Raw genomic sequence first — 72,089 nt, forward strand, 5'->3', positions numbered from 1 at the left:
TTCAAAGTCTTCTAGACTTTGACTTTTTGATTTTTTTTTTATTTATACTTTGAGTAATATTTAAAACAGATATTTTTACTCTACTTGCACTACATTATTAGGCAAGTAAATGTACTTTTACTTTAGTCTGATTTTTCAGTACTCTTTCCACCACTGTAGATTTTTACTGAGAGATATTTTTAGGAATCTCTCTACTTCTACGACCCATGACTCATTTCTCAAATTTTGAGAAAGCCTTTAAAAATATATTGTATATGAAATCTACAGATATAAAAGTAACTATTAAACATGTATTTCGAATTTTCTCCCCCTACAGGAGGCCTAACAGAAAGAAAATCTTTTTGAAAAGCCAAAAAGCTCAATATTTAAATTGACATGTGCATGAAAAACAAAAACAAAAAAAAAAAACACGTTTTAGCCTCTGGATCTTTTCTTAAAAAGAAAAAGTGAATAAATTCTTAAACATGCCTCAGAGTGTGTTTGTGTTGAGTTTTTTTAAACAGACTGTAGGAATCCACCAGCTAATGAATCAAAAGCATTATTCATCAAGATCACACCTGTGCAATGACTCTTGCTGATGTTATTCTTCCTCTTAGTCAGAAAACTGTCTACATGCATGCTTGTCTCAGATGTATACCTTCCCGCCTCAACACCTGTTCCACTGTCTATAAAGAAGTGTTCAGGCACCACCCAATCAGTGCAGAGGCTGATTTAAAGAGACTGTAAACAACAAGCCTCAAAGCAACAGGCACAGGACTTTTTCTGACCTTGAAAAAACATCCTTTCTGTTCCTTTCCCTGCCATCTGTATGTCTAGCTTGAGTATATCATGAATAATGTATTTAATCAGTGCATTGTCCCCTGCGTGGTGCTGCTCGGGGTTAAATTACTGAATGCTGGTCTGACGATTATTCTTTTCGATGAAGGTGAAGAACCTTTATTGTGCTGAAAGGAGAGTTGGGCATAGGCGTCTCTGCAAGCAACAAAAGCTGTTCATCATGTACTGAAAAAGGCTGCGGGATATAATGACGTTACACTGCCTGGATCATATCCTAAAGCAATGCTTTTGTCTGAAAAAACTCCTTCCACCAGATTTTTTAAACAGAACATGTCTTATGTGTGTCTCTCTTGAGAAGTTTTGTAATACCTGGTGAAATGGAAGGCAGTTGCTGACATTTTTATTTTGAGGCATGTTTGGGTGATTTTTTTTTAATAATTTGGCAACAAATTGGGAAAAAATTGTTTCTGAACAAAAATTAAAGTTGTGGTTTTATTATTTAGTAAATCCTTTCACAAATAAACAAATGAAAAATTAGTTTTCAGAGAAGAGCAAGTGATTGGAATGATTGGAGTTAAGTTGAAGTTATGTTTGGACAATTAGCAATTTTTTTGGCAGCACATTTGGGGAATTCATTCATTCATTCATTTTTTAAACTGTCTTGATGATTGTATTGACTCATGGTTTTGGCAAATCCTTTGCCAACAAAAATGGGCAAAAAGTATTTAAACTACACTGATGTCAACACTATGAAAGCAAGTAAGGCAAAATAATTTGTAACAAAAACATACCATGTGTAAAACAGAAATTCTCTGACTTGATGGCTTTTAGCACGGCACGGCTCTACAAGGCAAGGCAAGTTTATTTATATAGCATATTTCATACACAGTGGAAATTCTGCTAAACATAAACAGGAAAAGAGACAAGCATAAGTAAAAAAAAAACTATAAATAAAATTATTAAAAACACGTTAAAATGTTTTAAAACAGGTTATAAAAGAATAAAAAAGAAAAGAAATACATACTAGTGTGATCTGTCAGACGTAGCACAGTGCTCATTCAGTAAAGGCACAGCTAAACAGATGTGCTTTCAGTTTTGAGTCTCCGTTTCAGTCTTTAAGTGACAGATCTTGTAATTTGGTTAAAGTAATAGCGACTCAACTACATCTACTCTTTTTCAATAGGTTTCCAAGACACTTTCCTCTTCTTTGATTGATTGAAAAAAACACATTGCAAACAGAACCCATTGACTGAGCCTTTACAATGTAAAAGGTGCAGGATTCCACACAATTTTAGTTATGTTGTCCCAACACAAACCAATTAAGTTAACTTAACAAATTTAAGTGGTTTGAACATAAAAACTATATAGTTTATTGTAAAGTGAGAAGTTTTAGGTTTTTTAGAGCTAAAATCAGAGATGTTTGCATAGTCTGACTGAGAAAAACTTAAATTACAATTAATAGTTGTGTGTAAACTTCTGAGAGCAATTCTTTCCAAATTTTCTTTGTCATTTAGAGTCTTTCTTTCTCTTTCTTCTGTAATATTTTTTCACAACAAACACATTTTTGTTCCAACCAATTGGGTTCCAGACAATTTATCATGTTGTCCTGATACAAATCTATTAAGTTACTTTTGAACAAAACTAATTTGTTCTAAAAAAATCTCAAGAATTGTATTGTTTCAGCTCATTTTAAATAAGTAGTTTTAACAAGTAGCAAAAAAAAAAACAAAAAAAACAAACAGAGACATGTTTTAATAAGTCATTCTTTTTAAATGCGTAGAAATTAATTAAGCAGTGGCTTTCTTTTAGATGTCTCAGCATGTAATTATGTGATATGAGAAAATATTAAAACTAAAAAGAATAAATGTAATGTAAATGTATTACAATTGCTGTATCTGAAAACACCCCTTACCCTCAATTGCTATTTTTTTATTTTAGTCTACTAATATAGTCAACTGAAAGGAGTGAATGAAAACGAGTGTGTAAAATTGAGCACTGAGTTCATTTGAAAGGATGCCCTTTTCTTTGTGCTTTGCTGATTAATAAATCCTTCAGATGGATTGGATTTTAAACTTCTTGGTCAGACCCTGTGACAGTTATTGAACACTTAGACACTTGTCTATTAGTAGTGAAAAAATTAGCAGCCTGTGTATAAAAAAAGAGCAGTCTCTCTTTACCCTTAAATAGTGCATTATTTCATGGAGCAGCCATTTTTAGTGTTGTCCAAATCCACAGTGGTCGTTGAAACGAGGCTCGTTCTGATTGCGTACCACTACATACATTTCTGAAGAGTGCATAATACAACCTAATAACTATGTTTTATGCAGTTTTTGTTTTTGCCAATCCACCAGCTGCTGTATGCTTTTTACAATCTCAAATTTCTCTCACAAGTGCCATTCGAACCTGCTGTTCTCGTGTAAACGAGGTCGCTGTCGACTGACTGACCAACTGACTGATCCCCCCTCCCTCTCCCCTCCCTAAACCCAACTAATAGTGTTTCTATAAGCAATGATTGACCAGCCCACCCCCTTCTTTAAACCTAACCGCAGAATTTTAATAAGCAATCCAGAAAAAGAAGAGCCCCAATTTTTTTTTTACCACATATTCAGATTTTACCAAATTCTCACCCTGTTATTTACTTGTTTGTTTTATTTTGTCTTCTATTTTTGTCTTACCTCATTTCTGAAACCGTTCTTCATCAGACTCAAATCCTGTTGTCGACTCCACTATCCATCTCAAGTTCGCCGACGCACATGTTGAGCTGAACTGGTAACAGCAGAAAAGCCGTCCACATGGAGGTAAGTGATCAGCTGGTAAGTGCAAAAAGGAACGGTATCATATCGCCTCGTAGCGTTCATTTTAAAGACGAAACTCAGCCATATGTACCTCTGAATAAATCATTCACAATCTCCAAAAACATGTATAGGGCTACGTTTTCAGAATGAGCCTGTGTTGGGATTTTCTGAGATGCACTCAATCAATCTAAAAGTGCACTGCAAAAACAAGTGTGCAATGTACACTCAATGGTGCAATGTACACTCAATGGAATAATACCCATAATGCCCTTTGAGATATTGTGGGCTGACTGAATTTCTCCATTTAACCACAAGCTGGCGTGCACAGCGAAATACTATCAAGTGTAAGTTTCTATGTATTGTTTTATTGTTAAATTTAAAATGTAAAAAGTTTTGGACATGAAAATACCATAATATGCTTAAAGTTATTTACGAAACATGCCAGGTGAACATTCTTGCTTATCTCACAAACAATACTGAAGTCAGATATTCCACTTTGAAAATGTGTTTTCCATGCTGGAACGCTGTCTTTGTTTTGGTTGTTTTAACCTGTCCAATGCCAATTAAATTTCAGCATTCCGAGTTGCCACAACCGTGTGTTTCATTCATCCAGAAAGGCTCTGAAAGCATGTGTCCATGACCGAAATGCGACTTCCAGTGAACAGTATCATATGAACGAAATGAGACAGATTCAGTTCCACATGAGGATATTAATTAGCAAATAATATAAATATTACGAATGTAAACATTAGGTGAGCAGGTTACACTCTAACCCTGTGTTCTAGCAACACACTGCTTGACGAGATTTGCAGTGACAAGCAATTTGGCTGTTTGTACCAGACGAAACACGACCGAAATTTAAATACAGCCACTCGGAAGCACAAAATATGCACTCACTCATGTAATGGTAAGGTTATAATCTATTTAATTCATATTAACCCTTTTTAACAATATTAATTGTAGAGGCTAAATCACGTGTTTAGTTCTAAAGTACAATTTCAAGATCTGAGATGCTGCTTTCAGTATATGGCAATAGCTGTCATGTAAAGTAGCATTCAAACTCACATTGTAACAATTTACACTGAATAAAGCACATGAGGTGTACCTGAAGTGATCTGTGTAAGTTTTCTTTTGTTCAGCTGTGAGAAATAGAAGCCGTTTCTAATATATCAATTCGGGGTGTTGGTTAGGACAAGAACTCCTTTTAATATGGTGAATATTCCTTCTACCGGGTGTCGTTGCTTTTATTTAGTATACGGTTTAAATCACTCGCTCCTGTCCTCAATCTGGCAACCTGCGTTTCTGTTTGTTTTGATGCAGGAGTGCAATACCTAGTTCAACCACTGGGTGTCAACCATACAAACTGCACCTTTAACATTTGCATACATGCCATAAATCAAAATACTTTGTTTCATAACTAATCGACTGCTTGCTAAATGTTAAATAACAATCACAGGGTCTGACCAAGATGCTGAAAATCTAATCCACCTGAGGGATTTATGAATCAGCAAAGCACAAAGAAAAATGGCATTCTTTCAAGTGTACTCTGTGCTTGAATAAACTCACACAGCAGTGTGATCAACATTCTCCTCATTCGTCTGAAAACACACTCCTGAACAGAAGTTTGAACAAAACTCTATAATCTGCAATCATAAGCACACAGACAACACCACAATTCCTTTAAATCAGCCTCTTGCACAGAGAGAATTTACTGTCTGCAATCTGAACAACAATATCCAACTGATCTCTGAACAGACAGACAGCGCTTTGCATATAGTATGTGAGGAGTTCAGTGACCGTGTCTCAACTTCCTATTGTTATTCCATGCTCATTTCTCAATCTAGTTGTGCAATGCACGTGTTAATGTCCGACTTACTTGTGCATTTGTTTGTATCGTCTGTTCTGCAAATGATCCCAGATCTAAAATCCTCCCTCGTCATATCTATTTCTGCTCTGTAATGCCATTACCGTGGGCTTCTGGGTGGAGTGGTGTTTATAAATGAGGAAGCTGTAATCTGTATGATATTCTCTCACGGGACCATGTGTGTGTGTTTGTTGTGTGTTTCTGATGGCATGTGTTTTTTTTCAATCTGATGGCAACCGGCTCATCCTGAGATGCATGTCTCTGAGCGATGCTCGTAATTACCCAGAATTCCGGAGTGCCTGCGTTCTCAAAATTGCTTACTGAACAGACCACTCATTTACAACTCACAAAGGACATGCTGGGTATTCATTATGAATGAGTGAGTGTGTGTCTGCGTTTGTTATGGAATATGATGAGGCTGAGTTACAGCACACTGATGGAAGTTCCTAATGGTATATATGTAATGAATCTCAGTCTAGCTGTGTTTAGATTCCCCAGGACCTTAAGATATTATGTAACCATGTGGTTCTCGGTTTTTCTTGTGGCAGAGCCTTTTTTGTTTTTGAAAGTAGAACTTAACTTTTCTTCTTTAATTATGCCTGCTTCTGCCATTTAAGTTAGTATATGAAATGTTAATTAGAAAATACTTGTTACTATATTTTGAAATATATATAAATAAATGAAAAGTAATGCATTGAAGGAGCTCTATGACCAACCTAAAAAGGCAAATCACAACTTAATAATTTACTCGCTTCCAGTTGCTTCAAATCAAATCAAAAGTGATAAAAAGTTGATCAACGGTAAGTTTTCTAAAATCACCATAAGCAAAAATGCAAAAAAAAAAAAATAAATAAATTGTAAACAGCATCATCTCATGTGAGTTTGCTTTCACACAGGTCACTATTCTACAAGGCATTTGCCCTCCTGACTGATTGAAAAACACTTACTGCTTGCCAAGACACTTGATTAAACGTAATAATGCTGCAAATTGATTAGTTTCTTGTTGAAACAGAAGTATTGCATTCTAAGACCTCTCAATGTATTATGAGGAGACATTGGTATTAATTATGTTTTGCCTGTAGTTGTTTTTTTTTTTTTTTTTTTTTTTTTTTTGACTGTCAAAGTGGTGGTAACCATTATTATGGGATTTATGAATTACCATGGACCACAGTTTCAATTAAAAATATTCTTTAATGTTTTACTCAAGATAAAATTCAAATCTTTGATTGCCTGGCGGTGAGTATTTTTGGGGTAAGCCCCAAATCTGACATGCTTGCTCTTACACATTAGGTTTCAATTCATTTTTTAGAGACCAAAACAACTTTTATGATGACTTTTACATGAAGACTCTTTAGCCTGACTGAGAAATAGTTTTTTGGTTTACAATTAATAGTAGTGTATATACTTCTGTTGACATTTCTTCCAAATTGAATAGTAAAAGTGTTGTCATTTTAAGTTTTTCTTTGTCATTTGGAGTCTTTCTTTCTTTCTTTCTTTCTTTCCATTCTAACCAATTTTCATTTTCAGAGAGGGAAATCTTTATTTTATTTTTATTTTAAATTTAGAAGAAATTATACGAGACATTTAGCAAATAAAACTAAAATATTAGAATTTTATAAACTATGAACATTCTCATTTTATGAACTTTATCATTTTTAAACTCTACCCAATAAATCTAAAGAAAAAAATAAAACTTAAGTGGTCTCTTAAAGTGATAATGAACACAAAAATGAATATTACGCCATTAATTTGCACACCCCTGACTTGTTCGAAACCTGTCTGAGTTTCTTTCTTCTGTTGAACACAAAGGAAGACACACTAAAGAATGTTGGAAACCTGTAACCATTGACATTCATAGTATCTGTTTTTCCTGTTATGAATAGCAATGGTAAAAGGTTTCCAAAACATCATCTTTCATTTGTAACAGAACAAGTAAATTATGAGTAAATGGTGAGTAAATAATGGCAGAATTATAATTTTTGAGTTAACTTTCTCTTTAATACCTTCCAGCTGTAAATGTAAAATGAGTTTCCCAAGGTATTCTTCCATTCCAAAAGCATACAGCAGTAGTTCTCAAACTTTTTTCACCAAGTACCACCTCAGAAAAAAAATTCTTTTAAACTACCACCATAATGACTGGTATTGAAATACATAGTAGGCCTAAATAAGCGGCTACAGCTCTGCACAGTTCACAAACGTGGCAGATTAATTCTTATTATTATGAATATTTATTATTGTCAGCCACTTTAAACATAATAAATAGTTTAAACAACAACAAACTTGGAGGTAAAAAAAAAAAAAAAAAGATAAATAAAATGTCAACGGTTAAATTGCCAGCAAATGTTACTTGGACCTCATAAAAATAGGTTATACTGTATGTCTTAATATTCTGTTTGATAAGTTTTGAAATGTATATCTTTGAAATCTAAATGTTAACTTGTATTTTTAATATATGAACTTGATTTACATGTTTAAATTAGAAATTAGATCTGCTTACTGCTCATTAGAGTAGGCAATGTGCGTCAGAGAAGCAAGTGATTAAACTATACCGGTCAACATTGGGATATAAAAATACGAGATACGCCCTCAACAACTGTTACAAGTATAGGGAGGAAAATAACCTCAAATGATAGAATATATAACAAACATTAGAAAAATAAAATAAAAAGTTTAGCCTATTAAAATCAATTTCCTGATCAGATCGTTGTTATCGTATCAAAGGGTTAAAGGTGTGTTGATGTTTTTACTTGAATTATTTAGCGATTCCTCCGCGTACCACTAGAAGGAAGCCTGCATTTCACTTGTGGTACATGTACCACAGTTTGAGAACCACTGGCATACAGCTTTGCCTCCAATGCCAGCCATTGAAAGAGATAATGTTATGTCAAAATCTTTCAGTGTTTGGTGAAATCAACCAACAGTATTTATTCTTCATGGCATACTGTACATCACCTTTAAAAATTACTCCAAGCAGACTCTACAAGAGCACACGACTGAGTGTCAAGTACCGTGAAAACTCCCCATCATCGTCTCCATAAATCAATCAAGCTCCAATAAGCTTGTGATTTCGTTACTGTTTGTTTGTTGCCTCATGCGTTGCGTCTAACAGTGCAGCAGAGATATGCTGATTTCTCAGGTGATGTTTAGACAGTCTCCACACTCCACTGCTGGAAATGGGCTGTTTTAATGGAGCCTATTTCACATCTGCCACACAGTCATTCATCACACATCAGTGGGGAATAACTGTGCGAAGAGATCGCTCACTTTCACCACTTCTCCCCAACTCTCCCTCCTTCTCCTTTTTTGTTGGCGCGAGTTGAAATTGGAATTCAGAGAGCGTTTTATTTGCCATGACAATAAGCATATTGAACCCAATGCCGCATTCAATTTCATCCCGAGTTAGAAAACTTGTATTCACCTGCCTGTGTGGATTCACTTTTTTTTACTTTTATATGCCAGGCTCCTTAAGCTGTTGCCTGCGGAAAAAAGCTTAGATGAGAGAGAGAGAGAAACTGAAAAAAAAGAAGCGTGAGCAGCTCTGTGTCGCGTTCAGAGACAGCAGTCGGCCCTTTGTCGTCTTTAATTAAAGCTCATTTAGCATATGGATAATGAGGAATGGTTTTAATCAGTGAGGCTGTGAAAATGACAAAGGGAAATGAATTGAATTTGCTCAATAGATGATTCAAGTTCTCCTGGAGTCTAATTGGTCTGGTGAGTTGTGTAGTTTAAAGGCAAGAGCAGTCATAAATGGCTCTGTGTGGATCAAAATGTCCTGTTACATTCTGCTTATGTGAGGATATGAGGTACAAGAGTTATAGACATCTGGTGAAAATAATCATATTATATATTGTCTTTGGTGTTGGATGGATTAAGTGTTTGGTTCGTCCATTTTTTTAGTAGCAACATTATAAAATTATTTTCTAAATATTTATTTAAAATACCTTAGCATCCTGAAAATTAGACTGCTTGAAAAGCAAAAGTATGGAATGTATTTATTTGATAAAAAAATAAATAAAAAATAAATTGTAAATTTTACCCTAATATTTTTCATAATATTATTTACTTATTTATTAGTGTTTTGTGGAGTTTTCTGTTCACTTGGTTAGTTATTACTTCGAAATATCCTTGAAATATTTGTTAAAAAAATAATAATAATAACAACAACAACATTACTTGAAAAGCAAAAATGGATACTTATAACTTGACAAATATGTGTGTGTGTGTGTGTGTGTGTGTGTGTGTGTGTGTGTGTGTGTGTGTGTGTGTGTAGCAAATCTGTATTTGTGCTATTTTCTAATTTTTAAAATCAAAATGAATTACTAAAACACATAGCATTCTGTCTTGCTAAAATCCAACTTGCACTTGAAGATTTTGGTAGTACCCAAAATAGCAAAGTCTACTAAAGGAGGTCGAGCTTTCTCATGTATGGCTCCTAAACTCTGGAATAGCCTTTCTGATAATGTCTGAGGCTCAGACACACTCTCTCAGTTCAAAACTAGATTAAAGACCTATCTGTTTAGTAAAGCATACACACAATGCATCACATATCGGCATGTATGAGTGTGCACAATTCATGTGAGTGGGCTTGGCAAATCACCTATAGTACACACTCCTCCTGTCTTAATGCACCTGGCATTTTGTTAGAAATACTTATATTATTTACATGTTTGCTTCTATGTTTGGTTATATAACTGTTATTTTCATTTATAGCACTTCATTTTTGCATTGATATTTAACATCTCTTGTTTAAGTACACTGAACAGCAGCTAATTGTTTTTTTTTTTTTTTCTCTCTATTTCCACCTGGGGATACTTATCCCGAGGTCACTAGTGATTGTGCAGCACCATTGATGTGATCCAAGACCTGTCAAGAGATGATGCTGACAATCAAGGACAACAATGATGGAATGAAGGACAACAATGGTGGAATGAACTCCCTAACTGCATCAGAACAGCAGAGTCACTCGCTATTTTCAAGAAACGACTAAAAACTCAACTATTTAGTTGCCACTTCACTTCTTAATCTGCAATTGCCTATTTGAATATCACACTAACTGTACAAAAAAAAAAAAAATTCTAATACTACTAATACTTCCCTTCTTAGACTTTACACACCTGAAACTTGCCTATAGTACTTATTCATTGTTGCTCTTAGTTGTGTAAATTGCGTCCTTGTCCTCATTTGTAAGTCGCTTTGGATAAAAGCGTCTGCTAAATGACTAAATAAAAAAAAAATAAAAAAAATATTGTATGAAAAGATGATATCAACCATAGTGGACTTCAAGGACAACACATAAGAAGAGATGATGCCAACCATCGAGGAGAACACATACACTTAATACACTTCATTAAACATGTACAAAAAGACACAGGAGCGGTGCAAGCCTAACTGGTGCACTAGGCAAACAACGGCCGTGCCGCCCTCACGCAAGTAAAAAGCAGGGCGCTGGGTGTGGTGTCGTGGACGAAAGTGAAGAGCGGGCATTTACCAAGATGCCGCCCTGGGTGATCGTCCATATCGCCTAAATCCCCCACTGCAAAAACATCGCCTATATGAAATCAACTGCAGGGTTTTTAATGTTTATATAGAATAACTTATATTTGATTGTAACTAACTTAATTTGATTGTAATGCAATAATGTACACCCTTTGTAAAGCTGCTTCGAAACAATAATTATTGTAAAAGCTCTATACAAATAAACTTTAATTGACTTGAATAATATTAGGAATTATTTGAAAAATATATTCATTTGTGTACCCTAAAACAACAATTTGTTAATGAACAGTTGCCATAGCAACATTTTAAATATATACAGAAAACTGTTTGATTACTGTAAACATCCCTGTATAATATCCTAGTATGCAATCTGACAATAGTGTGCACTTTGACCAAGTTCTTAGTTGTTGGTCTCACAAACAGATAATCCCTGGTAAATCTGTTTTAGGTACACATGTTTGACAGGGTCTAACCGTTGGAAGAAAAAACCCCACCTGGCTTCAGTGTCATTACTACTCTTTTTCTCAATCAACTTATTGACCAGCTGTTTATTATGTAACTTAATGTCACTGTAAAAATATCATGTGTATCACATATGCCGTTCAGCCATCAGTCAAATCAATATCCCCGTGGCTCTCGCTCTAGCATGGAGGATTAGTCTGCAGACATCAGATTACAAACACAGAGGCATCTGCATACTGTATATCTATAGTCTGATTCTGACACAACAGCATCCTCGTCCACAGCTGTCGAATTACACAACATCATGTCAAGATCACTGCATGATGTCATGATTATAAAGAAGACCATGGAGGGATGCACTCCCCTCAGCACGAATATGTCCGATGGAACAGAATGATTTAACTTTATTTATGATTATAAATACATAATAGTTAATGATTATTTATGTTATAAAATAAAATGCTTCATGAATGGGTCATGATCACATTTTATTGATTTATTCATTCATTTTCTTTTCTGCTTAGTCCCTTAATTAATCTGGGGTCGCCACAGCAGAATGAACCGCCAACTTATCCAGCATGTTTTATGCAGCGGATGCCCTTCCAGCTCCAACCCATCTCTGGGAAACATCCATACACACTCATTAACACTCATACACTACAGACAATTTAGCCTACCCAATTTACCTGTATCGCATGCCTTTGGACTGTGGGGGTAACCAAAGCACCCGGAGGAAACCCACGCGAACGCAGGAGGAACATGCAAACTCCACACAGAAATGCCAACTGATCCAGCCGAGGCTCGAACCAGCGACCTTCTTGCTGTGAGGCGACAGCACTACCTACCACGCCACTGCGCCACCCTACACATTTTATGTGAAATGTAACTTATTCTTGGGTGCACATTTTAATTTTAGATTCATTAATCAGTCGTCAGTGTCGTCATGTTCTGGAAACATTTATTAATCTTATCAAATACTGTAATGTGACGTGGACGCTGATCCAAATGCAGGTTTTATTTAACAGAATGGTCAGGCAAGCAACGGTCAACACAGGAGCAAACAGATGTTTACAGGCAAATCCAGAGTAGTGGTTATATAGCAGGTGGATGGGCAAAAGGCAGGCGGCAGGCAACGTAAACAAACAAAACAAAGCAAGAGTCAAAACTGACAAGACGCCGGAAAACGCATTGTAATGTTTACAATTCAGTATAACAAGACTCAGCCCTGATGTGTGTCTATGTGCACGCTGTATAAATAGTCCTAGGAATCAGTTTATGAGCCACTCCCAGCCATGAGTGGGATCAACCCAATGAGGAGCAGGTGACTGGAACTTGGAACGTGGCAAATTTGTGGTCCTTTAATGATCTGCGTGTTTACCAGCAGTCTACCAGGATTAGATCGCTGGTGATTGTGACAAATACAGATGTGATGCAGATAGATAGATGTGCAGACAGACAGACATTGCTGGGAGAAATATTTACAACAAATTTACCAGAGACACGAGTAGAAGAGGATAAGTTACATCTGTTAACTACACATGTGAATTAAATGTTAGATTAGCATAGCGATATGATTGTTGTTGCCGTCCATAAACTGCACATCTAATGCTAGCTGATATAAGCATTCGCAAATGTGAAGCACATTTAGGATTGAAAATCAAAGTAGGAATATTCAATGCCCAACTAAATAAAAAACAGCTGTGCTAACAACAACACAGCATGTTTCCATTTTTGTTTTGTTCTCTTGCATATTTTTGTTTGTGAGTAAAATACGTGCCCTATTAAAACACTGTGGAGACGTGCGTATCTTAGCAGTGAATTCAGACTGAATGCAGTCAAACAAAGAGTTATTCCTGCTCTTGCGTTGTCGTCTGTTGTTTTCTCTTTCTCCTGCTGTCTGCTCTATTATGTGGTTGCGCTTGGCTGCGGACTGAGCTGTGATTGTCTCTGTGGGCTCCTGCTAGAAGCAGGTATTAGCCAAGTATAGAGCTGTCGAGGAAAAACATCAACATACTTGAACAAGAATGTCAAAAAAGAGAATTTAACATCGCTCCCTACTGAGAGTTCAGAGCAGTTGTATTGTGGTCATTGTTGCTTTTCTGCCTCTGACCCAAAATTAAGTCACCATGAGATGCATTTGTGTTTAGGCAAGTTAGTAAATGGAAATGGCGGGTTGTCATAAATAGATTTAGGAAGTTATGCAAAACTTCAAAAGAAAATGCTTTTCTAATTTTGTGGACATTTGAAGGTACAAAAATGGTGAGGAAATAAAATTTTTAGATGAATTATCCAATAAAAGGTAGCTATTACTATCCAAAAGTACAAATGTGTACCTTTGATACTCTGTAATAAAAATAACGCTGCTAAATAAACTGCGTTAATTAAAGCGATACTTTTTTTCTTAGTAATAAGCAATTAATTGAATTACTGTTTTCCCGGTTATAACCGCGTTACCTTTAATGATAATTTAATACGTACGTTACTATAATTGAGAACGCTAAAGCGGTCTTTCTCCGCTGTACCTCTCTTTCTCTTGTGGTGTGTGTGTTTGGGGCTGAGGCGGAACACATAACCAAGCAGTGATGATGATTGGATGATGTGCTGATTGGCTTAGATAAAGTAAAATGCCAATCAGAGACAAAGTAGTGCGGGTGTTTACACACAAGCACATGCAGAGTCAGTCGTCCACACACCAACAGTGTTGCTAGATCGGTTTTGAATTTGATTGTGAATGAATCTCCATTATAAAAGTTTCTGGCACAGCAGCATTTTGTTGTCATATTTCACTTACATTGTTTGATTATTTTATTCAATAAAACTATCATTAGCTGAGTTTAGTGCACAAAAGTTCATAGCAAATAAAACTTGAATTTTCTCCACCGAAAACACTTATTATTTAGACATATTAAAGAAAATAATATCTAGATATATAGTTGAGGACATGCAGCTGTTGACTCTCACATTATCCCACAACAACATTAAAATAGCGTAGATGAGTGATTAGTGTACAATGTTTTATATTTATTTTCTAGTTATTTAACAAATTAGATTTTTTGTATGCAATATTTACTTTCCCTGGTAATTTATTACTTTTACAATTATGTAACTACACATTATGCAAGTATAGTATCTATAACTAATAACTTTTTAAAAGAACATGCCCAACACTGACGATACCTTAAAGGTACAAAAGGTACCACCTTAGTGATGGGTTTTGTACCTTTATTTCTGAGTGTTTGGATTGTTCGTCATCATAATAATAATAAAAAAAATTTACTTGAAAAGCCAACCTCTATTATACTACTATTATATACTTAAATGCCAGCAGAAAGAAATGTTATAATTAGGACATTTTTGTCCTCAGGAAGAGTTTGTACTTAGTTAAATGGCAGAATTTAAACTCTTTTCTAAAATAATTAAAGAAAAAAAAAAAGAAAAAAAAAAACAAAGGACGCACAATGCTGCAATTAGTCATTGCACCATTATAAAGCAGTTATTGTTTGAGAGAGTATGAGACTTGAGTCACGGCCACAGACGTGGATGTAATATGTGTTTGAAAGAGTATCAGGTGTGTGTGCCTTTCTAACATTATAACTGTGTGTGTGTAAGGGGACACTGTGACGTCATTCATGACATTTTCCCTTTTGTTACATCGACACTTTTCAATTAAACCTCTCTCTCTCTCACATATCTACTTTCATTATTAAAGATTGGATCATTTTTTTGCACTGATTTCATTTGATTTTATTACTTTTATTGCTCAGAGACTTAAGCATTTAGCATTTTTGTGAGTACTTTTGTTTATAATCCATTATTTAAAAAGTAATTGTGTAAATAAATGTAAACAATTTATATTTTGCATAGCATTTATTTTTATAGGCATAAAATATAGATGAGCAACAGAAATATCAACAATTTCCTCCTGATTGTGTCTCAAGTTGCCGTTTTAGCAAGTAAACTTCTAACAGCAGTAAACTTTGTCTCATCGTGCTGACAGAAAATGATAAAATGAACATTCTCATCACCCACTGCTCATTCTTTCTGAGAGGGACTAAAAGTCCCTGCGAGACAAAGAGGAAAAAATGTGTCCTGAATATTTATGAATATCGATATGTTCTAAACTCTGAACACATACTGAACACTGCTACAGTCTGTCTCCCTGTCTATTTCTGTGTATGTGTGTGTGTTTGTTGTGGTGTATATCTTTTTTAAATGTATGAATGTGCAGTTTTTGTGCAACCTAAGATTTTGTCAGCTATATTTAGTCTCAGTCCTGTGTCAAATGTACTTTTTAGTTTTTAGTATATTGACTCAGCCTTGTCCTGATTTTGTTTAGCCAAGTTTTAGTGGACTAAATTTCTGTCTATTTTTGTCTAAAATCAGTTATTGCAAACTTAGTCACCCTTGTGTCCTTCAGCATTAAAAGGCCAAAAAGTCTTAAAAGTAATATTTTACTCAAACTTATGAATAACAGTTGGTGTCGTTTGCAAATTACAGCAAAATTCACACACACACACACACACCTTTGCCAGATAACAAGACTGCTCAACTTGGGAGATTTACTTCTACCAACCTCTAACATTAATTTGTTAATTTTATTTTAGCTTAGCCCCTGTTTTATTAGGGGTCACCACAGTGGAATGAACCGCCAATTATTCCAGCAAAATTTTTACACAGCGGATGCCCTTCCACCTGCAACCCAGTGGACATGGGACAATAACTGCTTTCAAGGTGTACAGCCAGTGTGCGAACTATGGGGGAGCTAGGGGGAGCTCGGCTCCCCTAAATAAGGCATGGGCTCCCCTGAACACATGATTTGTGAAATTTGGGGTCTCAAAAAATATTGACAAATTGTTATTTTGGCATGCGGTTACAGTGTTGTGTAATGTCATCATGGATTAGTATGTGTAAAAGTGCAAAAATATCATTCATTCATGCATGACGGGGATTTACACCTCACCTAAAAAAAAGAGAAATACTCACTATTCTTGTCATGAGTATCAAGGTGTGGGGGCACTGAGGAGCAAAATCCAGTCATGTCAAAGACTGACAGCCAGATGTTTTTATATGGGGGTTGATTTATTTTCCGAAACAAATGTGGCGTTTTGTTTAGTTTTATTTGCTTCTTACAGTAGGGCATTATAATGTCATAATGTTTATTTTTTTTTTTTTAAACACCATGGCATTACTGTAAACATGTAAACATAACAAAATGGAACCCCTTTCAATGGTGTTTCGTTAATTTTTTTATTTTTTTAATGTTTTACTGGAGTGAAAACTGAGATCCCATGAAATTTGATAGCGCTTTGTAAAATAAAAAAGCATATGCAGTCCTTCGCCCCATAATCTTGATCTAATAGAGTGAAAAGAAAGGTAAATTAGACAACAAAGTTTTGTTGTTTTGGCTGCTGTTATTTGTGCATGTAAAAATAAATCCTTCAAAAGATATTTTTTTAAGGGTCAAAAAAAGTTATTGACGGGAAAACAATCGCTTTTTTGATTTATACAGACAATGTAAACTGAAACTATCATGCTGTTTTGTTAACTTATAGTCAACTATGTTAACTATGACTTAATAGTACTTTGTATTATTAGTTACAATCACATAAATATTAGTTTTATATTTGTAGATTTTTTAGTTTAAATATTCTCGTTTAATAACAGGGATCCTGTGTGCTTTATAGCCTACAGTACATAATTGTGGCAAAGGACTCTTAAAGCACACAGCAACCCATTTGAGTATCAGTACACTGTCTGCTTAATATCTGGTGATACTGCTCCTTCAACAGACATTTAACTGACTATAAGAAACTTTACAAGTACATGTCAACTTACACTTACCCTAACCCCAACCTATCTTATAATGTAATGAGAATTAGTTGGCATGTAGATGCAATGTAACTTGAATTCAACAAACAGACTACTAAAATAAAGTGTGACTTTGTTCCTTCTGTCAACCATAAAGAAGATATTTTGAAGTTCCACTGACACTGGATCTCAATGGTTACCATTTTCAGCTTTCTTCAAAATATATCCTTGTGTGTTCAACAGAATAAAGACACTTATAAAGGTTTGAACCCACTCAAGGGTGAGTAAATGTTCATTTATGGGTGTACTCTCCCTTTAAGTAGACAAGTTGAAGCATTTATCATGCAAAGGAAATCCTCCAAGTGATTTACAACAGTGTGATGTGTGATTAAGCTTAGCTCATTATTTACTATCATAAAATCTGTTTCTTTTTTTTTCTTTCTTCTTGAGGATGGTGTGTCTTAAGAGCTTTGTGTGTTGTGTGAAAATATATCAACCAGTGCAAATAAACACTTGGGCCAGCAGGCAGTGTGTTTCTTTAGATCCGTCAAACACAAGCCATTTCTTATGTGTCTGAATATTTTTAGCTTCTCAAACAAGCACATTTTCACTACCATGACATGCAGAGAGCCTCCGGGCGAGTGAGTTTTGACAGACGGGTAAGGCTGACGGGGTGGATCTGTTTTAAAAAGGATGGAGAGGATAACGAGACTGCCCTCTCAGATGGCCACCTGTTCTGAGCTCAACCCCATCAGAAAAAGACCCAAACAGACGCCTGCTTTCCTGAAGAACTGAGTGTGTGACAGACAGGATTGCAAATTGGGAGCGCTGCCCTGTCAGGAACTTCAGCCGCAGGGAAAGTGAACCGTTACCAAAGGCCTGTTGACTCCTTAGGGTGCAGTGTTGACCATAAGGCTGAATGTCTTTGCTGAGTTTGTCCGGTTTGTGTGTTTGTGTTGCTGGAGGCGGAGGATGGAAATGGCTTACTCTAGTAGAGAGAGGATTTGTGCGAGCACACGGTTAAATAAGTTTGTGTGTGCATGAAACTTTCTTTGTATCTATACTGTCAGTCAAATCTAAAAAGTAGTAACTTTGTTTTGGGTTGAGATTTGGTTATTGAAATATTTGCGACATTCATAAACTTAATTACCTGCCATCATTTGTTGATGCAATGCTAAATGCAACCTGCAATATGAATAAGGTAAAAAATATATGGATTTACTTTAATTTATTTTGAATTTTTGTAATAATATTCCTTAGAAATGTACAAAAGATTAAATACATTCATTCATTTGTTCATTCTAATATACAAAACGATTTTAAATTATTTATATAATCTTTTTTTTTTTTTTGCAAAAAAAAATTGATTGCTGGTTGACGGATCTGCAGTGAATTCATAAAGTAGGTCATCAAATGAAAGTATTACCTCTACTTTCCTTTTATTTTCCTTAGATCTTTAAATCCATCACTCTTCCTTTACACTGCCACATCTCCTGTCTTTTTAGTGTCTTTACTCGTACTGTCATATTAAAAAAAAAAAGAATGATAATAACACTTAAAAATCTGTGTATGGAAAGTCATTGATTAGCTGAAGCTTCTCTGCTTTTTTAGTTAAACTCTAATCTCAACCTTTCTCACACACACACACACACACACATACACACACACACACACACACACACACACACACACACACACACACACACACACTAATGAGTTATTGAATATATCATCATTAGGGCTTCATATTCATTCCTTCTGCAAAAATGAAAATCGATTCTCTTCTCTGGTTGTTTTTTCTGCTCTGTCTCTTTAGCTGTCTACAGTCTCTCTTGCTCTTTTCTTTTCTTTCATATGCTCAGTTTTGTCTCTAAGGTTTTGTGGTGACATTGTGACTAGACTACCAGCAATAACAATATCATCTTAAACCCAAGAGTTTAATGCAGACTCGGTCCTAATTTACAGAAACACCCCGCAGGACCGCCTCAGTGTTTCATTTTGGATTCATTCCACTTGTTTCCTGCTGTGCAGTGGAATGAAGCAATGCGATATGTTCTTCTCTGATAAAATAAATTGAGCGCATAAGAAAAATTCAATAAATGGTTCCAGCACATAAATCTAGTCTTATAATCCAGTAAATAATACAATAATACATTTTAATATAATATAATATAATATAATATAATATAATATAATATAATATAATATAATATAATATAATACACCTTGGGCTTCATGGTGGCGCAGTGGGTAACACACAATTGCCTCACAGCAAGAAGGTTGCTGGTTCGAGCCTCTGCTGGGTCAGTTGGCATTTCTGTGTGGAGTTTGCATGTTCTCCCTATGTTGGTGTGGGTTTCCTCCGAGTGCTTCCGTTTCCCCCACAAGTCATAGAGCTTTAATTTATTTATTTATTTTATTTTGGAAGGTGAACTATATTTTTAACATGAATAAGCAACCTATACTTGTCCATTAGTTTAACATTTTGATAGCATGCAAAGTTTCTAGCATGCAAAAAAAAAAAGTTTCTAGCATGCATTAGCATTTTGCTATCACGATTAGCATATATTTAGCATGTTTCTTGCATGTATTTGCATGATTCATATTTACCATTTTGCTAGTTTGTTTTAGTATATGTTAACATTTTAGGTGACACGGTGGTTGCTGGTTCGAGCCTTGGCTGGGTCAGTTGCCAACGAATGAATGAACGAATGAACGAATGAATAAATGAATGAATGAATGAACGAACGAACGATCAAACGAACGAACATTTGGCCTTTAGAAGCATAAAAAAGAGTGCTAATAATTCTGGCAATAATTTTATATATAACATTATTATTTCACAGCATGTTTTTTAAGCATATTTTAACGTGCTATTTTGCATATTTAATACATTGTTAGCTTGAAAAAAACATGCTTGTAGCTTGTTTGGTTATATGGTTAGTATGTTAAAATTTAACATTAACATTAACATTAATTAATGCTGCTAGTATGTTTTAGCGTTAACAATAACTATAGTGTTGATACATTACTATGCTAACATTGTTACCATGAATTAGCATGTTGCTTGCAATTCCGAGCATATTTTATCTTCTTGTTGTAATATTAGACTTAATATCACTTGAAATTGTCTTGCTCTTGTTGAAAATACCTAACTTTGGAATATTTGATAGAAATTTGCTGTATGTGAACAAATTCTCTATTATTGTCACCTTAAAATCATAACTTACACTGAAAATACACATTTTGAAGTTTGCCATTTGGTTGTTTTGCCACTTCAAGCAACAAAGCCATCAATCAATCAATCAATCAATCAATCAATCAATGACAAACAATCAGACAAATAATCTATAAAAAATAATGAGTAAGTAGGTGAGTAAGTGAACCAACGAATAAGTAATGTTCTAATTCATTCATTCATTCATTCATTCATTTATTTTCTTTTCAGCATAGTCCCTTTATTAAACCAAGGTCGCCACAGCGGAATAAAACGCCAACTTATCCAGAACATTTTTACACAGCGGATGCCGTTCCAGCCGCAACCCATCCATGGGAAACATCCACACACAGACTTATTCACACTCATACACTACGGACTATTCAGCCAACCCAATTCACCTGTACCGCATATCTTTGGACTGTGGGAGAAACCGGAGCACCCGGAGGAAACCCACGTGAACGCAGGGAGAACATGCAAACTCCGCACAGAAACGCCAACTGACCCAGCCGAGGCTCGAACCAGCGACCTTCTTGCTGTGAGGCAAAAGCACTACCTATTGCGCCACTGCATCACCACTAATGTGCTAATACTTGAATGTGAATAAATGTAAAATGTTCTTCATTGCAGCACAAAATGCATCAGGTCAGAATGTGCATCTCTGTTAATGTGTGTATCCCTTTGTGAATCTCTATGTGTGTGAGTTTCCTTCGGTTTGAGTGATTAAAGCCCACACACCATTACTCTAAGAGGTGAGAGCAAAGAGCCGTGAACCTCCGGTCTGACTCATATGCCACTTCTCATTAAACCCAAAGACACACACACACACACACTTTCTCAAATACAGAGAGCTGTGGATTTCTTGCACATTAGTACGGCAGAGAAGCAATCATTTCATAGTCCATTCAAAGACATATATGTGAAAACAAGGATCATATAAAGGTCAAGGGCAAAATAGCATCTTTGAGGATGAAAATATATTCTCAGTCTTTTTCCTTTCAAAAAGAGGTGAAAGAGAGAGAGCGAGTCTGTGAAACAGAGTATATAAATTATTTGGATATATTCAGTTTTTTGACAACACTTCAATATTATTGTTCATTCATTTATTTCATCACCTTAGAATTATAGGGTTCTCTGACATTTTTGTCAAAATTGAGTTATTCACATTTTATTAAATGATAACTTCTTTACATTAAATGATGTTTTTTATGAGTTGTTTACATTATGACTTTTTATTTCAAAAACAAAAAAAAAGGTTTATATAACAAGTCTATCTATAAGATTCTTTCTGTGAGCCAATCAGCATTTTTAATGCACACACATGGACCAATCAGAACAGTTTTCTTTGTAATTTCGCCGGACTGCTCCATTGACATTGGAAAAGACCAGAGAAACAAAATCACACAAAATCAGAGTCGGCTAAATAATGCCATACCACACAAAATTTAAATGTGGAAATGTGATGATTTAGAAGCAATTTTTGACATTGAGATGAAATGTTAAATTTTACACTGTTGAAAAAGAAATAAATATTTAAATTAAATATTAACCGTGAAATATTTTTAATTGTGTATATATAGTGAGTGAAACACTTTTCAGTGTTAATTAAACTCATTTGCTCATTGTCTGTTTTCTTTTAAAGTCTTTTAAATTTAATAGTAAGCCTTAAAGGGCTATCACTTAATTTAATTCATGGGTCTTATAATTCAATAAACATAACTCAATAATTCATAGAAAGCATATAATTTATTAAATATTAACATATTAATTAAAGTGAATGATTTGTATGAATTATTGAATTAAAGAATTTACTTCAAATTGGAGTAAAAAAAACTGTAAATGCAGATAGAACCTTATAATTCCAAGTGCTAAATAACTTTTCAGAATTAAAAGGTTCTATCTGCATTTACCGTGTTTTCATTGCAACAATTTTCAGTAAATTATTTATCCTTGTTCTTTATCCTCGCGCTACAGATAAGCTGTTTAACTGTTGTTGTGTTTTTATTGCCAGTGAAGCGTTCAGTTTTTCCACTTGCAAAGTCCGCCTGTAAATAGTGAATGCGCCATGGCGCTACGCAACTGACTCCCAAAGGGAATGGGAGATTAGATCATGGGCAAAGCGTATTTTTCCATTCTTAAAATAGCAAAAGGGGATTCGGACATGCATTAAATACTTTTGTGACATGCACTTTAGACTTTGCACCTAGATCATTAAAACAGCATTATATGAATTACTCCAAACTATAGTAGTGAAAGTGAATGATTTATATTATTGTATAGGATTGCCTACAGCACCAAGAGACATCATTACAGAAATTATTATATAATAAATGATTAATATTGCACGTATACTGCATATTTGAAGAACATTTTCAACACATGTGAAAAGAAAATATATACTTTAACATTCACACATCAAAATTTTTACAAGATGTTTCCTGGGCCATCAATACAGAAAATGCATTTTTAGTACTCCACATGAAAGAACCTATTTTTTATGCATAAAAAAAAACACAATTTCAAAGTGCATTAAAAATGTATAAATCATGGAATGATGCTAGAAATGACTCCTAACTATGATCCTGAGAGTGGATGATTCATATTCAACTATATGGCTGCCTAGAGCAGCAAGAGACACTATAAAAAGCATGGATAAATGTTCACGGGCTAATAGAATAATTTTATCTTCTTCACAGTTTAGTAATAACTCTGCAGGCTGACTGGATGTTTGGCAGAGTGGGTGAGAGAGATACGTGCAGGAGCACATGTCTGCATACATGTGAGCCTGAATCTTTTGATGTCAGTTGAGGGATGTCAGCTCTGTGATGATGGGAAGGGGACTGGAAGTGTTCCCTGCCCTCATTACATCAGTTATCACCTCCGCAACCAGCAAATGTGTGTGAAAATCACTTATCAGCAAGTCCCCATGTGTGTAAGGGGGTTGCTGTGAATGGAAGTGATGCACAGAAGGAAAGAATTGGTCATCCCGGCCGTTACCATTGCAGTAAAGGTGGTTCTGGAACTGAAAATTGTCCTCTGTATTGAGTTCTTAAAGCTACAGTTGGTAGTTTGATAGAAGCTAGTGATGGCAAACCAGCTTTGAAAGCATAAAATCCCAGATCCTACCTTAAGAGCTTTCCAAAATCATGGCTCCTCAAAAACAAATGCACGCCAAAGCCAGAGCAGAGTGCCGTGATGAAAGACAATGTTGATATTACCTGTAACACAACATCACAATACAAAGCATGTAACATTACAATAAGTAAATGTAAAGAAATTATTTACAGAAAGGCAGAGTGTACTATAGAAATTTTTTTTTAAACAAAGAATATTTTGTTGGACTAACTTAATGAAATAATCAAGTCCCCACTTTAAACAGTAAGTAATGCATGTTTACAAACTAATGACAGTAATATTTATTTTTATATCACTGAGAAAAAAAAAGGATTTTTGTTGAAACAAAAACTTTATTTTTCAAAATCAAACTGACTTTAGGTATTAAGTTAAACTTTGTATAATATAAAAAATATTGATTAAATTTGATTAACACATTACAACAAAGTCACATAAAACATTTGTTGTCATGACTATGTGTTAAATTGTTATATTTTTACTGATTTAGTGAGTGCATGTTATTAGGTGTAGCTGTACAATCAGGAATCACCATGAAATCATGAAATTTGGTAACAATTTACTGTAATAGTTACGAATAAAGCACAGCAACACATTAATTTAACTTTAAACTTGTTTTATGATGTTATATGAGATTCAACTTTGTTAAATTCAAGTTGCATTGACTAGTAAAGTTCATTTGATTCAACTTTCAAGTTTTAAAGTAGAAACAAATGTTTTGCAAATTGCACATCAAGATTGATTGATTAATTGATTGTTTTCCCATAATACTGAATCAAACACTTTCTGCCCTTTTGCAACCGCATCCTAAAATGACAATTGGCACAAGGGAGGGGCAATAAACTGTCATTCAGACATCACAGCAATAGCTAACCACAACCAATTTCAGTGACGTTTTGATCGCTAAAATCAAGTGTTACTCTAAATTTGTTCAATAAGCCATTTCATTTGAACATGTAGATCCCAATAGGGAGAAAAAAAAACACAATAAACTACCACAACTTTAAATGTAGTGTTATAATTGACCACAAATTACCTTTTGCCTCAAATTTATCAAGGAAAATTAAAAATGGCAATTTAAACATTGTAATATATATATTCAATTATTGATTGACATGATTATTTGTGTTTAAGTTACAATTGTGGGGTGGTCACTGAAGTCAGTAAATGGCTCTCAAGTCGAGCAAAAGGCAAGCCAGTTCTCATTGAGCTTCACAAACCATCATCATTTTGCTGGAGAAGTGGTAAAAGAGAGAAGTATTCATTTAATGAGTTACCTTTAACACCTGTTCCATTCCCATAAGGTACTTCTGGTATGCTGTGGTCTTTTTAAGCTGTAATAGCTGCTTGGCTGTGCTGATGGACTGTGGGATTACTGGATAAATTACTTTGCACTCTCTGATGGATTGTATGCTGTTCCTCTGGGCTTTCCATAACCTGTTCTGGCTCTCTGTGCCTTCCCTCTGATTTCTTATATGACTGGAGGCTGATTGGTGAAGGACTGTGATCTGTGATCAGCTATGGTGCCTATTGTTTATTCTATCATTTTGATAATTTGATCAGTGTTATAAATTATATATACATGTTCTTATTATTAAAATAGGTGGTTTTATTTGAGTTAAATAAACATAAACATTGAACAAAGTTTGTATCACTTTATGTTAAGATATTGGCTGTAAATTGACTTGTAAAGTACATATTTTGAATGATCTTACTCTATGTTTCAAATCAATACCTAACTCGTAATATGCAGCAAATTAAGAGTTTATTAAAACATGTATGTTGTATGTATATTTAAAATGTTTCTAATTACAATATTATTATTTGTTGATTAAAAAAACAATTAACAGTACTGATTTTCAGTTTTTTCAATAGATATAGTTTTTTTCTTTTTCGTAACATGTTTATTTAAGGTTATCAAATAGAATGTACTATGTGCTTTTAAAGACATAAAGGTAAGTTTTACCAAAACAAATGTGCAATGGGTTATAAAAATTAAAATCATTAAATATAAGAAAATAAGTAAATAGGTCAATAGATAGATGGAAGTAAGAAACCATCTACATTAGTAAGAACTAACATTGGTGACCAATTAGCCACAAAGTCTCTGGAAGCACATAAAACAAAATATAAATATGATGTTAAATATTTTAATGAACCCAATTCTTTAAAAAATAAAATTGTTTCATTCTTAACTCTATGTTTAACTAAATTTAATTTACACTATTAAAAAATTATTTACATGCTTTACTTATTTTTAACAATGTAGTTAAAATACATTTTTAAAACCTATTGTTTGGTGTTTTAATCATGGACATGTTTTTAATTCATGTGTGAATTGCAATTTTGTTTGTGGATAACCAGATACATTCATAATGCTGTGTCCGTCTGGAAACCCTCCAGGGGCCTCATGTACGAAGACTTGCGTGGAAATCTTACTAAAACATTGCGTACGCACAAAGCTGTAAATGTGCGTACGCAGAAAAAAATTCAGATGTATGAAACACTGCGTACGCCGAATCTCACGCATATTCTTTTGTACATCTGAATGAACGTGAAACTGAGCGCAACATGCACGAGCACAAAACCCCTCCCTGCCTCCTCCCCCGTATGAATATGCTAATGACTATGCTAATGGCAAAACCCAACGAAAAAGCAACAGCAAAATCAAGCAAAAAGAGAAACTTTGAACAGAATGTGAATTGGAGGTGCTGCTTTCGGAGGTAGACCGGAGAAAAGCGGTGTTATTTGCAAGTTTGTTCTCCGGAATTAACAATAAAAGAAAAAAATAGAGTGGGAGAGTTTAGCTGATACGGTTAACACAGTTGGGTCTGAACATCGCACTGAGTGCATTTAAAACAGAAATAGTGTGGTTTATAACTGAAAACTGTTGCAGAACCCTTAGCAGTCTCAGTGGCGCACCTCATAAGCATGTGTTCATGTACTGGCATGTTCGAGCATTAACTCGGCACGAATCCAGCGTCTAATGAATTCTTTCTTTTTTTCCCGCTACATATCAGATTTTGCCCACTATTTATCAAGAGAAAGACAAGTAGGAATCATCAATAAGTTTGTGCATCATATTTTATTTGCACATTTATTGAATGGTAATGTTTCTGATTCACGCATGCAAATTCATCTTCAGATAGTGTCTTTATAGCAATGTGCGTGCAGTAGATCGCTCAGATTACATTGGGAAAACAGGCGACCGCTGCAAATTGTGCTTTAATGTTTAGCTGGTCAACTGTATGGTATGGAAATCTTACATACCTGCTGAACCCGTCTCATACAGCTGCCATTGCAAGGCTCAGACACTTTGTAGAAAAGAATTTAATACAACTGCCTCTAGGAGTCGCCAATGGAAATAAAACAGACACGCACAAAAAATGTGCGTACGCCTGCCAGAAAGCTGCCGTGAAGCTGCGCACATTCCCACGTTCAGTTCATTGTTAGTAAATCCAAACGTGAGCGATTCTGAGCGTGAAACCTGGCGTACGCAAAGTTTTTGTGCGTACGCAGCGTTGATACATGAGGCCCCTGGACAAAGATCAGGACAAGACTTGGGTTACACTGAGCTTACAGGCTTATTATTTTTAAAAGATTCAAGCAGGATTTGCCAATTCAAGCAAAGCATAATCTACTCCCATTTAGGACAGAGTGATTCCCATATCTCCACCGAATCTCTTCACAAATCTCTCAAACATCCACAAACTCACAGTTTTGTGCTAAAATGCTTTGTCCCACCATGTACTGTCTGTTCGCTGACCTTCTTCTCAAAGTCTTCCTCCTGCATATTCATATGCACAGTGACATTAGCATTGCAGTTATGAAATATGTATGCTGTATGAAGCACAGAGCGCAATGGCTGCCCTTTCACATCCAGAGTCACTGGGGAAGGTGGCGAGGGAGTGTTTCTTGAAAAGTTTCGAGACTTTTTCTAAGGCTTTTGTGTCAGATTCTTGCGGGAAAGCCAAGTAGTTCCAGACTTTGTAATAGAAAAAGCGGGGGGAAGGAGGGTGGGCAGTTCAGGGCAGACAGTACTGTCTCTACGCCAGCGAACACTTTAGAAAGCCATTTCAGTTCCAAACTCACATTGGGATTTGTGGACTGGATTAGACTGAAACTGAACTAGACACAGCCAGACTGATTTAGTGCCTGATATGAATCAGATTTGTAAACTGAAATCTGTCAGTGAGATCATGCTAACTCTTTAAAGGGACAGTTCTCCCAAAAAAATTACAGTTAATGTTAATTTACTCACCCTCATGCCATGATGTTAGCTGAAGCTGTTGATTAAAGATGAAAAATGTGCAATTAATGTTCAGTTTTATTGCAGAAATAAGATTTCAAAAATAATCATCAGGAGTCATAAGTATTAGCATGTTTTAGCAGCAGTTGACTATATAGTGCATTTCATTTTTTGACTCTAAATTTTACAAACTTTTTATGACACTGTGCCTTGTTTGCTCTGAACAAACACATGATCCTTCATCTTGATATGTTATGGCATCCACTTTTTTACATTGAGACCCCACCAAAGTCTGTACAGACACAAAGGAGCTGTTAAAATTTAACAAAGCAAATTTTGTTTTACTCAGTTGTTCTGTTGTCATCAGATAAAAGAACACATTTCTTAAAAGAGAAACTGAATTGTCATCTGCATACTATAACAAATCTAGACATATGACCCCACACGCATGCATGATGTAGACAGGTGTCAGACCTAGATATACAGTAGATACGGTCCAGTAGGGGCTCTCTGCTCCTACTAGTAGGCTCAGTAAACTGTTGTCATCTGTCCACATGGTTAATCAGCTATAGATCACATATGGCTGCAGTCAGAAGTTAACGTGAATTATTTTGTTTGTTTATTAAGCTTCCCATTTGTATTTTATTAAAGTCTACCCCTACCACAACCCTAAACCCAATTATCACAACAACGTAAAAACATATCTGGATTGTTCTATGATATCTGATTAACTAAGATAATTTTTTATTAAACTTCCCATTAACTGTATTTTATTAACGTCTATCCTACTCCGACCCTAAACCAACTGTCAGAGTAATGTAAAAACAGATCTGGATTCTTCTACATCAGTATATCTGATTAACCACAAGAATTATGTATATTATTTATTCAATTTCTCATTAATTGTATGTTATTAATGTCTACCCCTACCCCAACCCTAAACCCAACTGTTACAGTAATGTAAAAAAAAAGATCTGGAATCTTCTAGAATAGCTGATTATCCTTGTGGATAGATACTAGAAGGCGCAGAAGGCCACTACTGGCCCATATCTATCAGCTGCGGGTGCAAGTACATTTGTTGATGCAAATAGTCAGAATGCACATCTGAAAGAAATACATTAGTAATTAGTGCACATATTCGAACAGAAGACCTACAGAATGAACTTTTGGTGAGGTTAAAAGGGTTTTCTTTTTTCAGTATTTGTTTCATGAGTTTTAAGGACAAAGCTACAACTGCACGCCTAATTATGGTACAATTTATGAAATCAGGACAATTATATGGTGACACTGACTCTTCAATTAAATTATCACCATAAGAGCTGTTTTCAGGTAATTTGTTTAAAAAACAAACAGTTGACATGTTTGTATCAATATTTGTTTACAATACAGAATTTGAATTATTGTCAATGAAAAAAGATACAAGAGAGAGAGTAAAGAGAATAATAATAATAATAATAATAATAATAATAATAATAATAATAATAATAATAATAATAATAATAATAATAATAAAGAACATGATATAAACTTGAGGGTAAGACATTTTTGAATGAATTACAGTAAAAAAATAATTAAAACATTATTACAGTATAAAAATAATTAAATACAAGTCCCTACAAAATGAAATAGTTTAGTTTTCTTTCCTATTTTCAGATAATGAAATAATATTTAAATAATTAATAAATTCTTGCATTATGAAAAATTATTATAAAATTATGAATTCTTGCATTATGAAAAATATGGTTTGGTATTAGTAAATTTGTGTTTGTGGATATGGAATTTACAAAGAAAATAATTAAAAATTTTAACAAAACAAGCATTTCTTTTAGTAGAGACAGATTCATAATAACCAACAATTTCTTTTAAAGTAACAGAAACATCTTGTTGTATAATGTCATTAATAAATGAGCCAATATGTATCCAATATTGTATTGTATAATTACAACCCCAAAATAAATAAACAGTTTCAGTATTTAATTAATTAATTAATTAATTAAATAACTTTTCAAAAACTGTTTAATAGGACAAAAATGTGTTTTTTAATTTAAAAATAAATATTTGACCTCATTGGTGAGGAAATATTTTTGTTGCAAAGACCATATTTTCTTTTCCAAATTTATTGCACATTCAAAAGCTGTGTGACGAGGTGAAACTCACTCAAACAAACTGGAAGGAGGCGGGAAATGGCGAATGTCAACAATAAACTCAAAACTAAAAGAAATCTGCAGCTCCTTACAGACTACTGCCGGGCAAATATGCAGAAAAGTCCACACAAACGTCCCAGACCTTCTCCTGTCTCTTTCACTGTCGTCACTCCACCTTTTATCTCACCTGCACTTCTTCGTGACACTCGAGCCTGGTGTCCCGCAAACAGGTGAACCTCGTTAACAAACGCGTCATTCCCACCTCGGCCCCGCCCCTCTCACTCACAACAAACTCTCAACTCATCAGTTTGAGTCATCAGTTTTATTGCGTTTATGAACAAATTAATAAACAAAGACAGACAACCCAGGTAAGGACGAGACAGTGTCTGAAGCATTGAGGAAAAACAAAGATGTAAAAGAGTAAAAAAGAAGAAAGTATTAAGCAGAAATAATTATGATAAGAAAGAAATATGCAAAATATTGCGTAATACATGAGTGAACTGAAATAAAATAAGTAAACTGAAAATATGATGTAAACTACTTTAAGATTCAATGGAATGAGCAGATAAGTAAAACAGAAAGAAAAGGTGTCTACTGTCTTCTCTTTCTGTGTGTGTGCGTCGTTCTCAGCAGGAGGGTCAGCGAGAGGATGATGAGGGTGACAGCAGGTCACCACACTGCATCATGGGAAGGTGGGGGTGTTTCATTGCGCTAGAGCATAGGGGTCACCTTGAATGTGTGCGTGTGTCCTACCAGTAATAGATCAGCTGCATGAGCTTTCATATTTATAACATGATGCATACAGGAAGACAGAAAAATATGCAAATGCACAGCTGGTGTCAATAACCACAGAGACACACAATGCTGTATGGACCGATTCTCAGAAGTGATATCCAACTGGTCAGTGGTATAAAGCACAAATTATAAACGCAGAAACTGTGCTTTACTAAGTAGCTTTAAAACTGTGTAGGCCTACTTTTACTTGAGTAGGTGAGAGCGGGGCACAAAGTAATGAAGTGTAAAAGGTAAGACTGTTTTGATGGATGCTCAAGGTTAACCATGGCATGCTTTTTAAGCTTTTTCACAATCCTGCCATTTATGGAATAAATATGGTGAAATTTGGATGAGAACCACAGGAAAAAACATTTTGGCAGCATAAAAGTGTTTTTAATTATTATTTTTTGATTTTTGAAAAATCTGTGAAATTGTGTCAGTCAAATCTTGTATTGTTGTGACTAACATCTTCTTGGCTAAAAGATGGAACCATTTTGAAAGATGTGAAAAACAGTGACACCTGAGGCTCCTGAGATTTAGACAGGTGTCAAAACTTTAATCAATGAGTGTTCGTTGGAGGGGCTCATGATGCAATGACACACAAGTTTGTTGATGTAAATAGACAGTATGCACTGTGATTTCACAAGCAGAATACCTAAAGTGCACATATTTGAACAGAACACCTACTAAATGCATTTTGGTGGGGTAAAATGGTTTATTTTGTTACATAAGTACTACTGCATGCCTAATTATGGCACAATTTATAAAACCGGTACAATTATATGGTAACATTGACATTACACTCTTCAAAAATAGTCTAAATAAATTATATTTTTGAAAAAGTATGATGATAGAAGAGCTGTTTGCAAGTAATTTGTTTGAAACATTTTTTTGCCCCATTCATACAGTATAAGAGCTGTGTGACGAGGATGAAACTCACTCAAACAAAACTGGATGGAGGAGGCGGGAAATGGCAAATGTTGAAAATCTGTGAAATTTTGTCAGTCAAATCTTGTATTGTAGTGACTAACATCTTCGTGGCTAAAAGTTGGAACTATTTTGAAAGATTTGAAAAACAAAGTGACTCCTGAACAAAATTCAGCACAGCTTTTTGGCTATTCTTGTATGATAACTAAAAACACTAAACATTTTAATAAATAAATACACTATTATGTTTTCACACACATGCGCAAATCCCCTTAGGTTACACAGATTTCGTTCTGCTTGTAAATAAATCAACTTTCTGTCTGCTTATTTATAAGTGCATATATTAATGTAATGCGTATATACAGCCCGTGAATGGCAAATAATTTAAGGACTTTAACTTAAAATTTCACAGCATAATACTCACTATTGTGTAATTTTAGATGGGCTATTTTTTACTCATAATTTAAGCTGTATTTACAACAGATACTTTTACTAAATTTAAAATAACTTTATTTAAACTTTTTGTAATTGTACTTTTGCTTGAGTATGATTTTTTTTTCATACTCTTTCCACCACTAAAACTTAATTTGTCGATTTGGAAGAAGAGGGTTCTTGGTTGACCAATAAAATGTTGACAGTCTGCAACGGTTTATAATTATGAGCTACATTTTGCTACTGTGAGTAATAGAGTTTAAAATCGTAACTGTGAAAATATTTTAATTAAATTAAACATATTTTTGGATTTTTAAAAATTATTTTATTTTGAGGGAGACACCAATATTCTTAAGATGTATAATAGTTTGTGCTTCATCTTCAATTAGTTTCAATTATAGAAAATGCCTTTCATTTTTATGTGTTAGTGTCTTGTCTTTAGTTTATGATGCAATGGTTGTTGTGTGAGAGCTTTATATTGTTTTTGATATTTAATATACGAAACATTAAAGATAATTATCCAGATTTTAACTTGTGATCTTCCTCATGAATCAGAGACCACTAGTTGTTTGATTATTTACACAGTTTCACATAACACACAAATGACCCATTTTAACAGGCACATGTTGCAAAAGACCATCTGATCATTCATGCATTTTGATTCATGTAACATATGTATATCCACCTAATTGGAGGAAACAACTCTTACTTTCATACAGATCAAAAAGAACTTCACTCACAGGTTCCTTTCTAATCATTTATTCACTCTCTAATACTTGAAGTAAGCTAGGAAAGCTGAGCAAATGCTAAATCCAAATACAGATTTTTAGAATAAATTACTTATTTTAAATATCATTAGAATAATAAGTTGGATTTAGTTTTTTAAATTATTATTATTACTAATGTGATGATTGATTACGAAGAACTTAATAAACCACACATCAATAGAAAGCTTATTGTTCATCTTTTAAAATATTTCAATTAAAAAAAAAAGATGGAAGGAAACATGGTTTCTAAATATTTATTTATGAAGCAGTTATGCTTTTAAATGATTCTCTACTGCTTTAGTGTAATAGATGGTGCCAATATAGGTACAGTTTTACAGAATTACAGTTCTATGTACTTACATTGGAGCTGCTGATATCGAGTGTAAAACCTTTGTGAAATGGAGCCCAGGAGCAGATCTTAACATGCAGGACATTCCACGTCAAATGACTTCATTCAAAACAGACAAACACACTGCACCATTAAACAGTGTGACGTGGAGTAACAGGACAAACTGGGAAAAAACTATAATATTTTTTTACATTTCCTGTGTTATAAAGCACCCTATAGTATAGTGACTACCAATTCTGCCAACTTTTTCCTAATAACTATTGACCAACAAACTAAAGACATAAAACATTGGTTTGACCTTCGTTTTTAATCTCTTTGATTTAACAAATGATACAATGTTTTAGGTTAAAAGACAGTATTTTATGCATGTTACATGCTACATGTTTGTATTAATAAGCAAATAATTTGAATGTGAAGCTTTTAAAGCTTTATAAAGCTTTTTTTGCTTTATATAACCATCCTTAAAATATAGCTATAGAATAAATGTCACAGAAATCATCTGGAAAAAAAGTTTCTCTGGTTTTATTTGATGATATTATTATTATTATTATTTTAAATATTGATTTCTTAACTTCATAAGTTAAAACACTGGTTGTGTTGTCAAACAATCTACAGAAACATGTCTGATAACATAACACATTTTTGCTATTTATGCAAAAAAAATAAATAAATAAATAAACGCTCTAAATAAATGTTTGTTTATGAAGAAATTTCATTAGGAATTTACAGAATGAAATTAGGCATGTTCTGATCAGGATTTTTGCAGCGATACAGAGTACCGATTCCTTGTCATGGTGATCAGCAGATACTGAGAACCAATTCTAATGCTTCAAGCTTTATAATGCATAAAGTACATTTTCCCCTAAGTATGATACTTACCTGTAAGTTGAGATCTCTCCTTATGAGAATAAATGAGGGATACTGTATATCATCCCTTAAATGTGTCTCTTATAACCAACACAATCTCACGGCAATTCGTAACTTATGAATTAGTACAATCTAATTTGTTCGATTAAGTATGATTTGCTCATCCCCTAATGACAGTTGGGTTTAGGGGTGGGGTTAGGTGCCACGCCTCCTTTTTCAAATTGTACAGTTTCGTACAACTGATCTCGTACAAATTTGTACGAATTAGCCACTATACTGGCAAAACGTAAAATACTTACGTTTTCTCGTGAGATCAGGCTGCCATTAAGTGTGGACATGTCATGGTCAAAGCAGCTTAAATAACAGAAAATAATAAATAAAACAGATATAAAAAACGTAAGAAAAATTACTAACAAAGCAAAAAAAAATTTCAGCCATGTTTTGGTAAACTTGGAATATTGTTAAAAACACATAACTTTTAGTTCTTATACATGTAAAAATGCCTAAATACATGCAAATCCATTCCAATATTCATACAGATTGATGAGAGCATGAGGAAGACCGCTCTGCTCGTGTCACAGCAGCTCAAAACACTGGATATGCATTGGCTGCAACAATGAGACCCTAACTCGAACAAGTCCCGCCAATAAACTGTATAAACAGATGTTGCACCACATCTATATGTATTTTAGCAGCTGTGTTGGGGGTTCATGAGATCGGCCAGATTGACCAATTCCAATTTAGTGATTAAATGTCAGTCACGATATTTGGCCAAATGATTGGAGTATCCCTAAATAGAGTAAAAAAAACTAAATAAAATTATTCCACATATTTATAATTATGAAGAATAAATCTTGAATTTGTGTGTGAATTATTACAAAAACTTTTATTTAAACACCAAAGGCAGCTGATGACAATCCTGGGCATTGAAGATGTTTTAGCCTAGAAATAACCCTCAAATAATTTGTTTTTTCATTTAAAATTTTTTTTTACAAACATCCCACCCATTTTTCTCAGGAAGTGAGAGCACTTTACCGAAGATGAGCTGTTAAAACCCCAATCTCTTGTAATTAATGACTCATACTCTCATACGCACACAATTATCATGACACACTCTTTTCTTAAGAAATTTAATCCACAACAAGTATAGACAAATATCTACAGTCTACAGTCATTTTCAGGTAACCCTCATCCACTCAAAGATCCTAACCAAATCTTCAAAAAAAAACCTGCCAATTTATCTGCTGATTTCCTCAGTCAGATGTCGTTGGATGGGTGTTGGTCTCTGAATAGTGAAAACCAGCTTTAGCAAAGTGTTTCGGGTTCTTAATGCACTTTGTTCAGGGTTTTGTATGTGGATTTCTCTGGGCATGTCACAACTTGCCAAGAGCAGCCAGTGATTTTGCATGTGGTTTTGTGTGAGTGCAAAGGCCTATGAGCATTCACAGTACTTTCTATCCATTAAAAATCTACATTTGACCGATTTGATTGTTGCTGTACACTATTCGATTTTATTTGTCATTTTAAACCCTGGCTATGTTCCATAATGCTCATAATTTAACACAAGTTAGCAGTTAGACCTTGGTATTTATAAGGTGCATTGTACAAACACTGGGTTAAAATCCTTGTTTGTGTATTTGTAGTGTCAGTGTCATTAATTGGATAAACCAGGACACAAGCTGTTTACACAAATGTTAGCATTGTGCATCTGTATTTTGCTTTGCTGACTGCTGTTAGCTTTTTCCTGAATGGACTTTTTGAACTATAGAGGTAAGATTTAAACTTAAATAACTTAAAAACCTGTCTTCACTTAAATTATGCACTTTTGGCATTATTATTTGAAAATTTCTACTCAAATGCTGACATGAGGGTTTATATATACTGTAAAAAAAAAAAAAAAGCCATGATTCTGTCTAAAGCTAGGGTCTTCATTTTTTAGATGCCAAATACTACCAGTTGTGGTCATCCTTGTACAAAATTACATTTAAAATGCATTTAAATGTTATGATTATCCAACGCCTGTGGATCGCTAATGAGCTACAAATCTGCAGTCATATGGACTACATATACTGTCATGCACCACTCACACACCGGTTCCTGTTTGTCTGAAATCACACATGCAGCTGCAGTTCATCACTATTGATGACTAGAAGTATATGTATCGGTTTATTACCCCTCTAGTTGTTGGTTGTATGCTGTTGATGCCATGATAGCCGTGTGTTCCCTAGTTTGTTCTAGTTTTGTTTAATAAATGTATGTTTAATACTGCGTTTGGATTCTCACCTTGTCTTTCTCCTTCACACTACACATTGACTCATAACCCTAAAGTTTCTAGTATAATGAGACCTAATTTATACTGCTTAAAATGAGAAAATTTAGAAATGGGTCAGATTAAAGATTACTTTCTCTGAAGTTCTATATAATTTATTGAACTATTATATCATCACCTGTAAGTATTATATTTTTATGCTTTTTCTCAAAACATTCCCTTGAACCTCCAAACACAGTTTTAAAAAACTAGCTCGTCAAAATCACACAAATATAGGATTGCTAACTTTCTAACAATGCAGTATGTTATTAATGCTGCTAAATACAATGCTAACCCTGACCCAGAGAAGGACTGCATGACTCTGCATTAAAAACCAGTGCTAATAATGTATTAAGTGGCTTTAATAAACTTTGGTTAACTAATAATGTCCAATATCCAAATCCTAAACCACAGTGTTATGTGGTTAAAAGTTTGACTTAAGAACACAACAACACAGTGTTTAGCACAATGTAAGAAGTCCATTTGTTAACGTGGATTAAATCAGCATCCACTAACATGAGAATTATTTTTAACAAACATTAACAAAGGTCAATAAATGCTGAAAAAAAAAACACTGTTTGTGTAATGCATTTCCTTGTTATCAGAAGACACATTGTAAAGTGTTAGTATTGTGTATTGTGCACATAATCAAACATTTATTTATACTGTATACTATAATGTTTAAAAACTGCTATGTACTTTTCTCACAGTTAAACAGTGTGTGTGTGTGTGTGTGTGTGTGTGTGTGTGTGTGTGTGTGTGTGTGTGTGTGTGTGTGTGTGTGTGTGTGTGTGTGTGTGTGTGTGTGTGTGTGTAAAGCAGTTGCGGCTCCACCAGAGCAGGTTGGGTCAGTTCTCATGTTTACCTGCCTACCGTTTTTACTGTGCGCCTCCTCTTCCTTTGACTTCCTGTATAAGGTGTGCTGAAGTGTGCGTCAGGATCTGGCGTCCCGGAGCAGGATAGGATGGCCGGGGGGCCCTGGACTCAAATATTCACCTGAAGACCACCAGGACAACTTACACAGCTTACCAGAGTCCAGAAATCAGGCAAATTTTTAACTTGTGGGACAACGCAGGGACAAAGTCCTCTCATTTTTCCTTTTACTTTCTCTCATTCCCCTTCTCGCTTTACCTCTGCCGGAGCGATTGGATTACCTGTTCAGGTAAGCAGGATAACTACACCAGCTTATTTACTCAGTACTTTCTGCTGGCTACTTTCACCCAAGACAGACTTTGTTGTTTGATGAACTTTTTTGTTTGGTTACTTTCACCTGAGACTTTTTTGTTAGATTCTTGGTGACTCTTGTTGACTTTCTTTGTGTGAAAGAAACATGAAACCTTTGATGTCATAATGTGTGTGTGTGTGTGTGTGTGTGTGTGTGTGTGTGTGTGTGTGTGTGTCTGGGTTAATGTTCATTTATTTGAAGTGTAAACACCTTTAGATCAGATTGATCAGAGTCATCATTTTTCTTTTGTTTAGAATATGTCAGCAATTTTTACCAACAGGTGTTAGTTGGGAAAACCAACAGCATGCCACTTGTCAGTGTGTGTGTGTGTGTGTGTGTGTGTGTGTGTGTGTGTGTGTTGAAAGTGTAGAGAAATTACTCTCACTTTTGAGACATATCTTTATTGTTTCTTTTTTTCTTGTTTGTTTGTTTGTTTTACTATATATGGTATAACTTATGGTTTAATAAGTCTTTTCTGTGATTGTTTCAGTTTTACGTTTATCGTTATATTATATGCATATTATTGCTTGTGAGAGTTAAATATAATTGTACAGACAGGGGGAAACACAAAATGCTTATTTATGTATTAACTTATAAACATTTATTTGTTGAAAATGTATATACCATATATATATATATATATATATATATATATATATATATATATATATATATATATATATATATACCATGCTCATCATATATAAGTAGGCCTCTCACAAATCTATCTTTTAAATTCATATTTATAATAGGAAGCTTTATAATATTATGTTTGTGCATATACATTAGATTAGTCAGTACTGCAGCCACATCTGGAGCTCATCTAACAAAATGACTTACAATAAAGGTTCAAAAAACGAGTACACCCAAATTTATGTTCGAGAAAAATATTAAATAAAAATTTAAAATAAGGGAAAAATCAAGAGAAGCAAAAAAAAAAAATGGAAAATTTTATTTTAAATTTTGTAGGTTGTAGTTTAGTTTTCAATATTTTGCTTGAAAGTAATTGCATTATCTTTCAATGTCGAAAAGTTTTTGGTGATTAAAATATTATTTTAATCAATATATTTGTTTAATACATCTGTTTTGATCAAATGCACCAAAATACATTGATTCACTGAGAAATGGAAAAAAAATTATTTTCAAAATGATACTCAACTATGGGTCTGCTCAATTAAGTTGAGCACTGTATACTGTTAACATGAACTTAACGTTATTTAACCTAAACAACATTAACTAATGTTAGTTTGCACATGTTAGTAAATACATTTACTAATTTAAACTGTTAAAAAAAATTTATCTTAAGTTTAAAATTATAAACCCCCTGAAGGTTTTTTTGAGAGGACTACAAAACAAACAACTGCGGGCCAATCATTTAAAAAAAGATTTGCCTAATAAACCTAAATAACCTAGTTAAGCCTTTAAAATGCCCTTCATGCTGAATTCCAGTGTTATAGTAAAATATTTTGAACTGACAAGACCAAAAAAATGAGTTATTAAAAAACTATTAAAACTTTTGTTTGATAGTATGGAAATATGAAAAAAATAATAACAATTTTACAGAAGGGTCATTTGCCTGTAAATATTTTATAACCATATAATGTACATATATACACACATATATATATATATATATATATATATATATATATATATATATATATATATATATATATATATATATATATATATATATATATATATATATATATGTGTGTGTGTGTGTGTGAGATAACTAATATAACATATAAGTAGTTAATCACTATATTTTTGTAACATATTTCATTTTGTATTGTACTCAACACATGGCCTTCTACTGTTAAAAATTCAGTTATTTAAACTAACCCAATCTTAACTCTATATAAGGTACATGCTGTTAATTATTACTACTCAGTACTTAAATGTACTGGATATTACACTGTAACAAGGATGACATGATAAATAAATCAGGCATAGATGCAGTCAGATAGAGTATAGCTTTAGTCAAGAGCCTATAGGAGCAGATTGAAAACATGATGGAAGAGAAGTAGGTTGCAGAGGAAGATGAAAGAAGATGAAGGCATGCAGAAAAGCATAGGGTGGGGGGCGAGTGATATACATTTACATATGAGTACTTGTGTAACTCTCCTCATGGGCTGCTGGAAGACTCTTTGGTATGAAGTTCTCACATTCCTTTCCTACATACTGTACAGTACCACAAAACATGTAGCTTGTTGACAGATATATTATGATTTTTTCGACTTACTTTCATCGTATAACTACTCACCCATAACAACCTCCTTTGTCATCTCTTTGCGAGTGAAATTTTTTGTGTGCAGTTATGCTCGTTAATATGCATAATTTCCATTGAATAGTCATCATATGTGCATTAATCACTATATAGTTCTGCATTATTCATTAGCTGTAAGATTCAACAGTTGAATGTTTAATCAAAAGGGAGCCTCGAGGCTGCTTGTTAGAGTCTATAACTCAACCATTCAACCCTGTTAGCCAAAAGGATTATGTAATACTTTTCTTTAATATATGTTTAGAAACATAAATGATAATAGTCATATTTTCTTGACATATTTCCTTTATTATTTACTATATTTTATAAGTACATTATAAATGATAATTTTAAATGAGTTTTGTGTACATTTCAAAAATAAGCAGCTTTAATTCATTGTACGTTTCTGATATTATTAATTTTAATTAATACATATATTAAACTCTAAATACGCCTAATCAGCCTTTTCTTTAATAGCTTCGGTTAAAAATTGTCTTGTGTACTTGTGTTGTGTGTCAGCAGTTTTTGTATCACTCAGCACAGACAAACACCTACTTTCCCATCACCCAAAAAGTGCACAATAATGCACTGCTGAATATAATATAATGTTGTGGCAGCTTTAACCTAAAGGCAATCCCAACTATCAACACAATCTCACTGCAATTCGTAACCTTTTGATTTAGTGGCTAATTCGTATTTATTCATACAATCTAATTCATACAATTTAGTACGATTTGCTCATCCCCCAATGACGGTTGGGTTTAGGGGACTGAACTCGTACGAATTTGTACGAAGTAGCCACTAATCTAGCAAAATGTAAAATACTTACGTTTTCTCGTGAGATTAGGCTGCAACTATTGGGTCTAAATAATGCAAATTCAACCCAGCTATTGGGTTTGGTAATATATTTGGGTACAAACAAATACTTTTAAAGTGTCAAAATCAAACAAACACATTTAATTTAATGTCTAAATGTTCTATAACTCTTAATTCTTGGTTCAGACTTTAATTCAGGCACGCTGTGGAATGTTCTTTTATAAAACATGTCTGAACAAAGCATAGTGAAGTCAAACACAGATCCTCACAGTGAGACTGAAAGCCAGAGATCCACCCTGCCGTCTTTTTCTCAATTTTGTGCCTTTGTAAAACATGTCTTTCCACTCTATTATATCAGAAAGATCAAGATGAATGCCATGTAGGAGCATATTCACCAGTGGTCTCAGACTTTTGGACCCTACTTTGTGATTGCGTTTGCATTCATTCCTTCAGCGGTGCATTATTGTGCAGTTTTTGCGTGATGGGAAAGTAGGTGTTTGTCTGTGCTGAGTGATACAAAAACTGCTGACACACAACACGAGTACACAAGACAATTTTTAACCGAAGCTATTAAAGAAAAGGCTGATTAGGCGTAACACTAACACATGATTGAACGATTAACACACATTATGTTGGTTGTGTGTGTGTGTGTGTGTGTGTTACTTCCATAAAGCCAATTATTAAAGGTTATTTGAATCATTTTTAGTCATTAAACACTGTCTGTGTGTAGTTTTTTGTAGTTGAATGTCATTGAAAGTCTGTTTTTCTCTGGGCCAAAAGTCACCAGAGAAACAATATAACTTTCCTTGAGAGAATATGAGAGAAATATGACAGAGCGAAATGAAACAAGCAGCTATAAAGACTTGTCATTCTGTTTGTTTAGAACAATGGATTTTTCAGCAGAAGTGCCTTTGAATGTCGGAAGACAAGAAAATGGAAAATTCCAATTCAATAAGAGCCATGGGGTAAAAGTAATTATTGCATGTGTGTGTATGTGTGAGTGTGTGTGTGTGTGTGTGTGTGTGTGATGTAACGCACATACTCGAGTCACATCATCACTTTGAAGGATCATTAAAGAGATGATGATTTACGGAGAACGCAGGGTTCCAGGTATATCTCTGTCCTTGGGCACACTCCTTTATGGGTGGGAGTGTGTGTGTGTATGTGTGTGTGTTTGTGTGTGTATGTGTGTGTGTGCGCCCTTATATAGTTCTGGTTAAGCTCAGATCAGATTACAGAGAGGCAGACAATAAAGCTATTCTCATGCATTCACCTGCAGAGCAAGGGTTTCCTCCTCTGATCAACAGTGGGTGACATCAGAAAATCCATATTTATTGGCCATATATACACTGAAAACAGAAAGACTGACAAAGTGTATCTGTGTTCAGTGGAGAGACTGTTATCAGTGAGAGACTCCAGACAAGATTTTATGGCTGTAACAATATTACACATGTAGTCTCACGTGCGAAAAGGGTTACATTACAGCAGCTATGGTGCTGCAGGCTCACAATAGACTGATTTGAACAACATTCTAGTTCAGAAACAATTGCTAAACTTCAACAGTTAAGCTTTTAGAAGTATTCAGAAAAAAATGTGAATCACTAACCAGTTAAAAATAAAAGTATTTAATTTTAAGAATAATAAAAGTAGATTTACTTAACATTTCTTTGGCAATTTTTTGCACACAGACATTAAAGGGATAGTTCACCCAATTTAAATTCTGCCATCATTTACTTACTCTTGACTTGTGTCAACTTTGAGTTTTTTCTTCTGTTGAACTCCATGCACTCAAAAATGTATATATTTTTTTACTTGTTAAAACTACTTAATTAAAAACAACAGAAATCTTGAGATTTTATTGGGAAAGCATATTTTTTTATGTTCAATCCACATAAATTTGTTAAAAGTGTTAATTTGACTTAATTGATTTGTGTTGGGACAACATGAATGAATTGTGTTTTGAAGAAAGCTGGAAACCATTGATTTCCATGGTATTTGTTTTTCTACTATAGAAGTCAGCTTTCTTCAAAATATCTGCTTTTATATTTAACAGAAACTCATAAAGGTTTGTAACCACTCGAGAGTGAGTAAAGAGTGATAAAATTGTAAATTATAGGTGAACTGTCCCTTTAAGTCAAATTTGCTTAATTCATGTAAAAGCAATATTGTTTGTAGCATTTTTTTTGACTCTATCCTCTGAAATTTCCTTCGCAAGATATTTGTTTCGCATACATGTGACTCTCCTTCTAAAAGTTTCACTCAAACCATGTAGCATTTAAGGTGTTAAAATATTTAAGTAGACCGCTGTTGATTTCTTGTTACAATCCTAATGATATAACTACAACAGAGGTAATGCAACAATCAAACAGGGAGACCTCAAAAATATGTAGGTTAAGAAAACAGAGAGACCTCAAAAATAAGTAGGTTGAGGTTATTAAGGGGTTAAGGTGTAGAGGATGGTCAACAGTGTAAACAAAAATGTAGTTACAGAAATTAATTACAGATATAATTGCACACAGGTATTTAATCAACCATAAGTACAATGTAAAAACATCTATTTATGCTATAAACACATTGTAAGAAATTATTAATTTCAATTTAATATTAGTTAAGGCCACCTAATATAAAGTGGGACTGATTAAAATGAAAGAACAGTAACACATTTTACAGTGCAGTGGTGTTTTAGGTTAAACAATTGTAAATTAATGTTAACTGCATTACTGCAGTGTTGTGTGCTACCATACTGGTGGTTAGCATTTGTGTGAAGGGCACATTGTGTATCATTAGAATAAATATTCTCAGCTTGTGAAAAAGCATTTTGTGATGATCTCTCATTCAACATGTGACTTGGATATCACCAGGTTTTGGTGGTTGTCAATAAGTGTATTACAAGATTATAAAACAAATATTAATAGATGCTTCGATAGGTTGATATATTAACATTGTATTAGAGAACGTAATTTAAGAAAAATAAATAGAACCTCATATGTTGCTATACCAGCTGAATTGGCGCTCTAGGCAAACAATGATCATGACGCCCTCAAATCGAAAGTGAAAACGAGAGACGGTGGTATGATTGCGCTTACAACAGCAAGGACCGGTTGGTGGGGGGAAGTTGCAGATGAGAGTGAGGATCGGGTGATGTCGTGGACGCCGCCCTCTTTATTCTGGGTTTGCTTGGGTGGCCTCTATTAAGTTATGCCAACCAAAGCTGCCAATTGTGGATTATAGAAATGTAACAGATTTCTTATAACACTATAACAAATCTCCAATTGTACAACTGATAATTATGACAAGACTGTTCTATATTTCTCTCCAAACTGTGTTTGTTAAAGATCTCATGTGCAATTTATTTTATTTATAACGAGTTTAATATAAAATGAGTTTTGAATCAGATTAATATCCATCCATGAAGTAAAAAAAAAAAGAAATGTGGTTCTATTTTTGCTTAACAGTGTCTTTGGGTGTGTGCGACCTGCCTTTCTAGCAAACACAGCCAACAAGAATATCATGTGGACACACCTATTTGCCATAAATGACGGTTCCTTTCTTGTTTTATGTGCAGGTGGATGGCTCAAAACGCAACCTGACACAACAAAGCCCTCGGGAAAACATTTCATCCTACGACACCATATCTGCCATTGCACAATGAGTGATCAAGAAGAGGCGGGCGCTGTGGCGATGCCTGTTTGCGGGGCAACAGGAGTCACTCCCACCGCCCCTCCTCCTGATCTCTGCCACATCTGTGGACAACGCCACCTACAGGAGGAGAACCACGAATATACCTACAAAGAGGACGTGGATGATGACCTCATGTGCCACATCTGCCTCCAGCCCCTGATCCGGCCGCTGGACACCCCATGTGGGCACACCTACTGCCAGGAGTGTTTGACAAACTTTCTGCTGGAGAGCGACTTCTGCCCGGTGGATCGCACTCCTTTGATGCTGCAGAAGTGCCGAAAGTCCAGCCTTCTGGTGCACAAATTGCTGGATAAACTGATGGTGTCTTGTCCCTTTGCTGATCACTGCACTGAAGTGATGCCGCGGGGGGAAATGGAGGGACATATCAGATGCCGGTGAGGAAGCTGTTTTTGATGATCCTAACTTGATTACAGCATCTTAATGAGGTTTAAGCTGGTGGTAGGTTTGGAAGATGACAGTCTGAGATACACAATGTGAAGACATGGATACAGATCTGCTGTTAGGCCAAGAGAAATACTGCTTTCAAACATGCATCACCCTAATCCTACCAGGGACATAGCATTCATTATTAGTGCTATTCTAGATGTTTTCTACGCCCTTATGACAGTATGACATATGGAAATGTGGACAATAGAACTCAAACCATTAGATTAAGGTAAACACCATTCATATTACTAGACTATAAAACCCAACAGTCAACTTTATCAAATGAAATGAGTGCAGTTAACTCAAAATTGACTAAAAGTTAATTTTACTCATTTAAAAAGAGTTTTGAACTCAGTGTTGAAGTTAATGAGTTAATTAAATACCCTTAATAATCATAACTTCAACTTAAATGAAGTTCACAGTACTCATACAGATTAGCTTTTTAACTCAAATGGTTTGTTGCAATCGGTTTCCTCAAACGGTTTGAGTTGCCTTAACTTATTGGGTTTTACAGTACTCAGTTGGTTTGTGTTCTCTTCATTTATTGGGTTTTACTGTGCTCAAACTGCATCGTATACTCAAATGGATTAAGTTCACAGTACTAATCAGGATTAGTTTTTGAACTTAATTGATTTGTTGCAATCGGTTTCCTCAAATGATTTGAGCTGTCTTAACTTTTTGGGTTTTACAGTGTATGGCAACTAAACCTTACTTTGAAGCAAATAAATTAAGCAGACATATTAGATATTAACTAGGTTATGTTAGGTTAGGGTATGCGTCACAAAAAAAAGATTAATATAATATGCTAATACCTTTAGGTCATCCAAGATTTAGGTAAAATAAACAAATAAACAAACAAATAAATAAACAAACAAATAAATAAATAAATAATCATTTGACCATTTTAACAAACAATTTTAGTTGACTTTCGTCTGTTTGGTGTGTTAACGCACAGCTTTTTGGTCCAGATGTGAGCCAATGCGAGGCAACAATACAGTTGGGTGTCATTGGTGCTAGTTGTTAGGTCACAACTTCCCCCTGCCCCCAGCATAATAAATATGCTGATAAGTATGACTTTCAAACCCCTAATGCCAAACCTAAGCCTAAAACAAAACCTTGAAAAAAAAAACTCATTCATTTATTTTCCCTTTGCTTAGTCCCTTATTCATCAGGGGTCACCACAGCAGAATGAAGCGCCAAGTATTCCAGCATGTTTCACGCAGCAGATGCCCTTCCAGCCTCAACCCAGTACGGGGAAACACCCGTACGCAATCACATTCACACGCACACACACATAGACTAAGGCCAATTTACAGTCTAGGCTCTGAAAATGTACCTCTATATACATTTCTGTAAAGAGTGAAATACATCCCAGGAGCTACATTTATTTGCATTTTTTGTTTTCATGAAATCCACCAGAGGCCGCTGTGTATGCTTTTTGAGATCTGAAAATTCTCTCATGAGTGCCATTCGTGGTTGCCCTTCTCCCGTAAATCCAGTCATGACTGAATGACTAACTGACTGACTAACCGACCGACTGACCAACCCTCCACCTTCCGTAAACCCAACCAATAGTGTTTTCAAAAGCACTGATTGACTCGCCCATCAACTTCCCTAAACCCAACCTGCAGTTTAAAAAAGCAATCCAGAAAAAGAAAAGTCCTCGCCTTATCAGATTTTATCACATTCTCATCCTTTTATTTACTTTTTTATTTTATTTTTTGGATTCTGTTTTTGTCCTACACTATCAGAAATAAAGATATACGAGCTGTCACTGGGGTGGTACCTTTTCAAAAGCTACAAAATTTTACCTACAGTAAAAGGTTCATATTAATACCTCAAAGGAACATATTAGTATCTAAAAAGTACAAAAGTGTTCCTCTTACATTTTTAGGCACTAATATATACATTTAAAGTACCAATATGGACCCTTTAAGTACAAATGTGTACCTTTTAAAAATGTACCACCCTAGTGACAGCTCGTGTACCTTTATTTCTCAGAGTGTACCTGCTTTCTGGAACCATTCTTCACCAAACTCGAACCCCGTTGTCATGGTCAACTCTGCATCTTAAGTCCAGAGACGTACATGGTGAGCTAACTGGACAAACTGGACAAACCAGCTTCAACCAATGACCTTCTTACTGTAAGGCGACAGTGCTAACCACTGAGCCACTATGCTGCCCCCTTAAAAAAATTATTAGTTTAAAAAAATGTACTTCAGTTTCAAGGACCAGCAAGGATGTTTATCCAGACATTCAGTCTTTAGGTTTGAAGGACATTTTCGGTAAGGACTCCTCTTAAGATGCCTTTATTTGAAGGTAACATGAATGCCTGGCAAAGCGCAGTAAAAGCTTTCCATTTGTGAAAGAAAGATTTGAAGAGCTGAATGTGACTCATGTATTAAATTCATATTTCATCTTCTCATTGGCATTCATAAGCAGCTCCTTATTCATTGTCATTCATAAAACACGGTTGTCAGTGATTCGCCTCAGTAGAAGACATGTGTCTAGCACATCTCCGCCTGAGTGTATGCATTTGTTTGTTTATTCTATCAGAGTATTCTTTTGTTCTACACTCCTCAGAAGCAGCAACCCCACTGTGACCAACTAAAGATACCTTCCACATCAGTGCCTTTGGGGACGTTATGCTAACTAATGCCTTTTATTGGAAATCCTTGCTTGCTATTGCCATTTACAGGATGGTGGAGTCTCTGTCGTTCCCGTGGACTCTTTCTGAATCATTAGTGCTCCACAAGCCCGAGGGCCTCATTTGAAATTAATTGCATTTTGTTACTGGCGTTAATGGAAAGTTTCCCTCTCATTTAAAATTCCACTTACGGAAACATAATCAACTTGCCCTTTTCTCCAGTCAACCAAAAAAACCAACACTTCTTTTCCCTCCCACATCTCTCTCTCTTTCTACCGGGCTCTTAGGCTGTCAGTTCATCTTTTTTTTTTTGTCTTTCTCTACTCTTGTTTCCTGCTCCAAAGTGGTCTGGAAGCCGGAGTTCTTAGTTGGTCGAGGACTACAAAGCTGGACATAGGTCGAAATGGGACGGGATTTAAGAGGAACAAATACTTATGAGGATCTTTCTATGTAAGAATTGCCTTCCCGTTTATTTGTGAATACTTTCGAGAGGACATTCATAGTCCTTCCTGAATCTGTCACAGAGTGTATTACCATCAGCTGCATGTGACTGTGTTTGTGTGTTAGCATTTGTGGTCATGTGACGTTAAATCGTGAGGCTTCCTACACACTGGTGACTCATAAGATCTGGTATACTGAGTCAGCTAAGACTGCTGCTCTGATGTGTTTATTATTTTATTTAGATTTTTATTTGTGCATGTTATTTGCATGTCCTTTGGATTTTTTTTTAAATGTAGAGGTTTGTGTCTTGAATGTTGGCCTTTGTCAGCTTCTTTTGTGTTTTCAATCAAGTGAGTCTAGATAAAGTTTGTTTGTCAGTTTGCAAAAAGCCTGCTTGTGTCTGCATGTATTTCATGCATGTATTTTGTCAAGTACAGACTTTCCTGGAATACTGGATTAGTTCTGGGGTGAAAGGAGAGAATGTACCGCCTCAGGCTGTCCTTGCACTCTTAAGGACATGCAGTATTGATGATAGCACGTTATATACAGCACCAAATTATACAGTTATTGAAACTGCTGTAAAGCTTATGGATCTATGAACCCATAATTATTTTTATCTGATTATATGACCTTGTGGGTTGTTTGGTTTGGATTAAATGATTGAAGGATGAATGGATTGTAGTTGCTTGTAGAGATCGTAGTTGCTCACTATCTGTCTGTCTGTTTGTCTATCTATCTATCATAAATACTTACCCGGTCTTTCCATTCATGCCTTAACTGTTATGCAAATGTAAATAGTGTTGTGAGAAATGCACCAAAGCGACTGAGAAAAACTGTAACTACAATCAGACTAGAGATTTTGAATACCAGAAAATAGACTTTATTGACTATAAAAAAGCCGAGATGTCTGAAAACAGCACTTCAGGACAACTGGAAGTCTCCCCTGGACCATTTGAATTGTGTGTATATGGTCCTGCTTTTACACATATTTTTATCCCCACCTTTGTATACCTGTGACTATCTTAGAAAGTCTTTACTGAAAGGTCAAGTATATGTTCAGGTGGTCCTGTTATTCTAGGCTCTACACTCTCTGCAATGCAAATGAATCTCCCCATAGTTGTCAATAACTTGCTCTGAGTATCTTCATATATTGTCATGCTGGTACAATAATTTTATAATATTTCACTCATTCTCCTGAATACCTATAACAGTATCTTTAGTTGACATGCTTGCTGCACACTCTTAGAGAATACAAACTGCTACACACTTTTAAAGAATACTTTTAGAGATTTCTGCATACTTTTAGAGAAAACTTTTAGAGATCTATCTATCTATCTATCTATCTATCTATCTATCTATCTATCTATCTATCTATCTATCTATCTATCTATCTATCTATCTATCTATCTATCTATCTATCTATCTATCTGTCTGTCTGTCTGTCTGTCTGTCTGTCTGTCTGTCTCTCTGTCTGTCTCTCTGTCTGTCTATCTGTCTGTTCCCTTATTTATTTGTTGACGTTCATCCATCTATTTGATGCTTGCTGTTTGTCCGCCTATCCATCTGTTCTTTCATTATTCATCTTTCTATCTGACTCTTGATGTCTGTAAATCCAACTATCCATACAACTCTCTATCTATCCGTTCACCAATCCTTCATCTATCAATGTATACATTTATCCCTCTTTCTATCCATTTCAACATCTGTGTGTCTGTCCATCCATACATCCATTTAATGTTTTTGCTGTCTGTTTGTTCATCCAACAGACCCTCTTGCTATCTATTCCTTTGTTCATCCATTCATTCATCAAGTTGTCCATCCATACACACTCTCAGAAATAAAGGTACAGGAGCTGTCACTGGGGCAGTACCTTTTCAAAAGGTACATATTTGCACCTGAAGGGTCCATAATGGTACCTTAAAGATACTTTTTAGGTAGATTTGGGCACTAATATGCACCTTCAAAGAACCACTGTGGACTCTTTGGGTACAAAAATGTGTCTTTTGAAAAGATACTGCCCCAGTGACAGCTCCTGTACCTTTATTTCTGAGAGTGCTGTATATATCTACCAATCTGCAGTATACATTGGTCTATCTGTGCATGCATCCATCTGTTCCATCATTCATATGTCTATCTGACTCTTATTGTTTGTCCATCTAAGTCTTTATATCTGTCAATTCCTCTATCAATCCATGTCTCTATCTATTTGTTCACCCATCCTTCATCTATCCATTTCTTCATCTATCCCTCTTTTTTATCCATTTCAACATCTGTGTGTCTGTCCATCTGTTTGTTTTTCCATACATCAATTTAACATTCTTGTTGTCTGTCTGTTCATCCAACTGTCTATTCCTATGTTCATCCATCCATCTATTTATTAGGTTTTCCATCCATACAGTATATCACCTAGCAATCTGTAAATCAGTCCATCTGTACATCCACCCATCTGTTCCATCATTCATATGTCTTTCTGACTCTTACTGTTTGTCCATCCATCCGTCCGAGTCTTTTTCTGTCAATCCCTCTATCCATTTCAACTTTTTATTTGTTCACCCATCCTTCATCTATCCATTTCTTCATCTATCTCTCTTTTTATTTTAACATCTGTGTGTCTGTCCATCTGTTTGTTTATCCATACATCCATTTAACACTCATGTTGTCTGTCTGTTCATCCAACCAACTCTCTTGCTATCATCTATTTCTATGTTCATCCATCCATCCATTCAAGTTGTCCATCCATAAATTATATCAGTCTACCAATCTTTACGTCAGCCCGTCTGTACATCTATCCATCTGTTCTATCATTCATATTTCTCTCTGAATCCATCTATTCATCCATCCATACGTCTATTTAACATTCTTGTTGTCTGTCTGTTCATCCAACTTGCTATCGTCTATTCCTGTTCATCCATCCATCCATCCATCAAGTTGACCATCCATACAGTATGTCAGTCTACCAATCTGTAGATCAGTCCATCTGTACATCCACCCATCGGTTCCATCTTTCATATGTCTATATGAATATTACTGTTTGTCCATCCATCCATCCATCCATCCATTCATCCATTCATCCGTCCAGCTTATGTCTACCCCCTGCACACACTTCCACATAAACACACACGCGTACACACACCACTTCATGGCTGAATGAACTGTTGTGTTGAGGAGGGGGGTGGTCTTTGCCACATGCTCTACCCTTGAGGCATATGGACAATGATAGATGGACCACCCAAGCCAGCATCTCCCCCTCTCTCCTGTGTCAGATGGTTCGGCCCAGCTCTCCCTCTCTCTGTAGAGCATGCTGCGGTATAAGTCAGACTCTGTTGCCACACTCACACTCATACTCTCTCTCGCTCTCTCTCACATTCACAGCAGCATGTGGGCTTGTGAGCGTAAATCCTCTTACTCTTGGATGATGCCCAGGACAGATTAGACTGCAACGCAACCATCGCACACGACCGGCGTGCCAGCAAAGACCGCTCTCTGCCTCCACTTTTCCTTCTACCTCACCCTCTTCTCTTTTTCTTCTCCATCTCGGCACCCGTGCACCTGCGCTCGCTCCAGACACAGCTCCTGCCTCCTTTTCTTCTCGACTCTTTCTTCATCCTGCGCTTTCTGCTCTCCTCCGCTGGCAGCACTCCCAGTCTTTACCTCTCCCTGCACTGCTGCTGATCTACTGCTGAGATGACCGGGCTAAAAGCCTGAGGGAGGCAAGGAAAGAAAGAAAAGTGGACAGGCAAAGAAACAAGAAGAAAAGGAGAAGGAAAATAGCCTTTTCACTTGAAAGAAAGGCGGGAGGGGGGGGGTCAGAACTGTAGTAGAGGTGGAGGAGGAAGGGGCAAGAAGAAAGACGGATAGGAAAGACTGCATTCAGCCTGGAGAGAGAGAGAGAAAGAGAGCAAAATAAAGAGAGATTCAAGACAGGGGACCCTGGAGAGAGAGGGTCATGAAGGCTCTGCTGCTGTTGGTTCTGCCCTGGCTCAGTCCAGCAAACTACACTGACAATGTTGGCAACCTGCACATCCTCTACTCAGAACTGTGAGTAACACACACATCGGCTCCTCGCAGCATGGTCCGGTGTGAGTTGCGCCCATATGTTCCATCCCATAGGACAAGTCGCACTGTACCCCATCCCATCCAGCACTGCAATGTGTGCATCTGGTTGTGTGTACGTGTGTGTGTGTGTGTCCATACATCATTCTCAACAACCTGCATAAATCCTAACTGGTATCGTTTGACACAATCACTTGCATTCCTCTGTGTGTTTGTGCGTTGCTTGCTTATGTTTTGTTTTCTAGAAGTTTCTTAATGTATCCAATTGTCAATTTAGAAAGAAAATTTCATTATGTTATGTCTTAGTTGTAAGCCAGTGGACCGCGTAGAGGTGGTTATAGTTGCGCTTTGTGATGAGGCAGGTTTTGTTTTGATGCTACTAAGCAGTGAGGGACACTGCAGCATGGCTGAGATGACCTAATGTGTGTGTGTTTGTACGCGCAGGTGTGTTTTACGCATCAAATAGTCAGGATTGGAATTTTGTGCATTTTAAGAGTGATTTATTGATAAATGTGTAAGACATGCAATGTGTTACCAAATGTCTGCGCATATGAAAAAAGGACAGAAAGATTGTTGCTAGGCACACCATTCAGAAAAACCAAACACAGGTAATCAAATGCGCATGCAAAAGCCTATTGGATCTGCCAACAGCATATCCAGTCACTCTTAGAGCTACACGGCACATAAAACATTCAAGCTGAACTTCTCTCTTGGGTCAAAAACCGCAAGACTCTTCTACAAAGAGTAAAATATACACTCTTATGCAGCAGCAAACACATTAGGATCTTCTTTGTTATGATCCGCACTGTATAAAAGACACTTCTGCATTCAGCGTAAGAGCGCAGCGAGTGTGTTTGGGTAAACGCTGGTTATATTGATCCCGGGTCTTTGGCAGAAACACAATTGTGCCATGTAAGTGTGTGTGAAAGGCTGAGCGTAGTACAATGGACTGCATTACAAATCCTCTCCGCTCATAGAGTCTAGACTATACACAACACAAATAAGCAGAAACTGGTGTGTGTATTGCATGGGAAACAAAGAAAAGGAGGATTGGACAGGACAGCGAGGTGTCTTCTGAGGGATGAATGGTGAGGTGGCAGATAAGACAATTTCCTGCACCATCTGTCCATGCATTTGCTTGGCTTGGATCTTAGGTCTTTCTGTCTCTCCTCTTTTGCACTTTGTTTACAGTATGTGGGTCACCGTATGAGACGTGTTTTATGATTTATGTGAGTGTCATGGGTAGAAGTATCATCTTGGATGCGCTGAAAAAGAGAAATAGGGGCATTGTATGCTGTGTTTTTGTTTTGCTGGCTGACAGTGGCACAGTCATTCATCTTCATCATACATAATGACAGAAAGCTTCTATTCTCATCTCTCACACTTATATACAGTATGCTGGCTTTTTTCCTCGTATTTTTCAACTAGTTTTTTGTTTTGCCTAGAATGTCTCTCTTCGTTTTTCACAAATCAGTACCTTTTGTTTTCTGTCCGTCTTTGTTATTGAATGTTGAACTTTCTGATGGAAATTTACTCATGGATGTGAATGATGGCACATTGTACCAGTCTGACCCTATAATCAATTACACACATGCTGGTATCTGGTATTAACATCTGTCTCAGGTGATCCAATCACAAGGTGAAACAGATTGTGGTATTAGCTCATGACCTGCTCCTAAATATACACAGATAGTCTGTAGACTGGATGTTCATCATATGATCAGTGTGGAAAAATACAAATCATATACTTTCCATAATAATTGTTGTTTTTTTTTTTTTTTAGCTCAGGGCAAGGATTTCAGTTAGGTACTATTTTCTTTAAAACCAGCAAAGTAAACCCATTTTAGCCTTTCAGATATTTGAGGATGATGTCGTTTCATTTAGTCTGGAATAAATGGGATGTGGTCTAGTGCATTACTGACAGCCAACATACGTCGTTACACTTGTATTTAGTACTAACTGTTTGCAGTCATTTAGCCTGAAATGAATGTGAAGTCCAGGTGTGTGACAACGCTGATATCTTGAATGTTTGATGTCTACCGAGGGTGATTGCTTTTCTTTGACTACACACACACACATACTACCCACACACATTTTCTCTTATACTTTCCTATGCTTAATTAGACTTTGAATTCTACACAGATTTTCTCTGTGCACTGTCGCAGATATTCTGATTGCAGATGCTTGATGCTTGTGTCTACGTGTGAGTTTTCAGGGGTGCAATACTGGATGAACAGCATTACTAAATAGTACTGCAAGCAGTTTTAAGGTGAAATGTGTGATTTCTACGCCACCACTGTTGCCAAATGGTATTGCAAAAACAAATAACTGGGCAAACGAAAAACCCCACCCCAAACCAATGTTTCGGGCTTATCAGGATAGTCGTATTTGCACTTGCTAATAAATCACTTATGCCTCAAACTTCTGTGTAGGTGTGTGCATCTTGTGCATTCTATAATTGGACAGGAATGCTGTATCTGTGCGATGCTGGATTTGTCTGTACATGCTTTTTGAGGTGGTATGCGAGAAAAACATGTATTGTTTGTAGATAAATAATGAATAAGTGCAGCATTTGCATACTTCTGATCCTTGCACAGACTCTGATATGTATAATAGGAAAACACTGACAGCATGTAAACACAAACTTTTTTGCATATTGACAACTTTTATGACATGTCGCTGCTTTCAGATTCGCTTAGTATGAATAAACTGGTTTATGTTATTGTTTTAATCATGTGTTAACAAGAGCATAATTTACACCTGTTTTAATAATATACAATACTTTTAATCTGTTTTGTGTGATTCATAATGTGTCTTGCTTTCTTGACTTGTCCTAGGTAGCAAAAAATTCTGGCCCAGATTTGGCAAAAAAAGCTGGCACAGCAGGCATTCTGGCATACAGCTTGTTGTGGGCCAAACATGGCCCAGGTTTGGCAGTGGTGGCACCGTCTTTGAGGCACCATGCAAGACATGGGCCAGATGTCAAATGTAGTATTTGGCCTAGATGTTAAAAATTGAAATGTGGGCCACTTAAGTTTGGCCTCTCTTGACCCATTTTAAAAATATATTTAAATTATTTTTGGAGTAAAGAAATATTTTGATGCACAAAGTCATTTCCATCTTACTGTTTGCATCTTCTAATGCCTTTATTTTAATCCAGTAAACAAGATTTAATAATCTGTTATTTCCTGTATGTTGCAAAGAAAAAAAAACTCAATTTAACCTACATAACATTTATTTGAACCAAATTATTATTTTACAAATTATATTGTTATTAAGAATTCCTAACCATTACCATTACTAACGCACCTAAAGAGCAATGCTTCGTGGGTTTATCAATTTCATTTGTGACACACCAATTATGGCTTCCAGACAATGGGTAGGCCATATTGGCCCAGTTCAGGTCGAGTTATGGGTTATACACTTGGCAAAAACTAGGCCCAGATATAGTTCATGTTTGGCCCTTATATGGAAGCCAGACTTGGTCCAGTCATGTACCGTAATTCACTGCGGCATGTGGGCCAAGCAAAAGCTGATTTGGGCCACATCTGGGCCATATATTTTTTTATGTAGGGTGAATAAAACTGAGACTAGTTGAGAAGCTGTGAATAAAACAACATGAAAACATTTGGAAATAATATTTGAGTCAATAATTAAAAATATGTAAATTGTGTATTTAGTCCATCTACTTCCAAATGTCATGTTTAACTTAAAGTGTTACTTACTGTGAATATGAAACCTATTTCCAATTACAGAGCCAGGTTAATTGCAGACTTTTATTTTGTTTTGTTATTAGATTTTCTACATGGAACATCAACTCAGCAACAAATTACAATCATTAAAATGATCATTTCATGTCATTACTAATATTGCCCCAAGAAACTTTGTTTATTGCAAAATAATAATAATAATAATAATAATAATAATAATAATAATAATAATAATAATAATAATAATAATAATAATAATAATAATAAACGTAAATGTTTCAGTTGAAAACCATTGAGATCACATTTAATGTTCGTATTTCAAAGATGAGTGTGATGAGTTTCTGTTATCATAAATTGGAGTGTTAAGATGTACTTGTACTACTTACAGTACCTGTGCTATTGTAGAAATTGTATACACACACACACACACACACACACACACACACACACACACACACACACACACACACAGACATACCCCTATGTTTGATTTTTACATAATCTTTAAACTTAAGTATGGTCTGTAAAACTTTTACCATATTTGAGTTAAAACAACCTACCATTTTTAGCATCAGTGTACTGTATGCAGTCCTTGTGACTCTGATTTATGCATTAATAAATCTGTATTCTAAAATGAAGGCCGGCTCCATATAAATGTGAATGAGAACGGCTGGAAGGCTGATTGCTGTCAGTGTGAGACTCTGAATGAACATGATTTGAATTTGTGTGCTTCTGTCTGGCTTATTTGTTTCATTTATTAGAAGAAGATCAGTTAAGGGGGTTGGAGGGTGTTGATTGATTTTGTGTACGTGCTTTGGTGTAAGTCTGCATTCAGAGGATGGCTCTGGTCAGACGGTGGTGTGTCGTCATCACCACGGGCTGTATCCGTGAGCTTGTGTTGCTGTGCTGACCTTATTTTCAGGCATAGTGAGCGGATGACCGCTGAACGTGCGTGTTAGCGGTTTGTCCTGCGGCATTTACTGGCTCACTCAGTGACCGCATAACCCATCTACTTATCTGTGCCAAGACACATCACATACAAACAGAGCGGTGAATAGAGAAAAGAAAAGAAATGTGGGATGCTAAGAGCCATATCCACTCATTTTGATGCTCTTATGTACTATATTAGCCATTGTTGGATAGAAAGCAGGATGTACTTTATGTGGAACTATATACAGTGTAACATATACTGTTTATATAGGGGTGTAACAATACATTGGTTAAAAGCTTAACAATTCAATACACAAAATATCTATATACTCTAAAAAACGATTCAGGATAAAATTATTGAATTTACTAAATTGTTTTAAGGGGTTGCAAACAATTTAGAGTATATGGGCTGAATTTAAACTAATTACATTTATTAATGTTCAACCTAATTTGCCCATATAAATTGTTTGCAACCAGTTGCCATAAACATTTTTTGTAAAATCCACTGAATCATTTTTATCAGTGCACTTAAATTGCTTTTTGCTCATGTACCTGATCATGATGCAAAACAACCCCAAAAATACAGAAAAAAGACAGAAGCTACTTTACAAATGTCTAATGGAGTTCATAAATCGTTATAATTTAGGCATCAAACAAGCAGACATTGCATTAATAAGGTCATCTACTAACAACACAGCCAAAATTGAGTTCTGACATGCTTTTTGGGGCTTTAAATAATGGCAAAAAAGAATTAACTGATCACTTCAAACCTCAGTATGTCAGGTTGTGTTTAAATTTCTATCTTCATATCTCATAATGTTCGCAAGTTTGGCCAGCAAGTGAAAAGTATGAGCTCTTTTGTGAACGTTTGAATGCATTTGACCACATGAGTATGAAAGCAATCCTGAAGAATGAGTGGTTGACAACATCTACAAGTGGCCAAATGTGGACAATCTCATAATATTTTTCAACCAGTCTGTATTTCGTGAAATTCAATTTGACGGAAAACCATATTAAAGAGTTATTTTACCCAAAAATGAAATATTCTGTCACAAACTACTCACCCTCATGTCATTCCAAACCCCTGAGAGTTTCATTCAACTTCAAAACACAAATTCAGATAATCCTTTTGCAAAAAAATTTCAAAAACTTAACAGAAAATTTACTTTATGCAACAGTTTCGTCCGCTCAGTGTCAGTATAGAGTGCACATTCATATACTAACACTGAGGAGAAGAAACTGTTGAAAAAAAGTTGCTATTTTTCTTTTATGTGCACACAAAGGTGACTTTGTAACTTGATAATATTCCGATTGTGCCTCTGAAGGCACATGGTCTGTCTTGGGGACGTTTTTTAGTTATTTTCTGAACTACCAATAAAGATCTGGAACTTTAATGTATATGGAGGATGAGGGAGCTCCTAGGTTTTATCTAAAATATTTTAATTTGTTCTAAAGATTAACAATGATTATGTCAGGGGTTACAACATGAGGGTGAGTTATTAATAGCATCATTTGCATTTTTAGGTGAATTAACTCTATAACCACTAAACATTTTAAATGAGCTAAATCAACACAATTCTTGATTTTTGGGGGGACAACCTAATTGTTTTATTTTCAATCCACTTAAATTTGTAACAAAAAATAAAATAAAATAAATAATTTAACTTAACCAATTAGTGTTAGAACAACATGAATGAATTTTGTGTGACCCTAAAATGTAGGGTTTCACACAATTCACTCATTTTGTTCTATCACAAATCAGTTAAGTTAAAATAACAAATTTAAGTAGATTGAACTAAAAACAATTAAGTTTTTCCCCAAAAAAATCTCAAGAATTTTGTTGTATCGACTCATTTTAAATAATTAGTTTGAACAAACAGCCAAAATCCTTTTCTGAGTGTAGGTGTGAACAGGATCTTACAATTGTGACATACAGTAATTCAAGTCATGTTTTAAGCCCAGATCTTAATGGATACCTTAAAGATCCCTGATTATCAATCTTTAAATAATTTCTTCTATCCTGTTTTCCTTTCCTGTAATTACTAATGAAGATTAAATTCCAGCTTCCACCTTTAACTGGTGCAAGGCTGCAAAATCAAAGCGTTCTTTAGACAAATGACCTACATGTGACGACCACGTTCTCCTCTGCAGAGTCAAATACAGCCTCTGAACACCTTCCCTAGAGAGCAAGGGTTCAACAGATTGCTGCACGCTCTCGCCTGAGTGTCTGTCCTGCAGTTCCTCTGCAGTTTTTCTGCGTCCTCTTGCCTTCCTCATCAGGTTAATGATGATGAGGAGCAGGAAGAGCAAAAAAAATGTTGTTGCTAATTCGACACTTTAGCCGCATCTGAGACAGAGAGTTGGCAGAGTCCTTTTCCCTGCTCAGCACCTGAGCTCAGGGTCGGATCTGCACCTGTACTGGTGCTCAGTCATGGCTGGGAGACAGTAACGGAGTTTAGGAAAAGCAAAGGAAGTGAATAGTGTGGTTTTTCAAGGAGCAGCTAAGCATGTTCTAGCATAAACACAAAGCTAAAAGGTGCATAAGATGAGTTAAGATTGTGACTAATATTTAAATAAATGAAGTAAAAATTCAGTTGATGTTTACATACAGATAGAGTACAGTTATTATTACCACACTCAAAATACCATACTGTAACATAACATAATGTAGGCTCATTCTGAAAACGTAGCCCTATACGTTTCTGAACATCATGAATTATGTAGCCAGAAGATCATATGGCTGCATTTTTTTTGTTATAACAAACACTACGGGCGGTATGACGCAGTTCCTTTTTTACGCTTCAAACAAACTGCAAAACTGATTGCAATCAGTGCTTTTGAGAACACTATTGGTTGGGTTTAGGGATAGAGGAGGGTGGATCAGTTAATCGGTCAGTCAGTCATTCATACAGTCAGTCAAAAGCGGCCTCTGGTGGATTTACGGGAGAACAATAGGCGCGAATGACACTCTCTGGAAAGTTGGAAAATTTGAGAAATTTAAGATCTCAAAAAGCATACACATCGTCCTCCGGTGAATTAGCAAAAATTGTGCCACCTGAGAAAAATTTGATGCTCTCCAGAAATGTATATAGAGGTACGTCTTCAGAATTAACCTGGGTGGCAATAAACTCAGTCAGTATCATATCATCTATGTACATGATTAGGGCGAATTTACATGCACTATCAATGACTCTGTTATTAAGTTGGCTGCTAAACATGTTAATATACATTAAGAACACTCTTAACTCTTAACACTCTTAATCACTCTTAGTTCTGGGTTTGTCAATAAATTAAATATTGTTGTCGAGCCCATCTTTCTGTATAAGTTTACTTACTAAAAATGTATACTTAGATTGTAACTAATATTTTAACAAGCTAAGTAAAATTCAGTTGATGTTTACATACAGATAGAGTACAGTTGTTAATACCACACTCAAAAAATTAGAAATTCCTTTAACATACATTTGGGTAAAATAGCGACAAACTCTGAGTTCTGGGTTTGTTAATAAATTGAAATATTTTTGTTGAGCCCATCTTTCTGTATAAGTTTACTTACTAAAAAATAACAACAGTTGCATTTTATAGTGAAATTTATGGAGAAAAACTGCATTACCCATTGTGATGTACAGAAAATTCTACAAATCAGAAAGCAGCGGTGAAGAAAGGCAAAATCGACTTTTAGCTCTACACAAATAAAACATTGCAAATGGCGCAATTAAGTCAGATTTGACTATGACTGTATTTTTTTTATATGTATGCATATTTTAAAATACTTTATATTTACAATATTTAATTAAATAGTTATATATTTCTCCTTATTTTTGATTCAGTTGTGTGACTTTTTTTGTGCCTCATGGGATCAAAGATGCAGTTATCTTTGTAGCTGTTTTGTTTCATAGCCAACTGTATAACAATTTTAACATAGACCTAAAATCCAAATGAGAGAAAAAAAAAATTGCTGTAAAATTCTTCCAGAATGAGCTCAGCTGGAAAAATTATGCAGGCACTAATGCACTGTAAAGTAGTATGTTGGCCGAGCTACCTGCCAATCAATTGCCAAAGGGCAAAATCATGTCCTACCCAACAATATTTCAGTTCCAGTCAAATACACATCACAATAGAGAAGAATTACTGTATTTCTCTTATTTCTATTACTGTAATTAATTATTGACTCATTTCTCGAATATATAACTACAGTATGTTTCCTCACTTTGAATGGGCCCTTGTGCACTAGTTCAGTGCAGGATCTCTTGTCGTCACAGTGGCACACTCAGAGAGGACCGCATATGTGAAGATATCTGGAAAACTAGGCCAAGCAGAGCTGCTCAAGTGAAGCTAAAGTGTGAATAAACAGAAGATTACGCGCATACACACAAACCAACGGTGACCTCCGCCTCTAAAAATGTTTTTGCACTCTTAGGATAAATGCATATTTTAAACCTTCAGTACACAAGCACATACTCATCCACTGGGGCTTCAGAGATCTAAAAAAAAGGGGACTAAATATGCCATAAGATGTAAATGAAATCTCTGGTGTCCCCAGAATGTGTCTGTGAGATTTCAGCTCAAAATACCCCAACAATACTTGGATGTGAGCAAAATCAGGTGGTTTCTCTTAAGGACTGAGCTTTGCTACTGCTCCATTTGTCCAACATTCACTTACAGTAATGTCACAGAAAATGTGAAATTGACTTACTATGCTGTACTTAATAAGTGTGCATTTATGAAATACATAGACGGTAAACATTTTCATGATAAAACAATGGTAATATTTTAGTTTAGGTACCAACTTACATCATTTATGACTGGCTTACTAGCCCATTATTAAGATATTAGCTGTTTATTTGCACTTATAAAGTATTATTTTACATCTAATAACACCTAAAGTCATAACCTTATTAATAAGCAACTAATTAATAATAATACAAAAATTTATTGTCGGAATTGCATCTGAAATGTTTCTTGCATAACAGCACGATAAATATCCTTACAAAGACATAGGAAAAATAATAATTATAATCTTACACGGACCATATTTAGCTTCTAATGTACAAATGACTTTTTAATTTCACTTTAATTCAAACTCGGGGCTCTAAATTGACGGTAATGGTATAAATTCATGACTAGGGTTCGAAATAATGTTCCTTACCAATAAGTAGTTTATTGAGCTAAAAAATCTTAATGGTCTAAAAAAAAGGTAATGGTTTGGTAATAGTGTGAATCATACATTAAAATAAAGTGTGACCAAAACAACACAGACCTGGTCTCCACTAATACAGTCAAAGACAATAGCAACTTTACCCACAATAACAATGCAGTGCAGTATAGCAACAGTATGAGGGGTGTGGTTAAGGATGTCGTAGCTGAAGCTGACAAACAGACACCAAAAGAGAAAGACTGTCACTTTAAAAGCTAAAGCAAATAGTCAGGCTTTTTTTTCATTCACTGTAACAAACCATTTAACTAAAAAAAAAAAAAACTAATCCTGATTAGTACTGTGGACTTAATTCATTTGAGTAAACAAAGCAATTTGAGCACAGTAAAACCCGATAAATGAAGAGAACTCAAACCAATTGAGTACTGTAAAATCCAATAAGTTAAGGCAACTCAAACCGATTGAGGAAACTGATTGCAACAAACCATTTGAGTTAAAAAAAACAAATCTATATGAGTACTGTGAACTTACTCCATTTAAATTGAAGTGATGAGGTATTTAATTAACTCATTACCTTCAACACTGAGTTCAAAACTCCTTTCAAATGAGTAGAATTAACTTTCAGATAAACTCTGAGTTAACTACACTCATTTTATTTGATAAAGTAGACTGTTGGGTTTTACAGTTTTTTCATTAACTTACACACTTATTCACCTAAAGAATAACAATGTGTGCTAGGATAATAAACATTAATTAAGTTTTGATTTTGCACAGACTTTAACATAAAATAAAACAGAAAATTGCAATGCTTGCCCCGCCTCTGCTTTCTTTTGATTGGTTTGAAACTGAAATCAAAGAGCATTTCTGCTAGTGAAAGCTGCTGAAATTGTAACAGTGACAGTGACGCTTGACAACAGAGTGAGGATCCTTATGCAGGTCTTTATTGAACAGGGTGGTCAGGCAAGCGATGGTCAATACAGGAACAAACAGATGTGTATGGGCAATCCAGAATCATAGTTGAAATAGCAGGCAAGTAGTCAGAAGGCAGGCAACATACAGGGATAATTAAACAAAATAAAGCAAGGTCTAACACGGAAATCATGGCAATGGAAACCGCGTCGTAATGTTTACTTACAGGATCAAAGACTCAGCAACAATGTGTGTGTGTTTGTGCTATCTTTATAGTCCAAGTAATCAGTCTATGAGCAGTTTCAGCTGTGTGAGTGTTTGCAATCAATGGTGACTTGAATTGAGCAGGTTTGTGTGTGTGTGTTGCATGACTGAATATGTAGTAGTCCATAACATGATGCATAAATGTGAATGGCTGCGTCCGAAACTGCCTACTACTCAGTAGGTACTGCATTTGAATTTTAAAGTACTACTCGGCCGTTAAAAAAGTACGTTCTATACAGTATGAACGTGAAAAGTATGAATGGAATTTGGACGTACTACATCCGCCATTTTGTCATGGTCACATGACCTACCTGCATCAATTGCGTCGCTTTACTCCCAATCATGAATTCGCTCGCGGGGCATAATAGGATAGGACAGCATGCATGGGATGCGCATTCTAGAATCTCGCCGGAAGTAGTAAGTCATCCGGGTACTTTTCGCATACTGATTTTTGAATTCTATGAATTCGGACATACCACTCGGCTCGCATACTGATTTTAGCGTACTATATAGTATAGAAGTATGCGGTTTAGGATGCAGCCAATGTTTTCCAGTGATCTATGGTGGTTAGATTGCTGGTGATCGTGGCAGAAATTCATTATTTCAAGGACATTTGATACACTAATACAAATTGTATCATATGATGTCATATTTGCTTTAGTACAAAATGAGAATTGATCAAAAAGCACAACTTATTTTCTTATAAAGCTAATATTGTTACATGGAAAATAATTCCATATTTATGTCAAGAAATGGGTCAAAGATAAGCCAAATTGTGAACATTTTATAAAAGAGATTAAACAATATGGTACTACACTGTAACAACTGTAACAATAACAATACCTATTTACCTATTTTACCTATTTACCTATTTTACCCCTGGCATCTTTTTATATTTTGATTGTACAGCTAATGTAATTTCTCTCATTTTATTGTATTTGTTCATAATTGTTGTGAGATAGATATTGTAGTACGTATAGTAAGTTTGTACACTGTAAAACCCAACAGTCAACTGTATCAAATAAAATGAGTGTAGTTAACTCAGAAATTAACTGAAAGTTAACTCTACTCATTTGAAAAGAGTTTTGAACTAAATAAATACCTCATTACTTCAACTTAAATTGTGTAAGTTCACAGTACTCATACAGATTTGTTTTTTTAACTCAAATGGTTTGCACCAATCGGTTTCCTCCAGCAGTTTGAGTTGCCTTAACTTATTGGGTTTTACAGTACTCAATTGGTTTGAGTTCTCTTCATTTATTAGGTTTTACTGTGCTCAAATTGCACCATTTACTTTGTGTTTACTTAGAAACTATGAAAAAGTAGCAAATTGGAATAGAAAATCATTCAGGGACAGTAGCAGTAATATAAAAGGAACAGTAATATAAAATCAAGATCCTTTTTCTACATCACAAATCTGAATGTTTTGCTTTTCTCAATCTTGCAAAGAAAGACCTATAAAATCAAGCTACTGTGCTGTCCTTTTTCATGTTTTCTGGTTTATTAGTTGCACGTGATGCAACTATTGCATTAAGCACAGCAAAAGTAAGATTTTCATGATATGTACCCTTTAAAATATACAATTAAGCTGTCGGTTCTGTCCTTAGCTGCGACTGAACAAAACGCAAAACACATGCAAAATGGAGCGCATGCAAAGGGCGAGATGAGAGCAGGTCAGTTGTATCTACCGCTCCAGACTGTGCACAGGTCTCAATGTTAAGTGCTCAGAGCAAAGATACCACACGCTCCAGCACTATCTCCTGCTCACATTAGAGAACTAAAGGAGATCATTGTCCCGCTTCCACACTGAGAGAAAGAGAGAGAGCAAGAGAGAGAGAGAGAGGAATAAAGTCAATGCGGTCGCTCAGCTGGGGCTGCATGGGGAGGAGGGAGAGAGGGATGAGCATAAATCTGCTGCTGTCTTCATCCTGCTGTTCTCATCACACAGAAGAAGGGAAACACAAGAGGGAGGAGGAGAAGGTATAGAATGAAGGAGGGAGAAAGAGAGAGAGAGAGAGAAAGAAGGAAAGGGAAGGTCTGCATAAACGTCCTTGCTGGTTGGCAGTGTAACATCATTGGTTGGTTGAGTCGCATGATGTGATTTTATAGGATGGGGTGTTCACTGGTGTAGCAGCGGTTATACGGGGTGTATTTTATTAAAGATTTGATTTTCTTGCAAAGTGTTTATGTTTGTATTTTTTAAAGCAAAGGGCATTTAGAGGAAATCATTTGCTTGTTTGATTATTTGCTTGTTATGATAAACAATAGATAAATATATTGTTCAATTCATATAGGCTTTTATATTTTATATTATATATAATAGGATTTTATATTGTGGCCTCAAATGATTAGTTTCAATGCACAGTTTATGTGTGTCTGTCTGTGAGTATGCATCTGTGTGTTTATAAAAAGATTTAAATGTATTTATAGATGATTCAAAGTGATGGGTTGCAGCTGGAAGGGCACTCGCTGTGTAAACCATATGATGGATAGGTTGGCGGTTCATTCCGCTGTGGTGACCCCTGATTAATAAAGGGACTAAGAAGAAAAGAAAATGAATGAAGGAATAAATGTATTTATAGATGTTTCCCTGTTATGAGTTGCAGCTGGAAGGGCATTCGCTGTGTAAAACATATGATGGATAGGTTGGCGGTTCATTCCACTGCCGTGACCCCTGAATAATACATTGACTAAGCCGAAAAGAAAATGAATGAAGGAATTAATGTATTTATAGATGTTTCCCAGTGATGGGTTGCAGCTGGAAGGCCATTCGCTGTGTAAAACATATGCAGAATGAGTTGGCGGTTCATTCCGCTGTGGCGACCCCTGATTAATAAAGGGACTAAGCCGAAAAGAAAATGAAAGAATAAATAAATGTATTTACAGATGTTTCCCTGTGATGGGTTGCAACTGGAAGGGCATTCGCTGTGTAAAACATATGCTGGATAGGTTGGCGGTTCATTCCGCTGTGGTGACCCCTGATTAATAAAGGGACTAAGCCGAAAAGAAAATGAAATGAATGAAGGAATAAATGTTTTTATAGATGTTTCCCAGTGATGGGTTGCAGCTGGAAGGGCATTCGCTGTGTAAAACATATGCTGAATAAGTTGGTGGTTCATTCCGCTGTGGCGACCACTGATTAATAAAGGGACTAAGCCATAAAGAAAATGAAAGAATGAATAAATGTTTATATAGATGTTTCCCTGTTATGGGTTGCAGCTGGAAGGGCATTCGCTGTGTAAAACATATGCTGGATAAGTTGGCAGTTCATTCCACTGTGGTGGCCCCTGCTGAATAAAGAGATCATGCCGAAAAGAAAATGAATGAACAAATGTATTTATAGAAAGTTCTGTCTTGAAACAGGCTGATAGTTCACACCACATCGTCTTCTACGTCATCAACTATGGCGCAGAAGATTGGTGGCTGTTGCCTCAGCAGCCATTGAGCTTGCTCCTCGACATTTTAAATGCCTCAGTGTTGTTTTACGCTAGGAATATGTACTTTTGGAGACCCTCCTCCACCCCAGCTCCACCTGTGTTTAGATCTGCAACGGGGTTACATGTATATTATGTTTGCAGCAGCAGGATGTTATTTTCTCAGACTGCATGTCTGTGAATATTCTGGCAGAAGCAAGTCTTGGTACTTGCTCTGCTATAATAATAAAAGCAGCAGCAGCAGCATAGCAGATCTATGCCCCCAAAATCAAACACATTTACAATGACATGTACATATTTATTACCATACTTAATCTCTCCGAGAAGGGGTCATAGCAGAAATCAACACAACTTTATTTTGTTTTGTAGCTTTTGTCAATCTTAAAAAAATTGTATACTTTGGCATATTGCTAAAAAATTCATTGATTTAAATTGAATATAATTTATGTATACATAAATACAATATACTATGGCAGTGGTTGCCAATTTCGGTGCTCCCCACACTGCACATTTTGTGCACATTATGTTTCTTATTTGACTCACGGATCAGTTCATGGATCCCTTTGATGATCGAGCTGATGATCTAAGGCACAGGTGTCAAATTCAGTTCCAAAAGGGCAGCAGCTCTGCACAGTTTAGTTCCAACCCTAATTAAACCAGCCTGATCTCACAAGAAAGAAAAGGGAGGCGTGGCACCTAACCCCACCCCTAACCCCAACCGTCATTGGGGGATGAGCAAATCGTACTAAATTGTACGAATTAGATTGTACGAATTCATACGAATTAGCCACTAAATGAAAAAGTTACGAATTGCCGTGAGATTGTGTTGAATTAAACACACCTGATCAAACTAATTGAGTCCTTCAGGCTTGTTTGAAACCTACAGGTTTCAAGTGTGTTGGAGCAGGGTTGGAACTAAACTGTGCAGGGCTTCGGCCCTCCAGTAATTGAGTTTGACACCCCTGATCTAAGGTGTGTTACGTAAGGAAGACATAGACTGCATCCGAAATTGCCTATTACCCAGTAGACACTGCATTTTAATTTTTTATGTACTAGTCAACCATTAGAAAAATACGTTCTATGTAGTATGAATGAAACTCAGACATATTGCATCCGCCATTTTGTCATGATTGACCTACCCACGTCAGTTGCATTGATTCACTCCCATTCATGAATTCTCTCGCCTGGGCATCATAGGATAGCATAGCGTGCATCAGATGCGCACTTCAGAATCTCGCCAGAAGTAATAGGTCATACAGGAACTTCTCGCATACTGTTTTTCAAATTCTACGGATTCAGACATACTACTTGGCTTGCATACCGTTTTTAGCATACTATATAGTTTGGAAGTACATGATTTCTGACGCAGCCATACAAAATGAGCACAGCAGGAGATCCTGAGGACTAGAATTGGGAACAAATGTACAATACAATACAATATGCATATATTATCTACGTTTGATATGCGTCAGCATCATGCATTTATATTTTAAAACATATTTATTAGATTATTAATTATCTAAATATATTTATTTTTGTATTTTGTTTATTGTTGTCATATAGGCTACACTTAGTTATTTAATCAAGAGATCAAATATAAAATGAAATGAATATAATTACAAACAAATTGTAAATAATGACCAGTATTGTGGGATTTTTAATCAGCTGGGATGTAAATACATCTGCCGTATTGGAAGATAAGCTGACAAACATTCATTTGTTTAAGAATTTTCCTTAATTTGATGAAGCAGATTTCCTCCCATTAATGATGTGAGTTTGGGTGGGACAGATCTGTTTGAACAACCAATGCAGACAAGTGTCAGGTTCCATTTGGTGCAGCTACAGTGTTCAGTTCACAAAAGGATACTGGCTGTGAAATATTGATAAACTTAAGTTCATTTTATAAATGTCCACCAAAGAGTTTTCCTTGGCCATTCATCTTTCCCTCTCCTCATCTCGGGTCTCAAAAGTCCTCTCAGAACATTTGCCATGAGTGTGTAATCCTCCAGACAATGAATTACTTTGCATGAATACGTCACAGCTTCAAAACAGCCAAAGAAAAGAGTTGTGTGTCTCCTTCTCCCTCTTCCTTCTTCCAGAGATTATTGCTTTCCTTAATCCTTCCTTCTGCTGCACCAGAGCTCTGATCTTCAAACCCATCAACAGATTAAGCTCAGATAAGGAAAACGACACCTCCTTTGATAAACTTCACAAAGACTGATTAAACCGCATTTATATGTGTTTCTCCCTCCCAAGTAAAACACGTCAGAGCAATTAACGAGATCACACAGACCCATTTTTCCAATCATGCATTTTTCTTTGCAAATATTAGACCATTTAAAAGAAAGACTTCAAATAGGAAAGTCTTCTTTTTCACATATTAAATCTGACAAAAATCTTCATATTCTGCATTTCTATTTTAGAGTTGGCATATTTGTCTGAATGAAAATTCTTCTTTATTAACAAACACACTGTATTTTGTATTTATTTTATGTGCATACGTTTTATATACATTTATAATATACAAATGCAATTCAGTTGGCCCAGATGCGATTCAGTTGGCCGGCCCTGGCCCAATTGGAAGAGGTGTGTTCAAGTGCAGTTCACTTGGGCTTTGTTGAGATAGACTTGTAATGTGAGTACAAAGTGCGCCTAAGCCCAGCTAAAGCTGCGACATCACTTTTAAGGGACTGTTTGATATGAATTTATTAATTATTCTTACTTTTTAATGAACACAAATTGTCGGAATTTATTAAAGACGAAAACCCCTATATTATACCCCTATATTAATATTTGACTGTTTGTAACTGTATCCCAAACGACTATAACTATATGACTAAAGCAATGTCCACTGTGCTGAGCAAAAGCACTTCTCTTCCTTTTAAACTGATCAATTGCATCATCAGTGACGTAAGTGTGCTCAGGTTTAGAAGGTAAAATGGGGGGGGGGGGGGGGGTTGCAAAAAAAGCAGTGTACTGACGCTATGACATGTTACCTGATAGATTCAAAAGATAAAAAGTCGTTAGATAGAGACAAGATGAATTAAATATCACGTTTAACAACTATTGTGAGACGCGATCCAGCGGTACATCCTTGATAAACTGTCCAACGTGCACTGCTCTGTGGGGTGGCTGTTGGAGCTTGGAGTCAAATGCGCGCATAGCATACGTGATGTGCGTTTTCAGTGGTATAGTGTGGAATGAGGGCTTTTTAGAAATGCTAGATGAAACACCAGTGTAATCTGCTATCAGCAATGGACAATGGCATTGTCTATCAACCCAACCCTATTATACAATGTAAATCATTATCAAAAACTCTTCTTTTTTGGTCTCCAAATGGAACTACATTTTCTGTAACTCATTCATTTTGAGTTCTGCTGGATTTAATATGCTAATGAGTTCACATAACTCTTTTCCTAACAAGTATATTGAATTATCAGTAAAATTTGAGTAAAATATATTTTTTTCATTTAGTAAATTTGATTGTAAGGTTTTGTAAGTTATACATTTTATATTAACAGTTACATTAAGTTACATTTTACATGAAATACATTTGAAGTGATGACTTAATTTGCCTTGAATCATGGGAATAAATGACAGTTCCAATTATATTAACATAAAAACAAATAGAAAATCATCAACACAAAAGATACACAGGTATTAATAAAATGTATTAATAATGTAACATGTTCATAAAATGATGTAAAATTAATACTAAAATAATAATTACATTTATTAATAAAATGCTGTCATAACAAATATGTTGTTTTTAACACAATGTGATGCTATAAACCAGCGGTGCCCAAACTCGGTCCTGGAGGGCTGGCGTCCTTCATATTTTAGTTCCAACCCTAATTAAACACACTTGATCCTGCTAATCAAGGTCTTTCTATGTATGCTAGAAACTTCCAGACAAGTTTGTTTAAGGACGTTGGAGCTAAACTATGCAGGACATTGGCCCTCCAGGACTGAGTTTGGGCAACCCTGCTATAAACACATACATCTGTTATTCCACATTTAAATAATATCACAATATTGTAGCTTAAATGTAATTTGATCAAATAAATACAAACTCAGTGTGAGAAAGAGACGTCTTTGAACAAAAATAAGTATTAATTAAAAAGAATTTTTGAAAATTAAATACATTTTTAAATAAATTTGTTCTGACTTTTTTGTCCGCTCTTTACTGTTGCTCAAAACCCCTGCAGTGTTTTAAATATCAATCCTTCTGAGCTGTGAGCAGAGAAACACAATATCCAGCAGAACAGTGAGCTTTTCAGATGTCGATTGGAACTGAATGTGCTGCGGTTCAGTCAGAAATGCATTTAGTGCTGGTGCAGCGTTGCATTGCACTGCTGTCTGTCTTCAGCTCAGTAACTGCTGCAGTGTTTTGTGTGATTTACCAGCTCTTTCTCTATGCTGATGTCTCTCTGTATGAGCTGTGATTATCCTGATGCTTGGCTCTGGATTAACAGGATCCAGGGGGAAGGGATGGAATATCTCATGATTTTTATGATACCTCTGTTTTCTTTAAGATCAACACACAGAAGGGGACTGGATGAAACATGCTTTTATTTTATTAGTCAGTCTGCAGTCAGATTTATATTTGTGTTTGTGGGGTTTTACGAGTAATTATTTAATCCGTATACAGTGCTCAGCATAACGACTGTAAGAACACCCCTCGCAAATCTGTTTTAAATTCTTATTTTGAATATGAAGCTATACAATATTATATTAAAGCATAAACGTACATTAGATTAGTTAGTACTGAAGCCAAATCTGAAGTTTATCTAACAAAATAACTTACGATAACAGTCCAAAAACTAGTAAACCCAACTTTGCTATAGAAAAATATGAAATACTAATTTAAAAAAGAGGAAAAATCAAGAGAAGCAAAAAATGGAAAACATTTAGTTGAAAGGATGTAGGTTGTAATTGTTTTTTTTTTTTTTTTTCAAAATTTGGCTTGAATTTAATTGTATTGTCATTAAATTTCTAAATAAGTTCAGTGACTAAAATATTATTTTATTAATTAATTTAAGTTTTGTTTAAATGCACCTAAATACATTGCCTATAGTCACTGAGAAAATAATATAATTTTTAAAAACTGCATATGTGTATTTAATGTAGAGTAAAAATTGTAATTAATTATTTTGCAAGAACATTATGAAAATATAGATAAGAAATTACTACAATAAAACAACAATTACTGACATGTTAGAAATGTGACAAATATTTCAATAATATAATATAATATAATATAATATAATATAATATAATATAATATAATGTAATATAATATATTATAATACAATATAATATAATATAATATAATATAATATAATATAATATAATATAATATAATATAATATAATATAATATAAACATGTCCCCACATAAGGAATACCATAGTAAATTTGCTTTTAAAGAGAAAATATATCTAAAAGTATAAACTGCTTTATTGGCTTATGCATTATTTACACACACAATATTGTTTAAAAATATTTAAGTTGAAAATATAAAAATATTTCATATTTAATTGACTGTGATATGGCTTTTGTAAGTATTCTTAAATTACTTGCCAATTTCTAAGTAAACAAAAATGATTTAAAGCCATTTTTTGTGTTGAATTTCTGACAAAAATACAAATACATTGTAAAATTGATATGACAACAAAGTGATAAGATCAAATGTTCTGTTCCTTTCATTTCAATCAGTTGATCAGGTTTCAACTAATTTTATT

At 35.2% G+C, this 72,089-nt stretch overlaps 1 protein-coding gene and 1 long non-coding RNA gene across 13 annotated transcripts in view; one reads left to right on the forward strand and one right to left on the reverse strand.

Annotated features, from left to right (window-relative positions):
* Positions 1-21,515: 21,515 nt before the first annotated feature.
* Positions 21,516-30,097, reverse strand: LOC141379563 (uncharacterized). Its single transcript, XR_012396419.1, has 4 exons — positions 29,958-30,097; positions 27,813-27,837; positions 23,546-23,637; positions 21,516-23,441 (listed from the first exon to the last, which is right to left on the reverse strand). It is a non-coding gene; the product is annotated as an uncharacterized lncRNA (long non-coding RNA).
* A 7,173-nt stretch (positions 30,098-37,270) lies between these two features.
* The window catches only part of lnx1 (ligand of numb-protein X 1), a 74,685-nt gene continuing 39,866 nt past the window's right edge, over positions 37,271-72,089 (forward strand). For 4 of the 12 annotated variants that reach the window (XM_005160508.6, XM_073932754.1, XM_009294644.5 and 1 more), the window contains exon 1: positions 51,232-51,929. In XM_005160508.6, the coding sequence (XP_005160565.1) occupies positions 51,838-51,929 (92 nt within the window). In that variant the 5' untranslated portion in view covers positions 51,232-51,837. Of the gene's footprint in view, positions 37,531-44,240; positions 44,752-47,674; positions 47,901-51,231; positions 51,930-72,089 lie in introns of those variants that run through there. The other 8 variants (XM_005160505.6, XM_005160506.6, XM_005160507.6 and 5 more) reach the window with 5 other exon arrangements.

This window comes from Danio rerio, chromosome 20, assembly GCF_049306965.1.
Source record: "Danio rerio strain Tuebingen ecotype United States chromosome 20, GRCz12tu, whole genome shotgun sequence".
Taxonomy (NCBI): Eukaryota; Metazoa; Chordata; class Actinopteri; order Cypriniformes; family Danionidae; genus Danio; species Danio rerio.